Source organism: Budorcas taxicolor, chromosome X (assembly GCF_023091745.1).
Source record: "Budorcas taxicolor isolate Tak-1 chromosome X, Takin1.1, whole genome shotgun sequence".
NCBI classification, from domain to species: domain Eukaryota; kingdom Metazoa; phylum Chordata; class Mammalia; order Artiodactyla; family Bovidae; genus Budorcas; species Budorcas taxicolor.
Genome location: NC_068935.1, coordinates 23,528,270 through 23,600,358, shown reverse-complemented (window position 1 = coordinate 23,600,358; position 72,089 = coordinate 23,528,270).

Genomic DNA, 72,089 nt, shown 5'->3' with positions numbered 1-72,089 from the left:
AAAAAAATTAGAGGCAGTTGTTTAACATCACAATCTCTTCAGGGGACATCAATGGATGGGACAAACAGGCAGCAAGCCAAAAACTTAAAAATCTGGGGAATGAAGTGTCCATAGGAATCTTTGAAAAGTTCTGATGTATCCCTGGGGATCTAGGTGGCCATGAACATGTGCACGTGTGAGCAAATACCCAAGAAAGAACTGAGAAGACCTAATCTCTTATCTGGCTGACCTTGAAGTTCTGCAAAAGCAGGAAATAAAGGCTAAGATGGGATTGTAAACTGCCAATATTGAAGGCATTTGTCAACAAACCACCTACCTCAGTAAAAGATAGGAGGCTTACTAGTTTGAGATGGTTGAGGTAACTGCTGTTCAGTCATTAGCTGACCACTCAGCTATCTGAACAGAGACTTCAGCAGCCACAAAAAGCTAAGAATATAATCTCTGAAGAATTGGTTAAGGGAAGACACTAAACAAATATCAACAACACACCCTGGGGAAGGAAAATCTGATTTCCAGAGTTGCCACATTATATTATTTAAAACATCCAATTTTCAACAACAAAAAATTACAAGACACAGAAAGAAATGGGAAAGTATGGTGCATACACTTAAAAAATGTAGGCAGTAGAAACTATCCCTGAGGAAGCCCTGAATTTTGATACACCAGTACTATTCAATGAATACAAATAAGCAATTATAAATATGTTCAAAAAATTAAAGGAAGCCATGTATCAAGAGTTAAAAGAGGTATGAAAATGATGTTCACCAAATACAGAATATCAATAAAGAGTATTTATAAGGCAGAACCAAATAGAAATTTCACAGTTGAAAAGTGCAGTTCATTAGAGTCAGTCTCAAAAGCAGATTTGAGGTAACAGAAGAAATAATCAGATGTGTTTAAGATAGGACAGTTGAGATTATCCAGTGTGAGAACAGAAAAAAATGAAAAATATGAATAGAGACCTGTGGGACACCATCAAACATACTTACACATAAAACTTCTCAAATTTGATGAAAACATTATTCTACACATCCAAGAAGCTCAACAAATTCCAAGTAGGATAAACTCAGAGATACACTCCAAGACAAATCATGATCAAAGTGTTAAAATGAGAGAAACTTGAAAACAGCAAGCAAAAAATGACTGATTATGTGCAAAGGAACCTTAATAAGATTCATAGCTGATTTCTCATCAGAAAGAATAGAAGGCAGTGGGAGTCTGGTGCCACAAAACGTGAGAATTGAAGATAACTGACAACAGAAGGTTGAAGTGTTAGAACATGAAATCTAAATTTTATGAGAAAGAAAAGCAAAGACAAAAGGTTTATATGGGTTAAGTAGATGGGTCTGTGAGATGGTTGAAGAACTGATGTCTTGATATTGGTAGGGTGAGAATCCTGAAAATATTCTCAAATGGTATAGTGACAAATTTATTTCAGAAGTAATTAGTTCTGGGTGACTGACTGCAAGGTCCAGAGGGTTGTCGTGGAAGTGCACAACTGAAATGGGATAGAAGTTATGTAAGACAGAGATTAAGGTCCCATCACTTACCCAGAGGTAGATTGAATATGGCAGAAATAATAGCCTCTACCTGACAGTATAGCAGGAGAAATATCCAGAGATAAACCTGTTTAAATCAAAGTTAGAGAAGGAAATTGCAGTCAGTGAAGAAGCTTCAGTTGTAGCACAGTTAAAATATTCTGGAAGTTTTGAAGTAAGAGATAAGAGATCAGTGGTAGATTCAGTCAGGTGAAAAGAATAGGTAGAAGGTGAATAGAGAGCTGAATGAACTTAGGTTCATACAGAAATGACAGATGTGTGAATTAGGCTGCTTGACAGTTATAAGAAATCCTGACTTTTCCTTTAGTGGATGTTGACAAACAGCTGTAGGTTCTTTGCACTTCTAAGAGGATTTGAGTCTTGGATTCAAGGAAGGGAGTTATTTTCTGGCTTGAATTTCTAAGGGGTCTGGCTCATAGCTCTAAAGATTCAGAGTAGATGTGAGGCTCCCATTACCTCTATTTCATTTCACTAATTCTTTTGAAGAGTCCAGATATTCTGGATGGAAGAGTCCAGTAGATGTTCTCTAGAATATCTTACATTCGGGATGTGTTTGAACTTTTTCTTACGATTACTTTCAGGTGAAACATCTCTAGCGAGAAGATGATGGGTGTTAGTTGCTCAGTCGTGTCCAACTCTTTAATAATACTATGGACTATAGCCTTCCAGGCTCCTCTGTCCAGTGAATTCTCCAGGCAAGAATACTGGAGTAGGTAGCCATTCCCTTCTCCAGGGGATCTTCCTTTACTGTCTGAGCCACTGGTGACACATATCTAGTGAGAAGATAACATGAGCAGTCTGTATAATTCTCACAGCATCACATTAGGATGCATATCATGTCAAGCCATTCCATTATTATTGAGGTCAAGCTTTACCACTAGGGTAATGTGGTGACCACCAGATCTGTCTGTTGTAAAGCACTATTTCCCTTTTGGTCTAATCAGCCACAGCTTGAGGGTGAATAGGGTCATTTGGTATAGACTATGGTGATGTATACCCAGCAGGGATGTGAAAAACAGGCAATAAGCCATCACTGGTATATATAAATAATCCAAAGATGATAATCAATAGATAAGAACTGTAAGAGAATTGCTTATAGAAACGTACACGAGGGAGCAATCATTTATGTGTGCCTAGAGTGGAGATGGAGGCTGTGGAGGAAATAGGGGAAAACTGTGGAGCAAAGGTGATATTTGAAAATTAAGTCTTTCAAGATAAGTTGGGGTTTATTAGTGGTTGAAAGTGATGGGGGGAAACAGCGTGAGGGAAAAAAAGGTAGAGACCTGAAATTATATGGTTTAGCTGTGAGGAAAAAGTCCGGAGTGCTAGCATATAAGATGCATGTAAATGAGTGACTGAGAGATAAGGTTGGAAAGGTAGACTAGGATAGGCAGTGAAAAACCCTGAACTCCATGCTAAGGAATTTAGCCATGATTCTGTAAAAAATGATGCTAAGGAATGGTTCTAAGCAAAGGAATATTCATATTGGGCTTTTGGAGACAAGATTGACAAGAAGTCTGAGACAGGTTTTTGTGAGAAATGTTGAGGACACAGATTAGGTCAGTGGCAGTGGGTAGGAGAGGAAAGGACTAATATGAGAGAGATTTTAGGGTGAAATCAACAGAATTTGATGAGTGGTTACATATAGGCATTGGAGGGAAAGTCAAGTATATTTTAGGCTTTCTGACTTGAATCATATTAATGGAGATGCCCTTACCAATATAAGGAAGGGAATAGGAGAAGCAGATCTGGAACAGGACAGTTAAGTCCCACATATATTGAATCTGAGTTACTTATAGTTTTCTATTGTAATTTCGGTTGATTTTTTCTTCTTTCTAAGCTTTTTTCCTCTATTTTATTCCATATTCATATTTGGATCACAGGGAGTAAATTGGAGTGATGTGAACAACACAACTTCCAAGTAGGCCTGCAAGATATGTCCTTTGGGGCTGGTGCACTGAGATGACCCAGAGGGATGGTCTGGGGAGGGAGGAGGGAGGGGAGTTCAGGATGGGGAACACGTGTATACCTGTGGCAGATTCATGTTGATGTATGGCAAAACCAATACAATATTATAAAGTAATTAACCTCTAATTAAAATGAATAAATTTATATTTAAAATAAATAAATAAAAGTCAAAAATATAACCAGGAAGGAATCAATCAATTGTTCCCTGGGGGTATACATTGGCATATCTGAACAAACTTGAATTAAAATCTAGGGAAGACCTGTTCTTAAAAGATTTGTGTACCTACTCATTGATATGCTTTATGAAGTGACTAGAACCATTTAATTTTGCAGTCAAATGAGAAAATCAACCCACAGATCGAACCTTAAGTAGCAGATAAAATGTTTCTCATTCTTCAGAAGCCAAGGATTTGCTATATTAGCCCCAATCAAGACAAATCAAGTGTTTTCTTTTTCTTGAATTTCTTTGTTTTTCTGACAAAGCTGTTTTTATTTATTATATCCAGTTCCACTGAACTCTCTGATTTGAATAGATGCTAAAAATAAATTCCCTAGAGAAGAAAAAACTAATGAACAAAGAAAATAAGCCAACATTATGACATGGAACTGCATGCACAGCTGGTACACACTAATAAACAACATCCAAAAAGACTTGTGTTCTGAAGAACATTTCCTTAATTATGGTCATGATCTGTGCCTTCCAAGAATAATATAGTGTATGTAGTATTTTAACAAGGGTAGAAAAGACGTTAGTAACAAGATCTCTATTTTTATTAGAATTTTTCAGGTCATGACATATATAAAAATGCCTATCATATATTTCTAGGAAAGTAGGATAAGAAATATTTAAGCTGTAAAATGTTGATAATTTTGAAAATATTTTAAAATGGGAATGGTAGATTTATGAAACTTCAAATAAAACCTCAAGATTTCTAGAATGCTCAGGAGTTTCAAGGCATGGGTGTCCCCCCCACCCCCCATTAAAGCAAGTTCCTTCTTTGGAAGTTTCACTGCTAATTTCCTTTTTGTTTAATTTAGGATATGTTGTGTAATGGGCAGGGTTTATAACTCAGTTTTCCCAGATATATTTTAATTTAATGGTCTTTCTCTGGACTATGTCCTAGTTTTTTCTAGTCTAACAGTTGTCTAATATAACTTTGTGAATGTCACTTGAAGTGTGAAAAGAAACTGAGATTAAAGCATTCTAATGGGAAAAAAGAGCCATAATACATGTTTGCCTGTACTCCATATTTTCTTGTTTATTATTTGGCTTTCATTTTTGTATACTTCCCCTTTTTGTGCCCAGAAATTACACACTGATTCTATATCTTCTAATCTACTAGATCGATCTTGTCTGGATTAGAAATTAATGAACAGTGATTAGGAAATGAAGTATAGAATGAGAAATCTGCAGAACAAAGGGAAACTTTAAGATTTGGAGATGGACCTAATCAAACTTATGAAGCAGACAAACATGTTTCTTTCGCAGCTTCTGTTCTCCTTGTTCAGCCTCTCTCCCCATCTCCATTATCTTACTTTTGCTCTTTCATCACCTTCCTGTCTTGCTTGATTTTACTTCCTATAGGGCCTTGCCCTTTGCTAGCTTGACAGCTGTGTCCTCGAAGATAATAATGGATGCATCTAAAAGTATCCTTTGTACAAGTATTTGCATTTTGCTAAAAAGAAGTCAGTCCTGAATATTCATTAGAAGACTGATGCTGAACCTGAAGCTCCAGTATTTTGGCCACCTGATGTGAAGAACTGACTCATTAGGAAAGACCCTGATGCTAGAAAAGACTGAAGGCAGGAGAAGGGGATGACAGAGGATGAATTGTTTGGATAGTATCACTGACTTGATGGACATGAGTTTGAGCAAGCTCTGGGAGTTGGTGCTGGACAGGGAAGCCTGGTGTACTGCAGTCCATAGGGTTGCAAAGAGTTGGACACTACTGAGCCACTGAACTGAACTGAACTGAACTGAAAAGTCTGTTACAGAGTGGAATTCTCTCTAGGTTCAGTAATGAGTTCCTATGTCTTAATGGAATTTGCTCCACCGTTTGTATATGGGTGTACTTCGTGCTCCTAATTTTCATACTTCTCACTTTCATACCTGCTTCCCTCTCAAACTTCAGTCTTCTAGCTACCCCAGTCTGACCAGGCTTTGTACATGTTCAGTTCCCAGAAGATATTGCTACTCTTACCAGGAGAGTCAAAGTGAAGTGTGATGAATATGTGTATGAGGAGAGTGAACTATACCTAAATGTGTATACACAAACATGCAGGGACAGGTTTGCAGACTTTACTGAGAACTATAATTCCAGTCTGTAAGGAATGAAGATTCTTCCAATCAATATAAATAACAATATAAGAACCTCTTTCAATGGGGACATCTGCTTGACTACTGCATACAGGGAAAGGGGATTTTATCTATTTCAGGAAATCTTTTATCTGTCATTATTATTATTTTTGAATTTTCCAGTGAACTATGTCAGATCTGTGATACAGGCTTAAAAATGATCTTTTTTATTAGTTACTCTGAAACTACTTAATAAGTGTCTCTTTCTACATCTCTGTCTCTGTGTATTCCCTTTGAATTAGCTTTTCTCTCCTTTTCCATGGGAATAGTATGTATTTTCAGGGATCAAAACTATTCCCTGGTGCTCTAGGGAACATAAGACATAGCTAAGATGGCCTTGGGAAATATGGGATGGAAGAGAGAATACATAAAGGCTTTATTCTTTTGAAGGCCACTCTGGTCATAAAGATAGACTAGGGAAAAAAGAAAAAAAAATTCTAAACCTTGCCATGCCATGAAGAAATCATCTCTTTTAGTATGATGTTCTACAATTCCTGTGGAAAACAATTTGAATGAACAAAGGTACAGATGGGACTATAGACATACCAGTTTTTTTGTGTTTTGCAGATCTGTGTGTGTGTTTTTTTTAAATTAATTCAGTTAGTTCAGTCATTTAGTCGTGTCCAACTCTCTGCGACCCCATGAACTGCAGAACGCCAGGCCTCCCTATCCATCACCAACTTCCTGAGTTCACCCAAACCCATGTCCATTGAGTTGGTGATGCCATCCAACCATCTCATCCTCTGTTGTCCCCTTCTCCTCCTGCCCTCAATCTTTCCCAGCATCAGGGTCTTTTAAAATGAGTCAGCTCTTCGCATCAGGTGGCCAAAGTATTTCAGCTTCAGCATCAGTCCTTCCAATAAATATTAAGGACATTTCCTTTCGGATGGACTGGTTGGAGCTCCATGCAGTCCAAGGGACTCTCAAGAGTCTTCTCCAACACCACAGTTCAAAAGCATCAATTCTTCGGCACTCAGCTTTCTTTATAGTCCAACTCTCACATCCATACATGACCACTGGAAAAACCATAGCCTTGACTAGACGGACCTTGTTGACAAAGTAATGTCTCTGCTTTTCAATATGCTGTCTAGGTTGGTCATAACTTTCCTTCCAAGGAGTAAGTGTCTTTTAATTTCATGGCTGCAATCACCATCTGCAGTGATTTTGGAGCCCAGAAAATCAACCATTGTCTCCACTGCTTCCCCATCTCTTTGCCATAAAGTGATGGGGTCAGATGCCATGATCTTAGTTTTCTGAATGTTGAGCTTTAAACCAACTTTTTCACTCTCCTCTTTCACCTTCATCTAGAGGCTCCTTAGTTCTTCACTTTCTGCCATAAGGGTGGTGTCATCTGCATATCTGAGGTTATTGATACTTCTCCCAGCAATCTTGATTCCAGCCTGTGATTCCTCCAGCCCAGCCTCTGCATATAAGTTAAATAAACAGGGTGAACATATACAGCCTTGACGTACTCCTTTTCCTATTTGGAACCAGTCTGTTGTTCCATGTTCAGTTCTAACTGTTGCTTCCTGACCTGCATACAGGTTTCTCAAAAGTTAAGTCAGGTGGTCTGGGATTCCCATCTCTCTCAGAATTTTCCACAGTGTTTTGTGATCCACACAGTCAACTGGTACTCTCTTGCTTTTTTGATGATTCATCGGATGTTGGCAATTTGATCTCCGGTTCCTCTGCCTTTTTTAAAACCAGCTTGAACATCTGGAAGTTCACAGTTCACGCACTGTTGAAGCCTGGCTTGGAGAATTTTGAGCATTACTTTACTAGCATGTGAGATGAGTGCAGTTGTGTGGTAGTTCGAGCATTCTGTGGCATTGCCTTTCTTTGGGATTGGAATGAAAATTGACCTTTTCCAGTCCTGTGGCCACTGCTGAGTTTTCCAAATTTGCTGGCATATTGAGTGCAGCACTTTCACAGCATCATCTTTCAGGATTTGAAATAGGTCAACTGGAATTCCATCACTTCCACTAGCTTTGTTAGTAGTGATGCTTCCTAAGACCCATTTGACTTCACATTCCAGGATGTCTGGCTCTAGGTGAGTGAGCACACCATCGTGACTATTTGGGTCGTGAAGATCTTTTTTGTACAGTTCTTCTATGTATTCTTGCCACCTCTTCTTAATATCTTCTGCTTCTGTTAGGTCCCTACAAATTCTGTCCTTTATTGAGCCCATCTTTGCATGAAATGTTCCCTTGGTATCTCTATAATTTTCTTGAAGAGATCGCTAGTCATTCCCACTCTATTGTTTTCCTCTATTTCTTTGCATTGATCACTGAGGAAGGCTTTCTTATCTCTCCTTGCTATTCTTTGGAACTCTGCATTAAAATGGGTATATCTTTCCTTTTCTTTTTTGCTTTTTGCTTCCTTTCTTTTCACAGCTATTTGTAAGGCTTCCTCAGACAGCCATTTTGCTTTTATGCATTTCTTTTCCATGGGGATGGTCTTGCTCCTTGTACAATGTCACAAACCTCCGTCCATAGTTCTTCAGGCACTCTGTCTATCAGATCTAATCCCTTGAATCTATTTGTCACTTCCACTGTATAATCATAAGGGATTTGATTTAGGTCATACCTGAATGGTCGAGTGGTTTTCCCTACTTTCTTCAATTTGAGTCTGAATTTGGCAATAAGGAGTTCATGATCTGAGCCACAGTCAGCTCCTGGTCTTGTTTTTGCTAACTGTATAGCACTTCTCCACCTTTGGCTGCAAAGAATATAATCAGTCTGATTTCGGTGTTGGCCATCTGGTGATGTCCATGTGTAGCGTCTTCTCTTGTGTTGTTGGAAGATGGTGTTTGCTATGACCAGTCCGTTCTCTTGGCAGAACTCTATTAGCCTTTGCCCTGCTTCATTCCATACTCCAAGGCCAAATTTACCTGTTATCCAGGTGTTTCTTGACTTCCTACTTTTGCATTCCAGTCCCCTATAATGAAAAGAACATCTTTGGGGGGTGTTAGTTCTAGAAGGTCTTGTAGGTCTTCATAGAACCATTCAATTTCAGCTTCTGCGTTTCTGGTCAGGGCATAGACTTGGATTACCGTGATATCAAATGGTTTGCCTTGGAAACGAACAGAGATCAGTCTGTCGTTTTTGATATTGCATCCAAGTACTGCATTTCGGACTCTTGTTGAATATGATGGCTACTCCATTTGTTCTAAGGGATTCCTGCCCACAGTTGTAGCTATAATCAATTTGTTTTAATTGGAGGCTAATTATAATATTTTGGTGCTTTTTGCCATACATTCACATGAATCAGCCATGGGTGTACATGGGTTCCCCATCCTGAATCCATCCCTCCTCCCTCCCCATCCCATCCCTCAGGGTGTTTTCTTTACAAACTTTTTTTGTTTGTGACAACTCTACTTCAAGCAAGTCAATTGGTGCCATTTTTGAAACAGCATTTCCTCACTTTGTGTTTCTGTCACATTTTTGTAATTCTCACAATATTTTAAACTTTTCATCATTATTACATCTTTTATGGTGGTTTGTGATCAGTGATCTCTAATGTTACTATTGTAGTTGTTTTTGAGTGCCATGAACTGCACTCATATAAGATAGTGAACTTAATTGATAATCATTGTGTGTGTGCTGAGTATTCCATTGGCCAGCCATGCCCATATTACTCCCCCTGTCGTCAGGCCTCACTATTCCTCCCTATAACAATATTGAAAATAGGCTAATTAATAATCTTACAGTGCCTCTGAGTGTTTAAGTGAAAGAATGAATCACATTTCTCTCACTTTATTTAGTTATTTAGTTAGTTATTTCCCCTACCAGGAATGGAATCTAGGCCCTGGGCAGTGGAAGTGCAGAGTCCTAATCACTGGACCAAATTTCTCACACTTTAAATCAAAAGTTAGAAATGATTAAACTTAGGAAGATGTGTGTTGAAAGCTGAGACAAGGCTAAAATCTAGGCCTCTTGTGCCAGTTAAGTTAAGCATGCATATGAAAAGTTTGTGAAAGAGACTGAAAGTACTACTCCAGTGAACACATGAGTGATAAGAAAGCAAAACAGCTGTGTTGCTATGCAGATGTTTTAATGACTGGATAGATGGTCAAACCAGCCACAATATTCCTTTAATCCAAAGCCTAATCCAGAGCAAGGCTCTAAATCTATTCAATCCATGATGGCTGAGAGAGTTGAGGAAGCTGCAAAAGAAAAGTTTGAAGTTAGCAGAGATTGGTTCATGAGGCTGAAGGAAAGAAACCATCTCTATAACAAGTGGTGCAGCAAGTTATCCAGACCATCTAGCTAAGATGCTTAATGAAGTTGGCTCAACTAAACAATAGATTTTCAATGTAGATGAAACAGCCTTCCATTGGAAGACAATACCATCTTGGACTTTGATAGCTAGAGTGAAGTCAGTTCTTACCTTCAAAGGACAAGGTGACTGTCTCGTTAAGGGCTAATGCAGCTGGTGACTTTAAATTGAAGCCAATGTTCATTTACCGTTCTGAAAATTCCATGTATGTTATATCTACTTTGCCTGTGCTCTGTAAATGGAATAGCAAAACCTGGCTGACAGCACATCATGTTTTCAACATGGTTTACTGAATATTTTAAGCCCACTGTTGAAACCTACTGCTCAGGAAAAAAGATTCTTTTCAAAATATTCCAGCTAACTGAAAATGCACTGGGTCACCCAGAAGCTCTGATGGAGATACAATAAGATTAATGTGTTTTCATGCCTGCTAACATATCAATTCTGCAACCCATGGAGCACGGAGATAGTTAGACTTTTAAGTCTTATGATTTAAACATTTTGTAAATCTATAGTTAACCATAATGATTCTTCTGTTGGATCTGGGCAAAGTCAACTTAAAACCTTCTTGAAAGAATTCACCATTCTAGGTACCATTAAGAACATTCCTGTCATGGGAATGGCAAAATATCAGCATAAACAGGTGTTTGGGTAAAGTTGATTCCAACCCTTATGGATGACTTTGAAGGGTTCAAGACTTCAGTAGAGGAAGTCACTACATATGTGGTGAAAATAGCAAGAGACCTAGGATTAGACATAGAACCTGAAGATGTGAGTCGATTGTTCTAATCTCATGATAAAACTTTAATAAATGAGGAGTTGTTTCTTATGCTTGAGCAAAGAAAGTTGTTTCTTGAGATGGACTCTACTCCTGGTGAAGATGCTGTGAAGATTGTTGAAGTGACAGGAAAGAATTTAGAATATTACATAAAATTAGTTGATAGAGCATTGTCAGGGTTTGAGAGGACTGACTCCAATTTTGAAAGTTCTACTGTGGGTAAAATGCTATCAGACAGCATCACATGTTACAGATAAATTGTTCATGAAAGGAAGAATCACTTGATGTGGAAAACTTCATTGTTGTCTTATTTTAAGAAATTGCCACAGCGGTCTTCAGCAAACACCACCCTGATCAGTCAGCAGCCATCAACATCAAGGCAAGACCCTTCACCAGCAAAAAATTGTGACTTGCTGAAGGTTCAGTTGATGGCTAACATTTTAACAAATAAAATATTTAAAATTAAGATATATACATATTCAGCATATATTTTTCAGATGTAATGCTATCACACACTTGATAAACTACAATGTAAACATAACTTTTATATGCACTGGGAAATTTTCTAAAGTTTGTATGACTAGCTTTATAGCAATACTTGCTTTACTGTGGTGGTCTGGAACCAAACCTGCAATATCTCCAAGGTACGCTTATATAATAAATTGGAAGATATGTAAACACAGTGATTTGTTTGAGAATTTTTTCTCCAATAGCAGTAGTGTATGTTCCCCCAGCCTTTCTATAAACTCTGATTCCCTATACATACTGTACATTGTTGTCTTTTTTATGTTTGTTCAGAAATCAACTGCAAACTGGTAACTATCTACCAAAGTCTGTTCTACTCTCCTTCTTGGGCACCTAACTAGATTATATTTCCCAGCTTCCCTTGCAGTTAGGTTAGGCCATCTGACAAAGTTCTTTCCAGTGGAATGGGAGCAGAGGTTACAAACACCAGTTCCAGGACTTGCCCATAGAACCTTCATGTGTACACTTCCAAATTTTATTTGCTTTTCCAAAATTGCCAAATTTTATTTCCAAATTTTATTGTATTACTTTCCATGGGAAGGAATGATGACAACCAAAGGAACCTTGGAAACAATATGTTGAAAGTATTAATAGAAAGATTTCTTGGTGACCTGAATACCCACTCTGGATTGTTAAGTGAACAAGAATTAAGCTTTTGTTACATTTGAGCAATTATATGTTTGTGTTTATTTGTTAATAGCAGCTTCACCTACAAATTTATGTTGTAGTTCTTCCCTGGTGTAGTTCTTCTCAGGAAGTTGTAGAGCTTCCATGATGGCTCAGTTGGTAAAGAATCTGCCTGTAATGCAGGAGACCTGGGTCCAATCCCTGGGTTGGGAAGATACCTTGGAGGAGGGCATGGCAACCCACTCCAGTATTCTTGCCTGGAGAATCCCCATGGACAGAGGAGCCTAGTAGGCTGCAGTTCATGGGGTCGCAAAGAGTCAGACATGACTGAGCGACTAAGCACACACTATGTTGTAATAGGAGAGGACTCTATTCCCCATAAAATGTGGCACAATGCTGAGCATGGAGTTAGTACTCAATAAGTATTAGTTGAATGAATGAGCCAGTTGTTCAGTCACTGAGTCATATCCAACTCTTTGTTACCCCATGGACTGCAGCACACCAGGCTTCCCTGAAGTGAAGTGAAGTGAAGTGAAAGTCACTCAGTTGTGTCCGACTCTTTGCGACCCCTTGGGCTGTACTGTCCATGGAATTCTCTAGGCCAGAATACTGGAATGGGTTGCCTTTCCCTTCTCCAGAGAATCTTCCCAACCCAGGGATCGAACCCAGGCTTCCCTGTCCTTCACCATCTCCCAGAGCTTACTCAAACTCATGTCCATTGAGTTAGATTTCCTTATGGATTGACTGGTTTGATCTTGAAAGTCCAGGAGACTCTCCAGAGTCTTCTTGAACCACAGTTCAAAAGCATCAATTCTTTGGTGCTTAGCCTTCTTTATGGTCTAACTCTAATATCTGTACATGACTACTGGAAAAATCATAGCTTTGACTAGATGGACCTTTGTTGGTAAAGTAATGTCTCTGCTTTTTAATATGCTCTCTAGGTTTGTCATATTTTTTCTAATGAGCCAATACATTAGCAAATTCATGAAAGCTCTTCCAGAAAGTATAATTACCAGGAACCCAAGGCTGAAAATTTTGCTCCATTTACACATAATTTTATTTATTTAAAGTGATAATTGATATTAAGTTATTGAGTACTTACTGAATGACATGTTTTGCTCATGAAAAGTCCTGATGCAGGGGGATGATACTACTTCTGCTTAACACTTGAAGAAACAGGTTCAGAGAATTAAGCTACTTTGCCAAGGCCACATAACTCCTAAATGGCTAAGCTGGGATTTAAATTCAAGCCTATCTGACTTCAAAATTTCTTTCCATTACATCATACTTCCTTAAGTATATTTGGCTTAATACACCATGTTTGTTGTTTATGATCTTGAGAATATTAATGATTCAAAGCAAAGTATAGTCACTTGTAACTTAGTAAGTCCATAGATAAAGTAATAACACATGAGATATGTAATCTTAGCCTGTTAATGTTGTTATTTAGTCACTCAGTGGTGTCAGACTCTTTGCTACTCCATGTCCATGGGATTCTCCAGGCCAGAATACTGGAATAGGTTGCCGTTTCCTTCTCTAGGGGATCTTCCCGACCCAGGGATTGAACCTGGGTCTCCTGCAATATCCATTCCAGTATTCTGGCCTGGAGAATTCCAGTATAATCCATGGAGTCTCAAAGAGTCAGATATGATGGAGCGACTTTAACTTTCTTTTTTTTTTTCCGACTTTAACTTTCACACCTGCAATATTGGCAGGCGGATTGTTTACCACTGAGTCACTAGAGAAGCCCTAGACTGTTAATAGAACCATTTAATTAGCATGGGACCCAGTTTTTGACAATCTATTACACTCATTCTTCCTAAATGAGCTTTAACATTATAGAGTAGATATAGTAAAAGCTCAGCTAAAAAGCATAGGGATTGAATTTGAGATACCATGACTAGACAATTTTCTAGTTAGGGATCATAAAGCAACAGAAAACATTTTTTAGTGCTTTTTGGATAATATTTGAAAATTTTGAAATTCCTTTTCTGACTGTTGCATGGACCAGTACAGTGTTATCTCAAGTTAGAGAAATATACTCTAGGGGTTGTTTTAGGTGGACATTGGTGTTGAGTATACATATAAGAATGTCTATTTCAATAAAAAATAATGAATCTGTTTTATTATATATAATAAAAAATACTATGTATAATTACTTATATATAATGTCATCACATGGTCTGTTTGATAACAGAGGGTCACATGTGATGTCATATAATCTCTGATGTATCCCAGAGTAAAAGTATAGAGGAATGCATCAAAACAGTTACTTAATGGTTTAATTTCACAATAGTACAAGATGTTGCACATTACATGTTCCCAGTTAGATTTCTTAATCATGTTATTTAAATTTTAAGCAAACTAACCCTCACAAAGAATATTGATGATATTGCTAATAATGTAAACATGATGAAGAAATTGACAGTATTCTTTGTCAACTGTATTATTAGTTTAAATACAAAAGAAATCCAAGAAACATGATAATCTATTAAGTCCTGCTGAAATGATGGCCTACAGCATTCAAAGTTAACAAGACTCTGATATATGAATGTATTAATATATCCTGTATAGTAATAGTGAACTTCACCTTCAAAATGTTTTTTGCCTTAAGAGATTAGCTAATTATGACACTATGTGTATAACTTATAATTGAACATATATACTGAGAGACTGTATTTAAATAAGAAAACGTAGTGGATTTTATTATCTATGAGCTTGGAGAACACCATCTTAATACAACTTCTTACCATATTAGCAATTTTTATTCACATGTCTGTTTTCCATTCAGTTCAGTTCAGTCGCTCAGTTGTGTCCGACTCTTTGCGACTCCATGCACTGCTGCACGCTAGGCCTCCCTGTCTGTCAGCAACTCCCGGGGTCTACTCAAACTCATGTCCATTGAGTCGGTGATACCATCCAACCATCTCATCCTCTGGCATCACCTTCACCTCCCCACTTCAATCTTCCCCAGCATCAGGGTCTTTTAAAATGAGTCAGCTCTTCGCATCAGGTGGCCAAAGTATTGGAGTTTCAACTTCAACATCAGTCCTTCCAATGTATATTCAGGACTGATTTCCTTTTGGATGGACTGGTTGGATCTCCTTGCAGTCCAAGGGATTGTCAACAGTCTTCTCCAACACCACAGTTCAAAAGCATCAATTCTTCAGTGCTCAGCTTTCTTTATAGTCCAACTCTCACATCCATACATGACCACTGGAAAAACCATAGCCTTGACTAGACGGACCTTGTTGACAAAGTAATGTCTCTGCTTTTTAATATGCCATCTGGTTGGTCACAACTTTTATTCCAAGGAGTAAGCATCTGTTAATTTCATGGTTACAGTCAGCATCAGCAGTGATATTGAAGGCCCCAAAAATACATACAGTCTGTCACTGTTTCCACTGTTTCCCCAATTATTTGCCATGAACTGATGGGACCAGATGCCATGATCTTAGTTTTCTGAATTTTGAACTTTAAGCCAACTTTTTCATTCTCCTCTTTCACTTTCATCGAGAGGCTCTTTAGTTCTTCTTTGCTTTCTGCCACAAAGGTGGTGTCATCTGCATATCTGAGGTTATTGATATTTCTCCCGGCAATCTTGATTCCAGCTTGTGCTTCATCCAATGCAGCGTTCCTCATTATGTACTCTGCATATAAATTAAATAAGCAGGGTGACAATATACAGCCTTGACGTACTCCTTTTTCTATTTGGAACCAGTCTGTTGTTCCATGTCCAGTTCTAACTGTTGCTTCCTGACCTGCATACAGATTTCTCAAGAGCCAGGTCAGGTGGTCTGGTAGTCCCATCTCTTTAAGAATTTGTGATTCACACAGTCAAAGGCTTTGGCATAGTCAATAAAGCAGAAATAGATGTTTTTCTGGAACTCTCTTGCTTTTTCCATGATCCAGCAGATGCTGGTATTTAGATCTCTGGTTCCTCTGCCTTCTCTAAAACCAGCTTGAACATCTGGAAGTTCACAGTTCACATATTGTTGAAGCCTGGCCTGGAGAATTTTGAGCATTACTTTACTAGCGTTTGAGATGAGTGCAATTGTGCAGTAGTTTGAGCATTCTTTGTCATTGCCTTTCTTTGGGATTGGAGTGAAAACTGACCTTTCCAGTCCTGTGGCCACTGCTGAGTGTTCCAAATTTACTGGCATATTGAGTGTGGCACTTTCACAGCATCATCTTTCAGGGTTTGAAACAGCTCAACTGGAATTCCATCACCTCCACTAGCTTTGTTCATAGTGATGCTTCCTAAGGCCCATTTAACTTTGCACTGAAGTATGTCTGGCTCTAGGTGAGTGATCACACCATCATGATTATCTGGTTTGTGAAGTTCATTTTTGCCTAGTTCTGTGTATTCTTGCCACCTCTTCTTAATGTCTTCTGCTTCTGTTAGATTCATACCATTTCTGTCCTTTACTGAGTGCATCTTTGCATGAAATGTTCCCTTTGTATCTCTAATTTTCTTGAAGAGATCGCTAGTCTTTCCCACTCTATTGTTTTCCTCTATTTCTTTGCACTGATCACTGAGGAAGGCTTTCCTATCTCTCCTTGCTATTCTTTGGATCTCTGTATTCAAGTAGGTATATCTTTCCTTTTCTCCTTTGCTTTTTGCTTTTCTTTTCACAGCTATTTGTAAGGCTTCCTCAGACAGCCATTTTGCTTTTATGCATTTCTTTCTCTTGGGGATGGTCTTGCTCCCTGTCTCCTGTACAATGTCACGAACCCATCTCCATAGTTCTTCAGGCACTCTGTCTATCAGATCTAATCCCTTGAATATATTTGTCACTTCCACTGTATAATTGTAAGGGATTTGATTTAGGTCGTACATGAATGGTTGAGTGATTTTCCCTACTTTCTTCAATTTAAGTCTGAATTTGGCGTATCTGTTCATGATCTGAGCCACAGTCAGCTCCCGGTCTTGTTTTTGCTGACTGTATCGAGCTTCTCCATCTTTGGCTGCAAAGAATATAATCAATCTGATTTTGGTGTTGGCCATCTGGTGATGTCCATGTGTAGAGTCTTCTCTTGTGTTGTTGAAGAGGGTGTTTGCTATCACCAGTCCGTTCTCATGGCAGAGGTCTGTTAGTCTTTGCCCTGCTTCATTCCGCATTCCAAGGCCAAATTTGCCTGTTACTCCAGGTGTTTCTTAACTTCCTACTTTTGCTTTCCAATCCCCTATGATGAAATGCACATCTTTACGGTGTTAGTTCTAAAAGGTCTTGTAGGTCTTCATAGAGCTGTTCAACTTCAGCTTCTTCAGCATTACTGGTCGGATTACTCTTATATTGAATGGTTTGCCTTGGAAATGAACAGAGAGCATTCTGTCGTTTTTGAGATTGCATCCAAGTACTGCATTTCAGACTCCTTTGTTGACTATGATGGCTACTCAATTTATTCTAAGGGATTCTTGCCCACAGTAGTAGGTATAATGGTCATCTGAGTTAAATTCACCCATTCCAGTCCATTTTAGTTCACTGATTCCTTAAATGTCAACATTCACTCTTGCCATCTCCTGTTTGACCACTTCCAATTTGCCTAGATTCATGGACCTAACATTCCAGGTTCCTATGCAATATTGCTCTTTACAGCATTGGAGCTTGCTTCTATCACCAGTCACATCCACAACTGGGTGGTGTTTTTGCTTTGGCTCTATCTCTTCATTCTTTCTGGAGTTATTTCTCCACTGATCTCCAGTAGCATACTGGGTACCTACCGACCTGGGGAGTTCATCTTTCAGTGTCCTATCTTGTTGCCTTTTCATACTGTTCATGGGGTTCTCAAGGCAAGAATACTTAAATGGTTTGCCTTTCCCTTCTCCAGTGGGCCACGTTTTGTCAGAACTCTCCACCATGACCCGTCCATCTTGGGTGGCCCTACACAGCATGGCTCGTAGTTTCATTGAGTTAGACAAGCTTGTGTTCCATGTGATCAGATTGGTTAATTTTCTGCGATTTTCAGTCTGTCTGCCTTCTAATGGAGAAGGAAAAGAGGCTTATGGAAGCTTCCTAATGGGAGAGAATGACTGAGTGGGAAACTGGATCTTGTTCTGTTGGGCGGGTTCATGCTAAGTAAATCTTTAATCCAATTTTCTGTTGATGGGTGGAGCAGTGTTCCCTCCCTGCTATTTACCTGTGGCCAAACTATGGTGGAGGTAATGAAAATAATGACGACCTCCTTCAAAAGATCCCATGTATGTACTGCTACACTCCCTGCCCCCAACCCTGCCACAGGCCACCACCGACCCATGCCTCTGCTGGAGACTCCTGGACACTCCTGGGCAAGTGGGGGTCAGTCTCTTGTGGGGTCACTGCTCCTTTCTCCCAGGTCCTGGTACTCACAAATTTCTGTTTTCTGTACTGAATACTAATTTCCTTGAGGAGAGAGAGACTATATCTTATGTTTGTATCAAGTACTTAGCTCTTGGTTTTTCAGTGGTAGGTGCTCAATTAATATCTGCTAAATAGAAATAGAAGAATATAGGAATGTAGACAACATTAAAAGGCAGTCTGGTTTCTATTCCCAAATAGAAAAATTATTGTCATGTGATCTTGGAAAATGAACTTTTTATTTTCCTCTTTTAGAAAATGGAGTGAATATTTCCTGTTCTTCTTATCTCAGTGGCTTCTTATGAAACTCACATGTAAAAATAAATATGAAATTTAGAGCTATGTATTGCTCTGATGTGTTCATCTTGTTTTTCAAATATAAACTACTTTGGAAGCTTAATAAAAAACTATAAAAGGAAAATGACAGAGGATAAAATGTTAACTGTGTCCTGAAAATTAAAATAAATGCCTTTTAGTGTGTTTTGCCTTTAGAATGCTGACACTTTCGTCCAGTTGTTCAAACAAATTGTTTAAATGAACATATTGTAAATGTTACAGGGGTTTTCCTGAAAAGGAGAAAGAAGAAAATGTAGACATTGCTTCCCATTTCCAAACGCTTCCTGTAGTCCAAGTGGTGTCAGCATTCCCTTTGTTCTTGTTTTAGTCAATTCTACTTAAAAAGAAATCATTTAGAGATAAGTGGAAAGCACAAAAGGGAAATCATTGGGACAACTTCCCCCATTTAGTTTCAGACTCATTGCCAGAGAATATGAAGACTTATAGTCACATGAGAAGGTAAGTCTAAAACTTACCTTTCTAATACTTAACTTTCTATAAATAAAATGTTCATTTTCTAAGATCACATGACAAAACTTTTATATTTAGTAATAGAAATCAGGCTGCCTTTTAATGTTGTCTATATTCCTATATTCTTCTGTTTCCATTTAGCAGATGTTAATTGCTCACCTACCACTGAGAAACCAAGAGCTAAATACTTATCATTTCTATTTTGTTAACTAAGGTAACCAAATGCCTTTGGGTGTTTTGTTTTGTTTTGTTTATTGAATGTGAGGAAACAAACTACAGGAGTTTAATGAAACCGGGGAGATGTAGCACCTTGGGAGAAAGGAATTTGGTATTAAAATCTCAGGTTTTTAATAGGTAGAGTTCCCAGGAGTATGAAAAAAGTGAGGTTTATGTGGAGTGAGGCTGACCAAGTGTACCTGATCAAAGTTAAGTTTCATGAGCAATCCAGGTGAGATATTTTCTGATTATGCTTTAATCATATTTTCTTCTGGAACATTTTAATACTCTTTTCAGCTACCCCAAAACCACTTATTATATTCCTACTTCTCAAATCAACCCATGATTGTCTCCATTTTATTTTCACTTTTCTTGTGTTATTCTCCTTTGCTCCTTTTGCTTCTTACATGTGTGCCCTAAGTGTTTACAGATAATACATATGTGACTGTGTATATGAATATATTTATCTATATAAATGATGAAGTACAACTTGTAACCACTGAATAAATGTTTTGAAATAAATAAATGAAAGTAACATCCAATAATATTTTGCAATTGGATGAATAGTCCTTGTCATTTCTGTTTTCAACTTCATGATTTATATTTTTACAAATTAATAATTTATTCATTCATTCATCAAGTATTGACAAATTACCTACTCTTACCCTGATGCTGGGAATATACTGCTGATCTCACAAAGCTTGCACGTTTTACACAAGTATATATATAAATAAACCAATAATATAACCTCAGGTAGTGGTGAGTATGGCCAAAAAGTTGATTTATTTTTTTTGTTTTTCATAAGATGTTACAATATAATGAAGGAACTAAAACAGTGACTGGCATTGTGATAGTGACTGGCAATCACTTTCTCAGGCTGTGTTGGTGTCTAATTGACATCGGGTGGTGAGGGAAGGACTTTCAGAGGTGGTGACACTTTAGTTATGAATAATAAGCTGGTGTGACAGAAAAGCATTCCCGACAGAGAAAATAGTGCATTAGTACTGAGGCGGGAAATAGAGCATGTCATAGTGCCAATCTGTATACTCACTATCCCTCAGGGACTATTCAACTCATTCATTCATTTAGGACATATTTATTGAGCACATAATGTGTGTCAGGTACTAGTTATAGGCACTTGGTCATCATCAGGAACAAAACAGACAAAAATAACTGCTACATAGAGCTTACAGTCTAGAGGAGGGAAACAAGCAATAAATGACAACTCACTAAATGATATTTTATATTAAAAGGAAATGCATGCTTTGAAATATAGAAGTAGGTGTGGTGTGTGTGTATGCATGAGTGTGTGTGTGAGTGATTGGTACAGGTTGCAGTTTTAAACAGAGTGGACATAGTGTTGGTCTTATTGAGAAGGAGATGCTTAAGAACCCAAGAGAGTAAGTCAGGTACTGAACCAGACCTTAGAGAGGCATTAGTTATTGTGTAATAAAGACAGCTTTTAGACTGACAATATCTTCATACACTCCAAAAGTTCAAATTCCAAATATATAACATGGCAATTAGACCATAAAAATGCATGGGATGCATTATAGAATTCTCTAACTTCACAAAATGAAATGGTCTGGAAATGAGGACAAGTATTCAGTGCTCAGCCAAAATATTTCTCTGATGACATAAGAATTAGGGAGCCAAGAACCACATCACCCACTCCAGATTTCTGGCTTCCTCCCAAGAGTCTAAACATTTGTTTCCTGAGAAATACCACTTGAATAATTCTTGGCCTCTGGACAGGATATCACAAAGCTAAAACTATATTGCCTTATTTTTGAGGTTAAATTAGGACTTTTACATTTTTTTTAAATTTATGTTTTGTGCACTGTAGTTATACAGCTATATTTTGGATAATATTGGCAATTGCTTAATATTATTCTGAGAGATAAAATCTTAGGTAAGGAGCAGATACTATAGACTCCATGTAAATTCAAGAGTTTTAGAGTGTAAAACATAAAAAGAAACTCAAATCCAGGCAGGCCTTACCAAAATTCTGAAGCAAGGCATTTACCTAGAGTAACAGAAAATAGGTCATGGGACATAAGAGATGTGTTCTGAGGGGAATGTTGAAGGAACAGTGTTCATCAACTCAGAGAAGAGAGGCCTGAGGGATAATTTAATAATTATCTTAAAATATCAGTTACTTAGATGCAGAGGATAGTCAATGGTTTCTTTATTCTTAGATGGCTAAATAAACTTAAGAAAGCATGGAAGATTTTCGTTACACCCTTAAGGAGGAAACTTGATTGTGAAATATTGGAAATGGATCCTGAGGAAAGTTGTGGAATCTTCTCTCTAAAGAGTTTTATAAATAGGAGAAAGTCTCATCTGTCTATGATGGTTTGAGTGGAGCAGCAAGACCTAGTGACTCCAAGGATTCTTCTGTAGTACTACATTTGGTGCACTAGCTCTTTTGGAATCATGTTGACTTCTAATAATGTTGAAGTGTACTGGCATGATTTGCATTTAAACTATTGGTTAAGTGATTAAAAAAAAGAAAAAACTTCTGTAAGCAAGTTGAGATCTTTAATAGTTTCCTCTCATTTCAAAACATAACGATGGCCTGAATAATATTTCAGTATGTTTCTTTACAGTGTCACTAGTAATTATTTCATTGGTGGTGATTAGTATTAATATCACTCATTAGAAGGAGGGAAAATAATGTGAACTATGCCAGTCCACACAAGTTCTGTTACCTTAAGCATTTAGTAAAAGCAAACTACTTATTTGAATAATTTCCTTTCCATAGATATCACCAAGAGGTTACCACATTTAATATCTTTTGTCTATAAGTTCATTTGCTTTTAACTCATAGTACTCTTCTTTCATAGGCCTTGTGGAAACAATTCACAAGAAGTGACTGGATCTCACACATTTGAAAAGGTAAGTTTTAATTTTCTTAAAATTTATAGTAAAATTGTATAAAGTAAATGTATTTGTAACAAAGCAAATTTTATTTTAAAGAATTTTTGGAGAATAATTAGAACTGAATATGACTTTGTAGGTCATCAAGCTTACTTTACTGTTGAAGAAATGGAGGTCCTGAGAAAATAAATTTGTATCCAATGTAACAATGGTAGAATTAGGGCCAAAATTCAGGCTCCCTAACTCATGGTCTAGTGCTCTTAATACACATCACTAAATCTTTCTCTATTTTGGTGGTTTTGGGGGAGGTCCCAGGAGCGTGTGTATGTCTGTGAGTGATAAGAAACTGTAGATTCATGGAAGTTTGACAGGCTTATGAGAGAGAGAGAATTTAGAAGAACATGTTCTTTAAAAATGAAGGACACAGGAAGAGTACCATGGCAGAGGGAGACTCATATAGAAGATATTTCTTATGATTTTAGAAATGACCTTTTTCTTTTGGGTCTCATAATGGGCTAAGGAGGAGAAGGGAGAGATACTGATTTACCATGCATGGAAATAAAAGAAAGTTGTTATCATAGGAATTTGACTCATTAAATATCACAGATGATAGTTAAGAAATTAAGTGTGGTATATATTGGCGACAACAAATCTCACCAAACCTTATGAAAAAGAATGTTCACAGCTATTGAATTTTTTTCTAAGGTGTCCATAGTAAGGGAGCATCTGTGTAGCTTGGAATTAGAATCTGTGTCATTAAGTATTTGGATAACATAGCAGATGAAAATTGTCAAATATGAGGGTGGGATGATTTGGGAGAATGGCATTGTAACATGTATACTATCATGTAAGAATCGAATCGCCAGTCTATGTCCGACGCAAGATACAGCATGCTTGGGGCTGGTGCATGGTGATGACCCAGAGAGATGTTATGGGGAGGGAGGTGGGAGGGGGGTTCATGTTTGGGAACGCATGTACACCCGTGGTGGATTCATGTCAATGTGTGGCAAAACCAATACAGTATTGTAAAGTAAAATAAAGTAAAAATAAAAATTAAAAAAAAAATAAATTAAAAATTAAAAAAAAAAGAAAATTGTCAAATAGTGTGTCACTCTAAAAGACTCATGGTAATGTGGAAGGCCAATGTTAAAATAAAATAAAAAGCATATGGCCCAAATTTATACACAATCAAGCTACCTTGTTCTAAATAAAAACTATGTTTGCTGGACCCATCTCAATTTCTCCCTCCCTAGACAACTCAAGTCCTTCTTCATATTTTTCTTGTGTGCCAGAGACGGTGGGTCAGAGGGAAGATAGGGAATACTTCCAATAATCCAAGGAGAAGATAGTGAGACTTCCTATTTATCATTTATCTCCTATTTCTCATTTAAAACTCCATGCAGACATCATCCCCTCACTGAAACTCACTGCCTGGATTTCTGTAGACCCATATGGAAAAAAAAAATTGCTTCTCTCTATCAGTTAGTATTTAGTGGATGCATTCCATTTGTCTTGTCACCTCTCTACCTTTCCTGGACTAGACTATCAGCTTCTTGAGGGAAGGAAATATATCTTTATGCCTTTCTCCTAATTTAGGTTTTTCAGCCTTTAGGAAGAAGTGGAAATGATAGCTGCTTTTTCACACTGGCTTCCTTACAATCCTTTATTCTATCTTTTGGGTCTCAGCGATTCTGCAGCCCACTCTGGCATATGGAATTGATAAACTAAGGAAGGAATCTGGTTATTGTTATTTAATGTTTAGGAACTTATAATTATCTATAAATGTTACATCTTGAGACACTCTGCTACATTTTCTCCGAAGGATGGGCCTCTTTTGTATCACTAGTGGAACTTAAAAGATTTCTATTAAACATTTAAGGAAAATTGTTCCTCTTACTTAAAAAAAAAAATACAGACAGCTTAGGCATAGTTGCCAAGTGTGGGAATGAGGTCTTTGATGGTTTAGCAATTCTTGCTCTCCAATTTCCTTCCCTTTTCATATTTTCTTATTATGTTTATCTTCCCTCTTCTAGGATTTTTAAAAAATTTTGTTCATATGTGCATCTATGTGTGTATACCCTCATTCCTTACAAATCACTAAAATTAGCAGCCCTAGTCTCTACTTTGGAGAAGGCAATGGCAACCCACTCCAGTACTCTTGCCTGGAAAATCCCATGGGCGGAGGAGCCTGGTAGGCTGCAGTCCATGGGGTCGCACAGAGTCGGACACAACTGAAGTGACTTAGCAGCAGCAGCAGCAGCAGCAGCAGCAGCAGTCTCTACTTTGCAAAATACTCAAGATAAGAATGAGTCATACTGTGCAAATGTGAAATATTTAACACATACCTGCCTCTTTCCCATATGGGGCTTGTAACCCCAATAGGTGGCAAGGGGTAAATCTTGACAAGTAAATGGACAGATGGAGCTTTGTTTTATTCAACCCTTGCCCAACCTTCTGATCAAAATCTTCTATCACCCAATTCACACATAGGCTTACTGTGTGCCAAGCACATAGTAGATGCTTTATACATATTTATTTAATTCTTGCTACAATTCTGTGAAGGGCTTCAGTTGATAAAGAATCCACCTGCAATGCAGGAGACCCCAGTTTGATTCCTGGGTCCGGAAGATTTGCTGGAGAAGGGATAGCCTACCCACTCCAGTATTCTTGGGCTTCCATTGTAGCTCAGCTGGTAAAGAATCCGCCTGCAATGTGGGAGACCTGGATTCAATACCTGGGTTGGGAAGATTCCCCTGGAGAAAGGAAAGGCTACCCACTCCAGTATTCTGGCCTGGAGAATTCCATGGACTATAGTCTATGGGGTCACAAAGAGTCGGACACAACTGAGTGACTTTCACTTTCACAATTCTGTGAAGTGAGACCTATTCCTATCTCCATTTTAAAGATGAGGAAAGTGAGGCATGAAGATGTTTTAGTACATTCTCTAGAGTTACACAACCAATAAGTAATAGTGCTGAAATTCAAACCCAGGCAGTATGACTCCAGAATTTATGTTCTCAGACAGTATACGAAGATCTGAAGCTGTTGTGATTAATTTTCTAAGTATATTTGCATTTCTCTTAGCTAATCTATGTCTTCTTCTAAATGTGTGTCACATATATATGCTAGAGAGCAGCTCAGAACCAAGGAAGATGGTATATAATATGCTCTCAACATTCGAATACACAAGGATTAATGGGAATCTGCGAGAGAGATCAGTTGAAACTAGTAGTAACAGAAAGTCAGCACAACAATCCAGTGATACAGAATGAAATATTAAAAAAAATTTTTTTTAACAGCTTAGTGAAGTGTGGAGAAGGCAATGGCACCCCACTCCAGTACTTTTGCTTGGAAAATCCCATGGACAGAGGAGCCTGGTGGGCTGCAGTCCATGGGGTCGCTGAGAGTTGGACACGACTCAGTGACTTCATTTTCACTTTTCTCTTTCATGCACTGGAGAAGGAAATGGCAACCCACTCCAGTGTTCTTGCCTGGAGAATCCCAGGGACAGGGGAGCTTGATGGGCTGCCATCTCTGGGGTCGCACAGAGTCAGACACGACTGAAGCAACGCAGCAGCAGCAGCAGCAACAGTGAAGTATAATTGATATGCAAAGAACTGTACATATTTACTGTGTATAATTTGATAAATTTTGAGGATTTTTTTAAAAGATATCTTTTGAGTCCTGAAATTATGAGTCTTTGTACAACTTTCTCTTCAGAGAAATTTTCATTTGTTGCCCCCTAGTTGTCACAAGAGCACAAAAATTATTAATTGGTCTTCGAACTTAAATGGAAAATAATGGAAATGAGGTGTCTTAAAGTAAGAAAGTTTCATATTTTAATGTGGTAATGCCACTAGCCAGGCAAGGAAAAGTTCTAGAAAAGAGCTTTGTAAGAATGAGTCTTATAAAGTGAATGACTGTGACTTTTAGAAGCTTAGTGATTAGCAGTGGAGTGTTAATAGTGCTGAGACCTTGACTATTTAAAATAGAATGTTAAAAGAAGACAGAATATACTTTTGTACTTGAGAATAAAGGACATAAAGATTAAAACCAGTGAACATCATTTAGTTTATCTACTGATATTAGATAGTTGTTTCAATCACCAAATGTTTATCTTTTGCAATTGTGTGGTAATTCTCTAGAATGACCCATGCCTCAACCTGCTACACAATCTAAAAATACAATCACCAGACAGTCTCATTCTCAGTCTCAGAACTTTAAGGACCACATATATATCATTAAGGCTTCCCAGGTGGCTCAGCAGTCAAGAATCCACCTGCCAATGCAGGAGACATGGGTCTAATCTCTGGTCAGGGAAGATCCCCTGGAGAAGGAAATAGCAATTTACTCCAGTATTCTTGCCTGGGAAATCCCATGGACTGCGGAGCCTGGTGGGCTATAGTCCATGGAGTTGCAAAAGAGTCGGACACATCTTAATAACTAAAACAACAGCAATGTATCATTAACTCTAGTTCTGAGCTCTCCCCTATATTCTAGACTTGTGTATCCAACTGTCCACTCTGTATCTTCACTTGGAAGTTTAATGAACAACTCAAACTTACCATGTCCAAAATTGAATTCCTCATACCTATGCCTAGCCTGCTCCTCCCCTAGTGTGCCTCCTTTCAATAAATGGCATCATCATTTACCTAATTGCTTAGACTAGAATCCTTGGTATCATTTTAGATTACCCTCTCGCTCACATACCCTACATTTAATCTTTTAGAAGATCACACCAGACCTACCTTCAAAATATATTCAGAATATGGCACTTTCCACCATCATAGTACAAACTGCCATTATCTCTTGGCTAGAAAATTACTAGAAAACTGTTTCCTTTTCCAGTTTATTATCTATTCAGCAGCTGGAATTATATCAAAGATACAACTAATTTCATATACTCCCTGATCAAAATCTTTCGATGACTCCCATCTCACTCAGAACAAAAGCCAAAGTCTAAAACGGCCTAGGAGGCACCACACAAACTACACCTCTACCTCTCTGACCTTTCCGCTTCTTACTTTCTTTCTTGCTTACTGCTCCCAACCCACAGACACAGTCCCTCATTAGGGCCATTGTACTTGTTGTTCCATCTGCCTGAAACACTCTCTACTGTTATCTTCATGACTCCCTCCACCTTTTTATTCAGTTCCTTCCTCAGAGAGGCCTTCCTAATCATCCTTTCTAAAATAGCCTTGTTCCCTCACTCCACCCATCACTATTTAGCGTCTTAACCTGCCTCTTGTGTTTTGTATGGCATTTATCATTACCTAACCTATTTTTGCTTGTTTGTTTTATGGTTTATCTCTAACACTGGAATATAAGTTCAGTGAGGGCAGGAATTCGTTCATTCATTGTTGTATGCTGCTTATCTAACACAGAACTCGATGTTTGCCAAACAAATGATTGACTGAATGAATGAATGATGGTAACCTAAGGAGACGGAAAAGGCAATGTCAACCCACTCCAGTATTCTTGCCTGGAGAATCCCATGGATGGAGGAGCCTGGTAGGCTGCACTCCATGGGGTCACAAAGAGTCGGACACGACTGAGTGACTTCACTTTCACCTTTCACTTTCATTCATTGGAGAAGGAAATGGCAACCCACTCCAGTGTTCTTGCCTGGAGAATCCCAGGGACGGGGAGGCCTGGTGGGCTGCCGTCTATGGGATCGCACAGAGTCGGACACAACTGAAACAACTTAGCAGCAGCAAGCAGCAGCAACCTAAGGAGAAAGTAGGTCACAGTCTGAGGAGAGAAATGAAGCATTTCTTCAAAGATATGCTGGCAATCTAAAATATAATTCTCAAGATCTTCTCAATATTAGTTAAAATAATCCAGCTGTTCTCTTTTCAAGCAATATAACCACTTTGAAGCCAACTGTTAAATATGCAATAAATATGAACCATAAGACCTGTAGTTTTCTTCTAAATGAAATGCAAAGATTAATAGGTGAAATGGTTTTGAAACCCAGTTTAGGAATTGTTTAAGCATTTTAAAACCCCTGTGCCAGTATTGGAATGACAACTTGAGAAAATTAAAATCTATTGTTGATCTTTATTTTTTCTAAAATATGCTGTGCCATGGCTGTAGGAATTTTCTGCTGGTCGTCCGGTCTCCAGCTGGGACTTAACTTCCTAACTTTATTGAGACTCAATCCAAGGATACACATGTGTATACTCTGGTTTCCTGTTAGTAGTTCATTAACAAGTTCATCATGTGTTTATTCCTGTCTTAGCATTATCAAGAGACAAATCCGGAAAGGTCATGATTTTACAGTAAAATTCTATATGATTATTTCTCTGAACTCTTGATTGATGAACTGTTTCTATTATAGTACATTTAGATGTAAAAGGGGATAAGTGGAAGAGTTGTTTTGTAACTTGTATTCTTAGGAAAAATATTTTAGGTAGAAAAGACTCATCTGGAGAATAGTCTGTTTTAATGAATTTATGGAAAAAAGGCTTTACCATGTTTCATCAGTTATTTTCAAAAGAGTCAAATAAATTAAACAGTATTTAATATTAAATAGCAGTATGATAAAGTGGAAACTGATTCTTATACCAGCTGTTACTAACTAAATGGCTTTGATTGGGTCATCTCTGTATTCAGGGCTTTAGTTTACTTGGCTGTAAAAAAGGGTGTTAGACTATGATTTTTAGATTAGTTTCAGCACTTCAGCAGTGTCTCTGAACATGATACTTTCTTACCTTTGAAAGTAGGTATATCAGTTTTCATGATATGATTAATAAAAATGTTATCTTGATAATTGTTGAATCTAGATAATGGGTACATGCAGTTTCATTATATTATTTCTACTTTTATTTATCTTTCAATATTTTTAAACAATAGTGAATTTAGAAATGTGAAAAAATGCTTGATAGCAGATACTATACTATGTTCAAACTAATATTGTGAAGTCTATTTCATGTCTATGTTTTTCCTCTTATCATTTCAGGGCATATTTATTTTTTTGGAATTTATGCATCCTTTGATTTTTAGATTCCATGTGCAGATACCTTTGGGAAGAGTAACATATTAAGAAATATCAATTGTATTTTGAAAAATTGAAGTATTGTTGATTTACAATATTAGTTTCAGGTGTACAGCATAGTGACTCTTTTTTTCTATAGGTTATTACAAGATAAAGGTTATAAAGCCCTGTGCTATACAGTAAATCCTTATTGTTTATCTATTTTATGTATAGTAGTTTGTATCTGTTAGTGCCATACCCTGAATTTTTCTCTCCCTCCCTTCTCCTCTTTCATAACCATAAATTTGTTTTCTATGTCTGTGAGTCTGTTTCTGTTTTGTGCATAGATTCATCTGTATTATTTTCCAGATTCTACATATAAGTGATTTCATATAGTGTTTGTCTTTCTCTAAGTTACTTCTCTAAGCATAATACTCTTTAGATCATCTATGTTTCTGCAAATGGCATTATTTAATTCTTTTTTTATGGCTAATATTCCATTGTTTATACATACCACATCTTCTTAAGCCAGTCCATTGTTGATGGGCACTTGGCTTGCTACCATGTGTTGACTATTGTAAACAGTGCAGCTGTGAATTCAGTTGTACTTTAATGAGGATTTATCCCTATGTTATTTAGGGTTACACAGTAAGTTGTGATAATCAAGAGACCTTGAAATATTATGGCTCAAGCAACAGACCCAAGGTGGGCATGCAGCACTGCTGCAGGAGGTCATCCAAGCCTGAGGGTCCTTCTGCCTGTTGCTTGCTGTCTCCTAGTATGGTGACTTTGTCTATGTGGTCAGATTGGCTCCCATTATCATGTCTGTGCTGTAGTCAACTGGTTTAGTGAGGAGAGAGAAAGAAGAGGACAAGAGTTTTCTTGTCAAAATATGACCAAAGGTCACACACATCACTGCTGCTTGCATATCATTGTCTAAATTTCTCTCATACCTAACTGCAAAGGAGTATGGAAATGTAGTCTCTGGCTCAGAAGCCTTGCACACAGATAGAGCTCATAAGATTCCATTACTAACAGGAAGAATATGAAAATGGATGCTGACAAACAATCTTTGCTAAAGTTTATCAAACAACATTATCTTGACAAGTTTCCTGAAAGACCTAGGCCTTTGCAAATAGTGAGCTGTATGACTCAAGCTGGAATCAAGATTGCTGGGAGAAATATTAATAACCTCAGATATACAGATGACACCACCCTTATGGCAGAAAGTGAAGAAGAACTAAAGAGCCTCTTGATGAAAGTCAAAGAGGAGAGTGAAAAAGTTGGCTTAAAGCTCAACATTCAGAAAACTAAGATCATGGCATCCAGTCCCATCACTTCATGGCAAATAGATGGGGAAACAGTGGAAACAGTGGTTGACTTTATTTTGGGGGGCTCTAAAATCACTGCGGATGGTGATTGCAGCCATGAAATTAAAAGACGCTTACTCCTTGGAAGGAAAGTTATGACCAAACTAGACAGCATATTAAAAAACAGAGACATTACTTTGTCCACAAAGGTCCGTCTAGTCAAGGCTATGGTCTTTCCAGTGGTCATGTGTGGATGTGAGTGTTGAACTATAAAGAAAGCTGAGCACTGAAGAATTGATGCTTTTAAACTGTGGTATTGGAGAAGACTCTTGAGAGTCCCTTGGACTGCAAGGAGATCCAACCAGTCCATCCTAAAAGAGATCAGTCCTGGGTGTTCATTGGAAGGACTGATGTTGAAGCTGAAATTCCAATACTTTGGCCACCTGATGTGAAGAGCTGACTCTTGTGAAAACACCCTGATGCTGGGAAAGATTGAGTGCAGGAGGAGAAGGGGATGGCAGAGGGTGAGATGGTTGGATGGCATCACTGACTCAATGGACATGGGGTTGGGTGGACTCTGGGAGTTGATGATGGACAGGGAGGCCTGGCATGCTGCAGTTCATGGGGTCGCAAAGAGGTGGACATGACAGAGCGACTGAACTGAACTGAACTGATAACTCATAAAGAAATGGTTAAAAAGACAGTTGACCTGTTTGTAGTGCTTTCTAACATGAACTGATTATTCAGTCTCAGATTCTCTGACCCCAAATGATATCCTACCATTCAATTCAATGCTGATGCTATCTGTAGTTAGCAAAGACCCCACAGGTTAAGAGGTCAATCCCTCAAGACTGTCCCCACTTCAGATGCCAGTCAAAAGTCCCAGTACTTCTGACCAACCAGCTGTAAATTCAGAAAGTCCTAATGACTCATTTTAGGTTTGATAGTTCATTAGAATGACTCAAGGAACTTTGGAAAACACTGTACTGTCTATTAATGGTTAATTATAAGAGCAGCCAAGTGGGAGACATGTAAAAGGGCAAGGTATTCATGGGGCTAGGGGTACTTCAATTCATGGAGCTTTTATTCTCTCTCCAAGTGTGTCAACTTCTTGTATCTTGATGTGCTCACCAACCTTGAAACTCTCCACGCCAAGTTGTTTAGGAGTTTTTATTGACGTTTCATTAGTTAGGCATAACTGACTAAATCTTTGGTGATGGAACTCAACTTCCAGCCCCCTCTCATCTCCCAGGAGCTCAGGTGATGGGGATGATAGTCCCAACCTCTAATCTAAAGGTTGGTTCCTCTGACAACCAACCCTCATCCTGAGCTAAGTGGGGGCTCACCAATCATCACCTCATTAGCATAAGCTCAAGTTTGGCTGATAGGAGATCATTAAAAATACAGAAGACACTCTTTTCACTCAGTAAATTCCAAGAGTCTTAGGAACCTTGTGCCAGGAACTTGGGACAAAGAGCAAATATATCAGGAGCATCAGTCTCCTACCTACTTGCTAACCCCTCTACTCCCCGCCCCCAAACCATCTCTTCTTAAAGACACTCACCTTTTCCACAACACATATAGAGTGAGTTCTTTCCTCTTAGCTTCCTTAGGTGCCAATGATTCTGTCATAGTGTCCTGTTCCTATCATACAGAACTATAATTGTCAAGTTTCTAGTTTCTATCCCTCTAACTAGAGTGTGAGCTACATGAGATAGTATCTAACTCACATTTGTACCTTAAACATCTAGAGCAGTGCTTGGCACATCATTGCTCTATGAACCATTGAATAAATGTGAGTGAATAGAAAACAGAATCTTGTACTACTGACCTTTGGCAGTCTATGTGTCTGTGTTTAAGTGTGTTTGGTGTTGATCTGGTGACTGTATCATGATGACGCCAATTGTATTTCCTAGCTTTTGTGGGTTTCCTGAGGATCTTAGCTCTGGTATCTTGCTGTTGAATCTGTGGTGGTCTGTAGAGGAATTCGGAGTTCACAAATGAATAATAGCTGGTTTTAGAGTATTAAAAACTGGATTCAGGGGAATGCAGGCAGTCTAGATGCTGTCTGTCTCACAGAGTATGTTCTTTATAGCACACTGCTTTTCTGTAGACATGTCAACTCGACCAGATAACTTTTCAAGTCAGTTTTCTGGGGTGTTATGATTTTTAAAAAAATCCCCACAGAACCTGAGAAGTTTGACATTTGCCTGAAAGTTTAAAAACTGTTCTCAAATTCAAAGAATTTTTTTTAGAAAGTGTATGTGTTTGTACATATAAACTAAATACTCAATGGTTATTTAAATTATTTTCAAATACTTATTTTTCTTGTTCATGCTTATTTAATGTCTTTTAGCATTACAAAGAAAATAATACTATGGCACATTAAATAATGTCTTTGCTAATTGCCTCATTTTATCAAAAGTTCAAGAATTCCCATTTCCTGTTTTGGTGGGAGTTGCATAACTTTACACAGTGAAAAAGATATCATGACCCCTGCCAGTCAGCTATTTTAGCTGCTGAGGTATCAGGAAGAATCCCAGCAGTAGTTTTACAGGAAAAGCACTGGACTAGTTGTGAGGTCTACCCAAGTTTTATTTTTCTTGAATGTTTGATTTCTGGAAGTAATTTAACCTGTTGAAACTTGAATGACATTCATTTTTAAAACTGAAATCTTATCTACTTAACTATCTCAGGGTGCTAATGGAATAAATAAGGTAATAAATATGTTAAAGGAAATCAACCCTGCATATTCATTGGAAGGACTGATGCTGAAGCTGAGGCTCCAGTACTTTGGCCACCTGATGTGAAGAGCCCACTCATTGGAAAAAACCCTGATGCTGAGAAAGATTGAGGGCAGGATGAGAAGGGAGTGACAGAGGATGAGATGATTGGATGGCATCACTGACTCAATGGACAAACTCTGGGAGATAGTGAAGGAGAGGGAAGCCTGGTATGCTGCAGTCCATAGAGTTGCAAAGAGTTGAACTCAACTTAGCAACTGAACAACAACAAAAAATACGTTCCTGCTAAAGAGCTCATGGATAGTACTTGTCTATCTTAGTGATATCAGCCTACGAAGGCTCAGTTCTCACATACTCTTGACCCAATAAGAACCATTCTGTTTTAGCAGATGGAGGTTTGGAAAAAGCCTAATGTGTGCTATGCCTCTGAAATTGATCTGGGCCCCTGGGACACTTTGTAAGCTCAGGCTTTAGATTTTCTCTCTTACCCCATCATCTGCTACTGGCTGTTTAATTGGACTTTGGTTCCAATCAGAAGTTTAGTTCTTTTTCTGTGTCTCTGTTGAAATTGGGATCCAGGCCTAAATCTTTGGCCTAGGTTTTGCTGACCGCTTTTCAGGGATTGACTGCTTGCAGAATCATTTGTATCACCTTGCCCAGTTCTCTCAGAAGAATGACCTTATCCCAACTGTTCTTAGAAACTTCCCTGCTCTGAGGATTTGATGTACCTCTTCATTTCATGTCCCTTGGGTTACACTGACCCTCAGTTCAGTTCAGTTCAGTCGCTCAGTCATGTCCGACTCTTTGTGACCCCATGAATTGCAGCACGCCAGGCCTCCCTGTCCATCACCAACTCCTGGAGTTCACTCAGACTCACGTCCATTGAGCCAGTGATGACATCCAGCCATCTCATCCTCTGTCGTCCCCTTCTCCTCCTGCCCCCAATCCCTCCCAGCATCAAAGTCTTTTCCAATGAGTCAACTCTTCACATGAGGTGGCCAAAGTACTGGAGTTTCAGCTTTAGCATCATTCCTTCCAAAGAAATCCCCAGGTTGATCTCCTTCAGAATGGACTGGTTGGATCTCCTTGCAGTCCAAGGGACTCTCAAGAGTCTTCTCCAACACCACACTTCAAAAGCATCAATTCTTCGGCGCTCAGCCTTCTTCACAGTCCAACTCTCACATCCATACATGACCACAGGAAAAACCATAGCCTTGGCTACACGGACCTTAGTCGGCAAAGTAATGTCTCTGCTTTTGAATATACTGTCTAGGTTGGTCATAACTTTTCTTCCAAGGAGTAAGCGTCTTTTAATTTCATGGCTGCAGTCACCATCTGCAGTGATTTTGGAGCCCCCAAAAATAAAGTCTGACACTGTTTCCACTGTTTCCCCATCTATTTCCCATGAAGTGATGGGACCGGATGCCATGATATTCATTTTCTGAATGTTGAGCTTTAAGCCAACTTTTTCACGCTCCACTTTCACTTTCCTGACCTTCATCAAATGTGGGTTTATACCCTTTTTTCGTTTTGGTATAGGCTAACTTTCAGTAGTGGGAGACTGCTCCAACTAGTCTTGTCCCACTTCCTTTTTCTACACCAATTAGGCTTATTCCTGAATTCTCTCTCTCTCTCTCTCTCTTTTTTTTTTTAGGAATTGCAACATGCTTTGTATCTGGGTCAGAGTAATGAGTGTTAAAGTATAAGCATACAAAGTATAACTGGCAACTTCTATTGATGTCACTAGAAAGCCATCAAGTAGGACTTTCAGTATATTAAAATGAGTTGTCTTTTTGGTGTCTTTCCCTTCACACCAAAGAGCAAAGCTAAGCCTATGCTTTCACTGACTAAGCTATCAAATCAAAGTAGAAGTTCAAATCTAACCAACTTTAATTTCTAAGGCATGGTGCATTATTGTTTCCAACTTCATTTTATCAACTATACAGTCAGCCCTCCAGATATGGGTATTCTGCATTCACAGATAAGGAGGGCCAGTTGGACTATACCATTTTATATAAGGGACTTGAACATCCATGGATTTTGGTATCCATGTGGGGATCATGGGACTAATCCCCTATGGGCACCAAGGTATGACATTTAATTTATGGTTTTGCCAACAAAAACACACAGTGTGAGAGTTGTGAGTTAAGTTTTATTTCAGGCAAAATGAGGACTATAGCCTGAGACACAGCACCTCAGATAGCTCTGAGAAACTGCTCCAAAGAAGTAGAGGGGAAGGTCTAAAATATGTGATTTTGGTGAAGGGGAAGTACATGTAATCAAGCACATATTTTTTTTGCGAAAGTTTCTGCTAGTCTCTTGTAGGTGACTGCTAGTCACGATAAACAGGTGTCACCATGAATGATTTTAGTGATTTTCTAGATATGAGGAGATACAAGAATTGGGCTCATAAAATCAGCTCCTAAAAATATCTATCTGAAGACCTGTCCTGCCAAAGGAGTTCAGGGCAGAGAGCAGGGTGCCTCATTTCTGCTCTTTGCCCTGAGCTCCTTTCAGGTGTTGTTGAAAGTCAGCAGCTGTAGCAGCACATGATTTAATCCTTGTAGAGGTAGATGGCAAGTGCCAATTTGTAGTTGACAGTTTGTCTGTCTATAAATAAATGTGCTGTGTTATGCTAAGATTTTATTATACTTCTATTTCTTTAATTGTACCTCTCCATTATACTATATAGTATAATACAAGGGCCAGAAGATTTGGGGGAAACAGGAAGCTTGAAAACTTCCTAGAGATGTTTTTCTTTCTGGCTTACTTCACTCTGTATAATCGGCTCCAGTTTCATCCATCTCATCAGAACTGATTCAAATGAATTCTTTTTAACGGCTGAGTAATACTCCATTGTGTATATGTACCACAGCTTTCTTATCCATTCATCTGCTGATGGACATCTAGGTTGTGTCCATGTCCTGGCTATTATAAACAGTGCTGCGATGAACATTGGGGTACATGTGTCTCTTTCAATTCTGGTTTCCTCGGTGTGTATGCCCAGCAGTGGGATTGCTGGGTCATAAGGTAGTTCTATTTGCAATTTTTTAAGGAATCTCCACACTGTTCTCCAGAGTGAAGTAAGCCAGAAAGAAAAACACCAATACAGTATACTAACACATATATATGGAATTTAGAAAGATGGCAATGACGACCCTATATGCAAGACAGGAAAAAAGACACAGCTGTGTATAACGGACTTTTGGACTCAGAGGGAGAGGGAGAGGGTGGGATGATTTGGGAGAATGGCATTCTATCATGTATACTATCATGTAAGAATTGAATCGCCAGTCTATGTCTGATGCAGGATACAGCATGCTTGGGGCTGGTGCATGGGGATGACCCACAGAGATGTTATGGGGAGGGAGGTGGGAGGGGGGTTCATGTTTGGGAACACAAGTAAGAATTAAAGATTTTAAAATTTAAAAAAAATGAAAATAAATGTTGATTAATGCAGCATGAAAATCATGTTTGAAGAATTGATTATAAGCTATTGAATGAAATAAAAAGTATTTAAGCAATAAAAAAAAATAAATAAATCTAGTTTGTAAAAAAAAAAAAGAAAAGAAAAGAAAAGAAAACTTCCTAGAGAGTTTTTTTAAAGTAGAAGATAAATTAGTTAATTGGAATTATGATCACAGGGAAAAGAAAGATTTTGAATCTAGGTCTCTATTTCCTTATCATCTTGTCAGCAAATTCTGGTTATAAAATTCCTCATGTAGGCCTGATAAGTAATTTCTGACAAAAGAACCAAACTAGCTGACATCTGAAAAGCAAATACCAAATTCCCTGAACAATTCTGTTTCTTTCCATCTTCAACTTCAATTTAAGGGGAAGCATTAACTATGCAAATGAATAAAAAAGGAAAAAGACTTAGGTAAAACAAAGTTAGTAATGGAGTGAAGACTGTAATCCACGGTCCCCTCTTCAGTCAGACTCTTTGCTTTTTATTTGTTTATTCATATATTTAATGTAAAATATATCTTTGTTATCTGAGAGAAGTTATCAAGTCTGAACCTGTGTTCCAAAGCAAGAAAGATACTTTTTATCCATTGGAATATTAGATGGCATATAGACTGAATCCAATCTCAGTTCATTCTTATTTTGGAATAAATCACTGTCACCATTTCATCTACTTTCGAAAAACATCAAAAGTATCCAAGCTTCTTATAGTTTTGCATAGTTCCTGGTCATGGAGATAAAATCAGAAGTGTATTAAAAACTGTGGAGACTTGAAAGATGAGGGCCAACTTGATGGTGATCTGAGTTTCTTAATTTTGTCTGGGCTAACATAAAATCTTGTTTGGTTATGTAAAGGGTTATTTGATAAACTTTCAATGGGAAAAATATACATGACACTTACTGAGTTTTAATTACAACACCAGGAATATTAGAAATGAGGGAAAACCTTAGTCACCATCTAGTTCTAACTGCCAATTTTACATATGAGAAACTGACTGTTTCTTAGGGGAAATGCAGAGGCAATTTTTGCTTGGAATTGAAAGTTAGACTAGATGAATTTTGAGGTTCCATTCAGTAAATTTTTTTGAAACTGAGGCCAAAGAAGTTAAAGAAATTGCCCAAGGTCCCCTAGCTGACTGTGGGAAAGAGAGTCTAGAGTAGAATCCAGGTTTCCTGATTCCTTGTCCATCTATGATTCTTTACATACTTAAAGATATTTGAAACTCAACACAGTAAAGCACTCTGAGGAAACAACATAGCCCTGGCAATCACATATTTAAGTTTAATCACTTACTTATCTTTTAATTCCCAATGTGGTGAGTCACTTAGTAAAATAACATTGGCATACTGCAATGCCATATAAGGAACTAATTAAAAGGGAAAGAAAATCATTCAGATGAACTTTGTGATTTCCTCTGAATCTTTTGACAAATATAACCTTGAATGCTGACCTGTTTGAATTCAGATATTCTCATGACAGTACATTTGGTGGATAAGACTTCAGTTTTAAGGTCATTTAAAATCTGTTAAGCTAAAAAACTATTCATTGAGACAGATTTTAGTGATGTTGCAGAAGAATTCAATTATAACTGCACACATTATTTGCTTGTAGTAAGTCTGGAACTTAAATTTGAGGGAGGGAGTGTTGGGATTAGAGGTAAGCTATTTTGAATAATTTTTTGTTTCACTTTATTCACTTCTTTTAAAAGGGGCTCATAATTCTTTTTTGTGGCAAAAATTGACTTGACAATATTAATCTGGGGAAATATTGTAATATTTTACATGAGGTTAACTAATAGGTGATGGATAATCAGAGTAAATAACATTTGATTTTAATTTTTATTATTCTCATCTTATTAGTTTTTATTTTCTATAAAAAAATCATACCTTTTATAAGCAAACCTGGTCCATTAGAAATGGTAAAGATAGTTGCATTTTAGAGTTAAGAGGTTTTCTGCGAGTTCTGTGTGATTTTTTTTTTCTGTAAATGTGAATTTTCCACTTCACTGTAACTTTTCTCTCTTAAGCTTAGAAATAACCATAGAGCTCCTTTAAAATGAATGATTTATTTTATATGACAGTTTGATTTAATGTATGGAGCATGCATACCTCTATATATGATGATTTCATTTATTTGAATATTATGGTTACATATATAGTAAGTTATTAAAATAAAATTTCCAATTTTCACTGTTTTTGCTCTGAAGTCAACTAGCATTTTATGCATCTGATGTTGTCTTCCTTTGAAAGAATATATAGTTAACACTTAAATGTGACTATCACTTTTATACATTGCCCTCATTTTGGGTGCTTCCAGATTATCTTTCTTTTTTGAATATGTAAAAAGATATATAAAATTAGGGCATGAATACAGGGTGTCTATCAGCTGTCTTTGGTCAAATTTTTATTGATATACAGAATTTTTAGAGTGTTTAAGACTTAATCTCATAAATGATTTCTTATTGTTATTAAATAATAAACAAAAGACTAAGAGATCGAGTTTTCAGTTCTAGATCCTCCCATATAGTCCTGTGACCTTGGGATGGACATCCTCCCACCTCTCTGTCTTTTCTTCATCTGTAAAATGAACCAGGTGTCCTGACTCTGCCTAATGTTGTGAAAGGCAGTAGAAATGTTTGAAATGATTATTCAAACAATAAGATTAAACAAAAGAGAGACAGAACAACTATTGGATTCTTAATTTTTTTGATGCTGTGATGTTACCTGTAAATGAAAAACTTGCCTTCAGGGTATTTTTTTTTTTTTTTTTGACAGTCGGATAAATATCACCTGTGCTTTTCTACAACTTGGAGAAGTTGCGGTGAAATAGATTGTTGTTCCCTTTGATATATTTTTCAGTGTCTCCAAAGAATTGATAAGAGGTGGCTCCTAGATATGGGAGAAGCTGAAGACAACTAATAGCAATTGGGTTTTTATGCCCAATATGCTGGGCTTCCCTGGTGGCTCAGACGGTAAATAATCCACTTGCAATGCGAGATATCAGGTTCAATCCCTGAGTTGGGAAGATCCTCTGGATAAGGGAAAGGCAACCCACTCCAGTATTTTTGCCTAGAGAATTCCATGGACAGAGAAGCCTGGCAGACTACAGTCCATGGGGTCGCAAGAGTCAAACATGACTGAGTGACTTTCACTTTCACTCTGCTTTCATCCCATTTAAGTATTTCCCAAGGAGATCCAACCAGTCCATTCTGAAGGAGATCAGCCCTGGGATTTCTTTGGAGGGAATGATGCTGAAGCTGAAACTCCAGTACTTTGGCCACCTCATGCGAAGAGTTGACTCATTGGAAAAGACTCTGATTCTGGGAGGGATTGTGGGCAGGAGGAGAAGGGGACAACAGAGGATGAGATGACTGGATGGCATCACTGACTCGATGGACGTGAGTTTGAGTGAACTCCAGGAGTTGGTGATGGATAGAGAGGCCTGGCGTGCTGTGATTCATGGGGTCACAAAGAGTTGGACATGACTGAGCGACTGAACTGAACTGAACTGAACTGAACTGAAACCCCAAGTATTACTGCTTCCATGTTATAGGTAAAAAAATTTAGGTACAGAAAGCTGAAGTGTGTTGTTTAGATCTGTGTGGCTGCAATGTCTGGGCTCTTCCCATTATTCCATGCTTCTTCTATAGTCTCATGGAGACAATACTGAGAAGATTTGGAATTATGTCTTTCATTTTTTCTGTTGGCTCAAGATTTATACTGGGGAGATAGATAACATAGAGTCACGGAGTAGGTAGGCAAGTGCCTACATGATATGATTTGCAAAGCAGTTGACAGGTGCCTGTCCACAAATATCATCTTCATTGACTCGTCACGTTCACTTTCCCTGAGATTTTACCTCTAAATGATTACTTTGCTTGTTTTGTTTATCTTTGCCAGTGGAGATGTTGGGAGGACTTCCAAATGCACACACCCCTGGGAGAGTTCATGTATTAAGTCTTTCATCATTTAATATCTTAGCAGCAGTGTGAAATTACAGAAAGAACTCAGATTTAGGAGCCAGGAAGACCTGGAACTGAATTCTGATTCCACATGCTAATTAGCTGTTTAACTTTCATGGGATAATTAATCTCTCAGAACTTCACTTTCATCTTGAGTAAAACAATAATAATAATATATGCATATATGTTAATTACAACATATTAAACATTTGGTGTGGGTAGTTGTGGTAGAGTGGGAAGAGCACTGGAATGGAAGTCAGGAGATTTGATGTCCTGCCATGTTGGTTTTACTTGTGTAGGCAAATATTTATTACGCATCCACTGTGTCATGCGCTGTGCTAGGTACTGAGGATACAACAGGGAATAATTTGAAGTTCCTGCTTTCTTATATCTGAAATTCTAGTTTGGTGCTAAGCTAACTATATCCATATCATACACATGTAGAAAAGGATTAATGTTCTTCACGTTTTAGAGATGGGAAACTAAGGGTTAAACGGTATCATAGTGAGCAAAGCAAACATACTCCCTAATGCTCATTGGAAAATCTCATGGACAGAGAAGCCTGGTGGGCTACAGTCCATGGAGTTACAAAGAGTCAGGCACGACTGAGCGGCTAACACTTACTTACTTAATCCTCATTGACTTTATTGTCTAATGAAGTAGAAGTTAATTAGATAAATATAAGGTTAAAACCATTATAAGTCTTTAAAGGAAAAGTAGTTAGTGCTCTAAAAGCATGTAACAGAGGATGCACATCAGCTTCTCTAAGTGACATCTGAGCTGAGATCTAATAAATGAATAGGAACTAACCAGGTCGTTCTACATGTCATTATTCAGATGGATTTCCTTCAGCTCTTTTATGCCCTCTTTGTTGGCTGTTGCAAATGGTCACTTCTCTTAAGGCTCCTACTCAGCTATTGCACATTTATTCTCAAGAGGTGGATTTGGGTCCTATTTAACATAGAAAATAAGAGCCACCAGGTGTGTCTGAACCTCTCCTCCATCTACCTCATCGTCTTTTATACATATATTGATTTGCATCTTCATCCATGCTTTTGTCTGAGGAAAAACTAGCCCTCTATCAATCCAAGTTCTATCTCTCTGCCTTTGGTTTAGATTCCATACCTTCCTATTGCTATTTCAGGGATCTTTTTTTATACAATTATCACCTTTCTCTTCTGTACTTTTAACCTTTTCCTCTCTGTGAGTTCTTTTCTTGGCAAGAAGGGGACAAAGACCATTTCTTGACCCTTCTTTGTACAACCGAACTTCAATAATGGGTCCACACATATAACTGCCTTTACCATGGTCACTGCTGCTGCTGCTGCTAAGTCGCTTCAGCCCACCAGGCTCCGCCGTCCCTGGGATTCTCCAGGAAAGAACACTGGAGTGGGTTGCCATTTCCTTCTCCAATGCGTGAAAGTGAAAAGTGAAAGTGAAGTCGCTCAGTTGTGTCTGACTAGTAGCGACCCCATGGACTGCAGCCTACCAAGCTCCTCTGTCCATGAGATTTTCTAGGCAAGAGTACTGGAGTGGCTTGCCATTGCCATCTCTGACCATGATTACTAATTACTTATTTTCAATTACAGCAGATGCATTTCAGTTCTTGTCTTGCTTGCCCCATGCCTTTCCTTCATTGACACACGAGGCTCTTGGCTGTTGAATGCTTTTTCAACGTTCAATCTTCTGCTTCACTAATGTCAATGATTATCAGTTTCTCCTGTCAGTACCATTTATTACTATCAGATTAAGTCCAAAGTCTTAACAGAACTCAGAAGGCATGCTTATGTATCAACTGTTCATGGAATTTCCCAGGTAAGAATACTGGAGTGGGTTGCCATTTCCTGCTGCAGGGGATCTTCCCAACCCAGGGATTGAACCCAAGTCTCTTGCATCTCCTGCATTGGAAAGCAGATTCTTTACCACTGCACCACTTGGGAATGTACCGGTATACTGCAGCCAAAGCAAACCACTTGCATAATAGATCCATGAATTCATTAAGATTTCTCACTTACTTGCTTTTGCTTCATCAATTACCATTGAAGAGAAATCCTTTCCTCAAATTCCCCAGGCACACACCTACTCCTTATCTATGAGGATGTTTAGATACATATTCCTGTAAGGACACTTACTTGACTCCACCACACCCAGAGTAGATTATGTGCCAGTCCTCTGTGCTCCTAAGTGCTTGCCTCTCTCTTGAAACTTACCACACCTTATTATAATTGGGGCTTTCCTGGTGGCTTAGTTGGTAAAGAATTCACCTGCAATGCAGGAGAATCAGGTTTGATCCCTGGGTTGGGAAGATCCCCTAGAGAATGGAATGGCTACCCACTCCAGTATTTTGGCCTGCAGAATCCCATGGACAGAAGAGCCTGGCAGGCTAGGGTCCATGGGGTCACAAAGAGTCAGACATGACTTTAACTTTACTTCATTATAATTGAAGTTCAGTTAGTTCAATTCGGTCGCTCAGTCATGTCTGACTCTTTGTGACTTCATGGCCACGTCAGGCCTTCCTGTCCATCACCAACTCCCAGAGTCTACTGAAACTCATGTCCATTGAGTCAGTGATGCCATACAACCATCTCATCCTTTGTCATCCCCTTCTTCTCCCACCTTCAATCTTTCCCAGCAGCAGGGTCTGTTCCAATGAGTCAGATTTTCCCATCAGGTAGCCAAAGTATGGGAGTTTCAGCTTCAACATCAGTCCTTCCAGTGAATATTCAGAACTGATTTCCTTTAGGATGGACTGGTTGGATCTCTCCAAGGGACTCTCAAGAGTCTTCCCCAATACCACAGTTCAAAAGCATCAATTCTTCGGTGCTCAGCTTTCTTTATAGTCCAACTCTCACATCCATGTATGACTACTGGAAAAACCATAGCCTTGACTAGACAGACCTTTGTTGGCAAAGTAATGTCTCTGCTTTTGAATATGCTGTCTAGGTTGGTCATAAATTTTCTTCCAAGGAGCAAAAGTCTTTTAATTTCATGGTGGTAGTCACCATCTGCAGTGATTTTGGAGCCCCCAAAAATAAAGTCTGACACTGTTTCCACTGTTTCCCCATCTATTTGCCATGAAGTGATGGGACCAGATGCCATGATCTTCGTTTTCTGAATGTTGAGCTTTAAGCCAACTTTTTCACTCTCCTCTTTCACTTTCATCGAGAGGCTTTTTAGTTCTTCTTCACTTTCTGCCATAAAGGTGGTGTCATCTGCATATCTGAGGTTATTGATGTTTCTCCCGACAATCTTGATTCCAGCTTGTGTTTCCTCCAGCCCAGCATTTCTCATGATGGACTCTACATATAAGTTAAATGAGCAGGGTGACAATATACAGCCTTGATGTACTCTTTTCCCAATTATGAACCAGTCTGTTGTTCCATGTCCAGTTCTAACTGTTGCTTCCTGACCTGCATACAGATTTCTTAGGAGGCAAGTAAGGTGGTCTGGTATTCCCGTCTCTTTAAGAATTCTCCACAGTTTGTTGTGATCCATACAGTCAAAGGCTTGGGCATAATCAGTAAAGCAGAAATAGATGTTTGTCTAGAACTCTGTTGCTTTTTTGATGATCCAACAGATGTTGGCAATTTGATCTTTGGTTCCTCTGCCTTTTCTAAAACCAGCTTGAAAATCTGGAAGTTCACGGTTCATGTACTGTTGCAGCCTGGCTTAGAGAATTTTGAGCATTACTTTGCTAGTGTGTGAGATGAGTACAATTGTGTGGTAGTTTGAGCATTCTTTGCCATTGTCTTTCTTTGGGATTGGAATGAAAACTGACCTTTTCCAGTCCTGTGGCCACTGCTGAGTGTTCCAAATTTGCTGGCATATTGAGTGCAGCACTTTCACAGCATCATCTTTCAGGATTTGAAACAGCTCCACTGGAATTCCATCACCTCCACTAGCTTTGTTCGTAGTGATGCTTCCTAAGGCTCACTTGACTTTGCATTCCAGGATGTCTGGCTCTAGGTCAGTGATCACACCATTGTGGTTTTCTGGGTCATGAAGATCTTTTTGGTGTAGTTCGTCTGTGTATTCTTGCCACTTCTTAATATCTTCTGCTTCTGTTAGGTCCATACCATTTCTGTCCTTTTTTGTGCCTATCTTTGGATGAAAATTTACCTTTATATCTCTGATTTTCTTGAAGAGATCTCTAGTCTTTCCCACTCTGTTGTTTTCCTCTATTTCTTTGCATTGATCACTGAGAAATGCTTTTTTTGTCTCTCCTTGCTCTTCTTTGGAACTCTGCATTCAAATGGGTATATCTTTACTTCTAATTGAAGTTAGCATCATGAAATAGTCCACAAATGTGTTTATGTAAGAAGTTTCACATTGAAATATGTTCAGTTCCCTTGTATGCAACATTCTGCCAGATAAATAAAATATGCAATTTCAGCCAATACTTAAACCTCCTACTGGCTCAAGCAAATATGCTGAAACCTTAGGCAACACCACACTACTAGGGAAGCCCTTTTGGTCACTAATCAGTAATTTTCTGTCAACTCTGTGATATAGTCTCTGATATACCATTTTGTCTCTGTCAGGTATGGTCATTTTTGGTTTGCTGCTGCCTCTTCTGTATCATGCTTAGGGGACTGGATGATTGCTGGGACTGAGTCCCCTGTGTCTAGAGCCCAGAATACTCATTACAATTTCTCTGAGCTTTTGCCCTTCCTTGGCTGCCACTATCGAATGTTGAGTTCTCCTGTTCTCCTTGCCACCTCTAAATCCTATCAGAGCCATGACTTCTTTTTGTCTATAGTGTATGTCCCTTTCTTTCTTGAATATCCTAAAAGAAATTCTATCTGTCTTCCAGAGACCTGCATTGGTACCTCCAAGCATGATCTCTCCAGTGAGCTTGGGTTTTGGGAATACAGAAGCCATGAAGGAAAGTCTGTGTGGAAAACTTCAAATTTCAGTCCTGGAAACTGGGGATTAGGGATCTCCTTGGGTGAGGTAAAGAAGAATAAAAAGGCTCAACTATCTTCTTGAAATTGTAGGGAGAAGTGAAAAAACTTAGACCAAAATACAAATAATTATCCCAAAATATATTGTCAATACTTGTGTTTTTTTTTTTAAGTTTTTTATTTTTTTAATTTTAAAATCTTTAATTCTTACATGTGTTCCCAAACATGAACCCCCCTCCCACCTCCCTCCCCATAACATCTCTGTGGGTCATCCCCATGCACCAGGCCCAAGCATGCTGTATCCTGCATCAGACATAGACTAGCGATTCAATTCTTACATGATAGTATACATGATAGAATGCCATTCTCCCATATCATCCCACGCTCTCCCTCTCCCTCTGAGTCCAAAAGTTCGTTATACACAGCTGCATCTTTTTTCCTGTCTTGCATACAGGGTCGTCATTGCCATCTTTCTAAATTCCATATATATGTGTTAGTATACTGTATTGGTGTTTTTCTTTCTGGCTTACTTCACTCTGTATAATCGGCTCCAGTTTCATCCATCTCATCAGAACTGATTCAAATGAATTCTTTTTAACGGCTGAGTAATACTCCATTGTGTATATGTACCACAGCTTTCTTATCCATTCATCTGCTGATGGACATCTAGGTTGTTTCCATGTCCTGGCTATTATAAACAGTGCTGCGATGAACATTGGGGTACATGTGTCTCTTTCAGTTCTGGTTTCCTCGGTGTGTATGCCCAGCAGTGGGATTGCTGGGTCATAAGGGAGATCTATTTGCAATTTTTTAAGGAATCTCCACACTGTTCTCCATAGTGGCTGTACTAGTTTGCATTCCCACCAACAGTGTAGGAGGGTTCCCTTTTCTCCACACCCTCTCCAGCATTTATTGCTTGCAGATTTTTGGATCGCAGCCATTCTGACTGGTGTGAAGTGGCACCTCATTGTGGTTTTGATTTGCATTTCTCTGATAATGAGTGATGTTGAGCATCTTTTCATGTGTTTGTTAGCCATCCGTATGTCTTCTTTGGAGAAATGTCTATTTAGTTCTTTGGCCCATTTTTTGATTGGGTCGTTTATTTTTCTGGAATTGAGCTGCATAAGTTGCTTGTATATTTTTGAGATTAGTTGTTTGTCAGTTGCTTCATTTGCTATTATTTTCTCCCATTCAGAAGGCTGTCTTTTCACCTTGCTGATATTTTCCTTTGTTGTGCAGAAGCTTTTAATTTTAATTAGATCCCATTTGTTTATTTTTGCTTTTATTTCCAGAATTCTGGGAGGTGGATCATAGAGGATCCTGCTGTGATTTATGTCGGAGAGTGTTTTGCCTATGTTCTCCTCTAGGAGTTTTATAGTTTCTGGTCTTAATACTTGTGTTTTTATGAGATTCTCCCTTCACTAAATTGTGAGTGCCTTTTAATATACTGCAGAATTTCATTCCCTAATATTTCAGCAGAGAGTACAGAGGAGACTTACAAAATTCAGTCTGGGAAGAGGGAGTGCAGAAAGCTTATAGAAGTTAAGTGCTATGAATGCCTGCGTGTTCAGTTACTTCAGTCACTTCAGTCATGTCTGATTCTTTGTGACCCTATGGACCCTATGGAGCCCACCAGGCTCCTCTGTCCCATTGTTTTCTCCAAGCAAGAATACTGGAGTGGGTTGCCATGCTCTCCTCCAGGAGATCTTCTTGACCCAGGGATCAAACTTGTATCTCCTATATTGCTGGCAGATTCTTAAACAACTGAGCCACCTGGGAAGCCCAGAAGTTAAGTGCTACTTGAGCTAAATCTCAGTGACTAGGGGCAATCAATGATTAGGCTAGGTAAAACAGGATTGGTATAAGGGGACCGGCATAACCAACAGCTTAAAGATACAAGACTCTACTTTTCAAGATCTATAAGTAGGAGATGAGACTGAAAGTGTTAATAAGATCCGGATAATAAGAAGTATTGATTACTATGTTAAAGAGTTTATCCGTTATTTTATGAGAGGCAATGCTGCATAGAGATTAAAGCACAAACTCTGAATGATACTTGCTTGCCTTTGAATCTGTCTCCATTCATTACTACCTATGGGACCTTGTGATAATCATTTAGCTTTTCTGTGCCTCAGTTTCCTTATTGGTAAAATAGGATGACATCACTACCTATTTCATAATGCCATGGTCAGGATTAAGTGAATTAATACAGTGAAGTGCTTATACAAGCACTGAGCACACTATAAGCAGCGTTGAATTGTAAGCCATTATAAACTGACTGTAAAGCAAAATAAAAAATAAATAAATATAAACTGACCTGTAGAGCAATGGGAAGCCAGTGAAGGAGTTTGAATGGATGTATTTGTGGTTTGAAAAGGTCACACTGGCTACAGCTTTGAAGATTGCTTGAATCTGACATACTGTATGGGGTAAAATGTATCAGGATGTAACTGTACTTCATCAATCAAGGAATGGTGATGGTTAGGATTAGGGTCATGACAGTGAAGATGGAGTGATATGGATGGGTCACAAAGGTATAATAATTAGAGAAGGAGATCATGGTTGAAGATAAACAAAAGAAGGGAATCTAGGATTATTCCTATGTTTCTGGTTTAGGACACTACTTGGGAAGTCATACTGTCATTTGGTACTGGAAATAGAGAAAAGGAAATTGATGATAAGTTGCATCAGTGTTTTGAATATTTATAATCCCCATGTGTATTCACGTTCTTTGAAACAGAGACAACTGAACTACATCATCTGTGTTTTGAAATCATGTACTGAAGGGTTATTTGGATATTTTAAGAAAATCTTCATAAATGGAATTTATCAGTGTTCCAGGAAAGATATACTTCCTTCTCCATGCCTTTCTTTGATAAGTACAGGCTTGTTATTTATACAAGTTAAAAATATTGGTGACTTATGTAGAAGTATCAAGGCACTATGATAGAGCATGGAAACTTTGTTTTGGATCAGGAGTCTGTCAGTTTTCCAAAATTAGAGGGTCTCTGGAAATAACTAGTTCATAGTCAAATTCATATCGATTCATTCACTCAGCAGACATTTATTGCCTACTATGTGACAGGCCTCATACTAATACAAAAGCAGAAGCAGTTTCTGCTCTTGTGGACTTTACAATAACCAGAATTGATGGACCCTACTCAAACAGTCACAATTATAAATGTGTAATTTTAAATTCTAACTACTTTGAAGGAAAGTTTCCAGTGTCAGTGTTTTATGAATTAAAAGGATTGTTTCTAGAATCAGACTGATTAGGCTGGAATACTGCTTCTTCCTACTTAAGTAAGTAAATGTTAGTTGCTCAGTCATGCCCGACTCTTTGCGACCCCATGGACTGCAGCCCACCAGGCTCCTCTGTCCATGAGATTTTTCCAGGCAAGGGCACTGGAATGGGTTGTCATTTCCTTCTCCAGGGGATCTTCCCAACTGAGGGACTGAACCCGGATCTCCTGCACTGCAGACAGATTTTTTATCAACTGAGCTACAAGGGAAGCACTTCCCTTGTACTTACTATCTTCCTACTTACTATCTATGTAATCTTGGATCAGTAATTTAACCCTTCTGTGTCTCATTTTCTCATGTAAAATGGAGAAAATAATATGAGTAGAAGTGAACTAGTTCAAGGGGGATAGAAAGAGATACAAATATTCCAGAAAGATGGAATAACAAGTGCACCGGCCCTGTAGTGAGAGCCCAGGGCACAATATAGAAGAATTTATAAAAGGCATCTGTAAAAGTAGTCAGATGTCACAATGAGATGTCACAAATTTGACCTTGAGAATCAAGTCAAATATTTTTATCTTTATTCCAAAAGGAAGCCGTGAAGAATTTTTAGTAAGGAAGTTGCATAATCATATTTACATTTGGAAAACAGAAGAAAGGCACTTAGCTTACAGTGTGGAAATAGGGTGGTGCCACAGTAAATTCAGGGACATGTATTAAGAAGTTATTGTAAGAGTCCAGGCAAATTATGATGATTTGAACTAGTATGGGAAGGAGACAGATTCAAGTAATTTCACAGGATGTTTGAAAAATGGACTAAATGATTATGGGTTAGATGTGAGATATAGATATTAGGTGTTTATTCTTTGATTACGTGTCAATTCTTTGATTTCTGGTTTATACTGTTGAATAGATTCCACTGCCAGTCAGTGATATGGGACCACTACACCTTGACACCTTGAAACTACTACACATCTGGCAAAAGGACCCCTTTTCAGTTGGAAGATTGTGATTTTGATATTTTGCATTTGCGTTGTGTTTGAGACTTCTAAGTGTACAATTTTGAGAAAACGATTAGATATACAGGTCTGGTGCTCAGAACAGGAACAGTAGCTTGAGTGAGAGATAAATGTTTGAAAGTCATTAGCATATAGATGGTAATGGAAGCTAGGGAGTGGATAAATTTTCCTAGGGAGAACATAGAGTCAAAGAGACGAGGGTTTCAAAGAACTTCATTTAATATTAGGATAAGTAAATTGTGAACCTTTATGAAATGAAAGTGTAGCCAGAGAGGTAGAAGGAAAACTGGGACATTGCTGTGAGAAAAGCCAAGGGAACACCGTTTCAAGAAGGATGGTGGTCAACAGATGAATTCCACTAAGATTGGCTAAAAAAAGATTGATTGGATTCAGTCACATGAAGGCCACTAGTTATTCTTAGGGAAACCTGTTTCAGGAAAGTCATGGATTGGCAGAAGAAGCCGGTAGGAAATGGAGTGGTGAAGAGTGAGTGGGAGGTGTGAAAATAGCAAAGATAGACAACTCTTCCTAGAAATTTGACTGTGAAGAAGATGGGAGAATTAGAGCAGCAGGTGGAGACAAATATATGGGCAAGATAGTTTTTTTTTTTTTTAAGTTTGGGGAGAAATAGGATATTTTAATGCTAATATATATGTTGAACTGATATTTATGTATTTGTACACACATCTCATGTATATTGAAGATATATGTAGTTGTTGTTCATCTGGTAAGTCGTGTCCGGCTCTTGGGACACCGTGGACTGCAGCACATCAGGCTCCTCTGTCCTCCACTATCTCCTGGAATTTGCTCAAACTCATGTCCATTGAGTTGATAATGCCATCCAACCTTTGTCACCCCCTTCTTCTCCTGCCTGCAATCTTTCCCAGCATAAGAGTCTTTTCCAATGAGTTAGATCTTCACATCATGTGGCCAAAGTATTGGAGCTTCAGCTTCAGCATCAGTCCTTCCAATGAATATTAGGGTTGACTTTTTTAGGAATAACTGGCTGGATCACCTTCCCTGTGGCTCAGCTGGTAAAGAATCTGCCTGCAATGGGGGAGACCTGGATTCAATACCTGGGTTGGGAAGATCCCCTAGATAAGGGAAAGGCTACCCACTCCAGTATTCTGGCCTAGAGAATTCCATGGACTGTATAGTATACTGGGTCGCAAAGAATCAGACATGACTCCTGCTGTCCAAGGGACTCTCAAGCATCTTCTCCAGCACCACAGTTTGAAAACATTAATTCTTCAGCGCTCAATCTTCTTTATGGTCCAAACTCACACCTGTACATGACTACTGGAAAAACCATAGTTTTAACTATATGGAACTTTGTTGCCGAAGTGATGTCTCTGTTTTTTAATATGCTGTCTAGGTTTGTCATAACTTTTGTTCTAAGGAGCAATTGTCTTTTATTTTCATGGCTGCATCAAGTGTCCTCAGTGACTTTGGAGCCCAGGAAAATAAAATCTGCCATTGTTTCCACTTTTTCCCCATCCATTTGCCGTGAAATGATGGGACCAGCTGCCATGATCTTAGATTTTTGAATGCTGAATTTTAAACCAGCTTTTTCACTCCCCTCATTCACCTTCATCAAGAGGCTCTTTAGTTCTCTTCACTTTTCGCCATTAGAGTGGTGTCATCTGCATATCAGAAGTTGTTGATATTTCTCCCAGCAATCTTGATTCCAGCTAGTGATTCATCCAGCCTGGCATTTTGCATGATGAACTCTGCATATAAGGTAAATAAGCAGGGTGACTATACACAGCCTTGACGTATTTATTCCCCAGTTATGAACCAGTTCATTATTCTATGTCCGGTTCTTACTGTTGCTTCTTGTCCTGCATACAGGTTTCTCAGCAGACAGGTAAGATGGTCTGGTATTCCCATTTCTTTAAGAATTTTCTACAATTTGTTGTGATCCACACAGTCAAAGGCTTTAAAGTTGTCAATGAAGTAGAAGATGTTTGTTTGGAATTCCCTTGCTTTTTTGATGATCCACCAGATGTTGGCAATTTGATCTCTGGTTCCTCTGTCCTTTCTAAATCCAGCTTGAACATCTGAAAGTTATCAGGTCACTGTTGAAGCCTAGCTTGAAGGATTTTGAGCATTACCTTGCTAGCATGTGAAATGAGCTCAACAGTACAGTAGTTTGAACATTCTTTGGCATTGCTTTCCTTTGGGATTTGAATGACCTTTTCTAGTCCTGTGGCCACTGCTGAGTTTTCCAAATTTGTTGGCATACTGAGTGCAGCACTTTCACATCATCTTTCAGGATTTGAAATAGTTCAACTGGAATTTCATCACCTCCACTAGCTTTGTCCATAGTGATGCTTCCTAAGACCCACTTGACTTTGCACTCCAGGATATCTGGCTCTAGGTAGGTGACTAACCAACTTATCGTGGTTAACTGGGTCATTAAGACCTTTTTTTTTGTACAGTTCTTCTGTGTATTCTTGTCACCTCTTCTTAATCTCTTTTTTGTTGTTGTTGTTAGGCCTATACTGTTTCTGTCCTTATTGTGCCCATCTTTGCATGAAATGTTCCCTTGGTATCTCTAATTTTCTTGAAGAGATCTCTAGTCTTTCCCATTCTTTTGTTTTCCTCTATTTCTTTGCACTATTCACTTAAGACTTTCTTATCTCTCCCTGCTATTCTCTGGAACTCTGCATTCAGTTGGGTTTGGATTTATCTTTCCCTTTCTCCTTTGCTTTTCACTTCTCTTCTTTTCTCAGCTATTTGTAAGACCTCCTCAGACAAACATTTTGCCTTCTTGCATTTCTTTTTCTTGGGGATGGTTTTGGTCATCACCTCCTGTACAATGTTATGAACCTCTGTCCATAGTTCTTCAATCACTCTGTCTACCAGATCTAATGTCATGAATTAGTTTGTCACCTCCACTGTGTAATTGTAAAGGATTTGATACCTGAATGGTCTAGTGGTTTTCCCTACTTTCTTCATTTTAAGCCTGAATTTTGCAATAAGGAGCTGATGATATGAGCCATAGTCAGCTCCAAGTTTTGTTTTTGCTGTATAGAGTTTCTCCATCTTTGACTGCAGAGAATATAATCCATTTGATTTTGGTATTGACCATCTTGTGATGTTTATGTGTAGAGTGGTCTCTTGTGTTGTTGGAAGAGGCTGTTTACTATGACCAATGTGTTCTCTTGACAAAACTCTTAGCCTTTGCCCTGCTTCATTTTGTACTCCAAGGCGAAACTTGCCTGTTACTCCGGGTATCTCTTGACTTCCTACTTTTGCATTCCAGTCCTGTATGATGAAAAGGACATCTTTATTTGGTGTTAGTTCAAGAAAGTCTTGTAGATCTTCACAGAACTGCTCAACGTCAGCTTCTTTGGCATTAGTGGTTGTGACATAGACTTGGATTGTTGTGATGTTGAATGACTTGCCTTGGAAACTAACTGAGATCATTCTGTTGTTTTTGAGATTACCCAAGTACTGCATTTTGGACTCTGTTGTTGACTATGAGGACTATTCCATTTCTTCTAAGGGATTCTTGCCCACAGCCATAGATATAAAAATAGTCTTATTTAAATTCACCCACCCATAAATTTTAGTTCACTGATTCCTAAAATGTCTATGTTCATGCTTGCCATCTCCTGCTTGACCACGTCAAATTTCTCTGGATTCATGGACCTAACATTTTAGGTTCCAATGCAATATTCTTCTTTACAGCATCAGACTTTACTTTCATCACCAGTTCAGTTCAGTCGCTCAGTCATATCCGACTCTTTGGGACCCCATGGACTGCAGCACGGCAGGCTTCCCTGTCCTTCACCAACTCCTGGAGCTTGTTCAAATTCATGTCCATTGAGTCTGTGATGCCATCCAACCATCTCATCCTCTGTCGTCCCCTTCTCTTTCTGCCTTCAATCGTTCCCAGCAGGAGGATCTTTTCCAGTGAGTCAGTTCTTTTCTTCTCATCAAGTGGCAAAGTATTGGAGTTTCAGCTTCAGCATCAATCCTTCCAATGAATATTCGGGACTGATTTCCTTTAGGATGGACTGGTTGGATCTCCTTAATGTCCAAGAGACTCTCAAGAGTCTTCTCCAGCACCACAGTTCAAAAGCATCAATTCTTCATTGTTCAGTCTTCTTTATGGTTCAACTGTCACACCCATACATGACTACTAGAAAAACCATAGCTTTTAACTATACAGACCTTTGTTGGCAAAGTAATGTCTCTGCTTTTTAATATGCTGTCTAGGTTGGTCATCACTTCCCTGTTGGCTCAGATGGTAAAGCGTCTGCCTACAGTGTGGGAGACCTGGGTTTGATCCCTGGGTCGGGAAGATCCTCTGGAGAAGGAACTGGCAACCCACTCCAGTACTCTTGCCTGGAAAAGCCCATGGACGTAGGAGCCTGGCAAGCTACAGTCCGTGGGGTCACAAGGAGTAGCACACGACTGAGTGAGTTCACTTTCTTTCTTTCTTTCACTTTCTAGGTTGGTCATACCTTTTCTCCAAGGAGCAAGCGTCTTTTAATTTCATGGTTGTAGTTACCATCTGCAGTGATTTTCAGTCAGTTCAGTCGCTCAGTCATGTCGAACTCTTTGCGACCCCATGAATCACAGCATGCCAGGCCTCCTGTGATTTTGGAACCCCCCAAAATAAAGTCTCTCACTGTTTCCATTGTTCCCCATCTATTTGCCATGAAGTGATGGGACCAGTTGCCATGATCTTAGTTTTCCTAGTACTGAGTTTTAAGCCAGCTTTTTCACTCTCCTCTTTCACTTTCATCAAGAGGCTCTTTAGTTCTTCACTTTCTGCCACAAGGATGGTGTCATCTGTGTACCTGAGGTTACTGAAATTTCTCCCGGCAATCTTGATTCCAGCTTGTGCTTCATCCAGCTGGGCATTTTGCATGATGTACTCTGCATATAAGTTAAATAAGCAGGGTGCCAATATTCAGCCTTAACATATTTCTTCTCCAATTATGAACCAGTCTGTTATTCCATGTCCAGCTCTAACTGTTGCTTCTTGACCTGTATACAGATTTCTCAGAAGGCAGATAAGGTGGTCTGGTATTCCTGTCTCTTTAAGAATTTTCCACAGTTTGTTGTGATCCACACAAAGACTTTGGCATAGTCAATAAAGCAGAAGATGTTTTTCTGGAATTCCCTTGCTTTTTCTATGATCCAACAGATGTTGGCAATTTGATCTCTGGTTCCTCTGCCTTTTCTAAATCCAGCTTGAACATTTGGAAATTTGTGGTTCATGTTCTGTTGAACCCTGGCTTGGAGAATTTTGAGCTTTACTTTGCTAGCATGTGAGATGAGTGCAGATGTGACATTGCCATTCTTTGGGATTGGAAGGAAAACTGACCTTTTCCAGTTCTGTGGCCACTGCTGAGTGTTCCAAATTTGCTAACATATTGAGTGCAGCACTTTCACAGCATCATCTTTTAGGATTTAAAATAGCTCAACTGGAATTCCATCACTTCCACTAGGTTTGTTTGTAGTGATGCTTCCTAAGGCCCCCTTAACTTTGCATTCCAGGATCTGGCTCTAGGTGAGTGACCACACCATCATCGTTATCTGGGTCATGAAGATATTTTTGTGTAGTTCTTCTGTGTATTCTTGTCACTTCTTCTTAATATCTTCTGCTTCTGTTAGGTCTATGCCATTTCTGTGCTTTATTGTGCCTGTCTTTGCATCAAATATTCACCACCAGGCACATCCATACCAGAGCATCATTTCTGCTTTGGCCCAGCCTTTTCATTATTTCTGGAGCCATTTCTCTGCTCTTGCCCAATGGCTTATTGGACACTTACCCACATACAGGGCTCATCTTCTGGTGTCATATCCTTTGCCTTTTTATACTGTTCATGGGATTCTCGAGTCAAGAATACTGAAGTTGTTTGCCATCCCTTCTGTGAAGATATAGGAGAAAAGAAAATATTAAATTATAAAGACCCTGATAATGTGATCAAAGTTGGAGTCTGAAACACACATGAACGGTTTTACCTTGGTAGGGAATATACTCTTTTCTTTTATAACAGTAGGGAAGAAAGAGAGGATATGGGGAAAATGTGGAATCAAGAAAATGAGGGAATCTCCATATAGTAGTTTCAATTTTGTTTTTATTTATTTGTTAAAATTTTTATTAGAGTATAGTTGATTAACAATGTTGTGTTGGTATCAGGTGTACAGCAAAGCGTGTCAGTTATACATATACATATATTCACTTTTTAAGATTATTTTCCCATATAGATCATTATAGAGCATTGAGAAGGGTTCCCTGAGCTATCCAATAGGTCCTTATTCAATTTTGCTTTTAAAGAGACAAAGTCATGTGCTGAGATCAAGGGAGAGGAAATGAGAGGATGGAAGATATTGGAAGAAGTTTATAATTATTGTCAAGAATGGAATAAAGCTAAACAGAGGCATATAATAGTGTTTCTGAGCAGTATTGTGGGTTCCTTTAAAATTGAATATTATAACTTTATCATGGAACTAATCTATTCTGAGACTTATTCTTTCAGCACTCATCTTCTCAGGTATGGGCCCAGAGAAAGCCTGAAGGTTGGACTCATTTTATTGGTTGGGATTTTCTTAGGAAGTTAGGACAAACAGGCAGAGGGGCAGTTTTAGTTTGAGAGTATGGGAGCTTATCTAGATTTAACAAAGAAAGGAAGAAGGCAAAGTCTGCCAAATGGATTTGGAAAAAAACAATCCAGTTGTTGCAAAGCTGAAAAATCATCACAGTGACAGTACTTAAAATGTAAGCTAGAGTGAAAGGGGATTATGGGAAAATCAGTTAACTTCTCTGGCCTGTTTTCTCATCTGCATATAAGCCATGGTGATAGATGGTGGAAGCCAAGTATGTTTTTGGTGTGTAAATTTATATGTACTGTTCATACTGTTCATGGGGTTCTCAAGGCAAGAATACTGAAGTGGCTTGTCATTCCCTTCTCCAGTGGACCACACTCTGTCAGACCTCTCCACCATGACCCGCCCATCTTGGGTTGCCCCACAGGCATGGCTTGGTTTCATTGAGTTAGACAAGGCTGTGGTCCTAGTGTGATTAGATTGACTAGTTTTCTTTGAGTATGGTTTCAGTATGTCTGCCCTCTGATGCCCTTTGCAACACCTACCTTCTTACTTGGGTTTCTCTTACCTTGGGCGTGGGGTATCTCTTCACGGCTGCTCCAGCAAAGGACAGCCGCTGCTCCTTACTTTGGACGAGGGGTATCTCCTTACTGCCGCCTTTCCTGACCTTCAACGTGGGATAGCTTCTCTAGGCCCTCCTGCACCTGCGCAGCCACCACTCCTCGGGATGCTCCTCCCAGCCACCGGCCCTGGCCTCAGGCGTGGGTGGCTCCTCCCAGCTGTCACCCCTGGCCTTGGGCTCGGGGTGGCTCCTCAGGGTCACCGCCCTTGGCCTCGGGTGCGAGGTGTCTCCTCCTGGCCGCCCCTGACCTTGGACGCGGGTAGCTCCTCTCGGCTGCCGCCCCCGACCTCGAACGCTTATTTAACTTATATGCCAAGTACATCATGAGAAACGCTGGACTGGAAGAAACACAAGCTGGAATCAAGATTGCCAGGAGAAATATCAATAACCTCAGATATGCAGATGACACCACTCTTATGGCAGAAAGTGAAGAGGAGCTAAAAAGCCTCTTCATGAAAGTGAAAGAGGAGCGTGAAAAAGTTGGCTTAAAGCTCAACATTCAGAAAACGATCATGGGATCTGGTCCCATCACTTCATGGGAAATAGATGGGGAAACAGTAGAAACAGTGTCAGACTTTATTTTTTTGGGCTCCAAAATCACTGCAGATGGTGATTGCAGCCATGAAATTAAAAGACGCTTACTCCTTGGAAGAAAAGTTATGACCAACCTAGATAGTATATTCAAAAGCAGAGACATTACTTTGCCGACTAAGGTCCGTCTAGTCAAGGCTATGGTTTTTCCTGTGGTCATGTATGGATGTGAGAGTTGGACTGTGAAGAAGGCTGAGTGCCAAAGAATTGATGCTTTTGAAGTGTGGTGTTGGAGAAGACTCTTGAGAGTCCCTTGGACTGCAAGGAGATCCAACCAGTCCATTCTGAAGGAGATCAACCCTGGGATTTCTTTGGAAGGAATGATGCTAAAGCTGAAACTCCAGTACTTGGGCCACCTCATGCGAAGAGTTGACTCATTGGAAAAGACTCTGATGCTGGGAGGGATTGGGGGCAGGAGGAGAAGGGGACAACCGAGGATGAGATGGCTGAATGGCATCATGGACTCGATGGACTTGAGTCTGAGTGAACTCCGGGAGATGGTGATGAGCAGGGAGGCCTGGTGTGCTGCAATTCATGGGGTCGCAAGGAGTCGGACACGGCTGAACGACTGAACTGAACTGAACTGAAATTTATATATATATATATATATATATATATATATATATATATATAATTCTTTTGTTAGTAAGTAATCAAGAGAATTGGGGCTTCCTTGGTGGCTCACTGATAAAGAATCTGGCTGCCAATGCAGGAGACCCGGGTTCACTCCCTTGGTCAGGAAGATTCCCTGGAGTAGGAAATGACAACCCACTCCAGTATTCTTGCCTGGAGAATTCCATGGAAAGAGGAGCCTGGTGGGTTACAGTCCATGGGGTTGCAAAGCGCCAGATATGACTGCACGACTAAACAACAACCAAGAGAATCAACAGGGCCTAGGGATTTCTGAAGAGCCAACTGCCCATTTCTAAGAAATGAAACAGGGTTGGAGGGTAGAAGGAATTGGTCATTCTAACTCTCCCATGGATGGCCCATCAAAGGAAGGCAAAGCCATTCTTTTCTAGGTTTAATTCTACTACAAATAGTTATTTTTTTCTAGGTATGTGTGATTACTCTCTGTCTTTGGAATCAGCCATTTTATTTATCTAGCACTTTGGCAGGAAGAACAGTGTACATTATTATTGGAATTAGTACTGATTCATTGAGAATTTGAACTTCAGGGCATTTTGAGAATAAACAAAGCATGTGGATGAGCTGTCAACATATGAAAAAGGTGAAACAGCATTGGACTAAAAATATGTGCATGCACCATCAGAACATCATTCAGAAAGCTGTGGCAACAGCAGCTCATGATGGAGGGGAGAGGGCTATGGTACCTGTTAAGTTTCTTATATTAGCAGAATCTCCAAATGGCCAGAAAGCATTCTCTGGCATTTATTTAGAACAGTAAGGACTTTGAAGGCCTCAAGGAGGAATACTAAACTGTTGTCACATTGTATTTTGTCACTGTGAAAAGTTTCTATTTCAGCATTTTGTGATTTATAATATTTATAGGTGGGATGGATCAGTATGATGTTTTCCCCAGATATCTGGTTGGAGACTCCAGCCAAGGGAAGTGCTACGTCATTTAAATGTTGCCCTTTGCATGAATGAACTGAGTGACATCTTGTTGCTTCCAAGTTTTTGCAGTTGTGAATAAAGCTGCTATAAATATTTGTATGCAGGTTTTTGTGTGCACATAAATTTTCAACTCCTTTTGGTAAATAACCAAGGAGCATGACTGCTGGATCATATGGTAATAATTTGTTTAGTTTTGTGCAAATCGCCAAATTATCTTCCAAAGTGGCTGTACCATTTTGCATTCCTACCAGCAATGAATGAGTGTTCTTGTTGCTTCACAGCCTTATCAGCATTTATTATTGTCATCAGTGTCCTGAATTTTGGCCATTCTGATAAGTGTGTTTTGAGTTACTGTGTTGTTTGTTTTGTTTTTCTTTTTTGCTCTCCTTCAGTAAACTTGATGGCAGGGAACTCTGTGTCTAGGTCAATTGCATATCTGTAGCCTTGAGAGCAAAGATGAATGCTTAGGAAATGTCTGTGAAGTGAAGATCTGGATGGATGCCTATGACCATGTCAGCATCAATAGAGCAATCAAAGGCACAGGCCATAAAAATAGACACTCTGAGGTTCTATTTTGGTGAGAAGACTCTGAAGTCATTTAGTAAACATTGTCTAACCCATGCTCAAAAGCAGCTATCAAAAACAGTGAGAAAATGGGTAAGTAGGCAGATTTACCACTTAAAATTATGAAGTGAGTTTACAGCTTTTAAGCAGATAAAGAACCAGTCCTCTTAAAGCAGGAAATTCATTTTTATGAAGGGCAGTCAGCCCAGTGAAAAAGAATAAAGGTCTGCCCACATACAAGTAAAAAAGAACTTTTTTGGTCATAAACACTTTTAAAAAGTAAACTTACAAGGTTACAAAACTGGCCTAATCTTCTAGTAATGCTTGGAAAATATTCTGAAGCCAAAGAATTAAGGAAAATATATTAAGAAAAGAGAATGTGCTGTGCGTAGTCGCTTAGTTTGACTCTTTGCAACCAAATGGACTGTAGCCTGCCAGGCACCTCTGCCCATGGGGATTCTCCAGGCAGGAATTCTAGAGTGGGTTGCCATGCCTTCCTCCAGAGGATCTTGCCAACCCAGAGATCGAACCCAGGTCTCCTGCACTGCAGATGGATTCTTTACCATCTGAGCCACCAGGGAAGCCCAGGAATTTTTGAGTGGGTAGCTTATCCCTTCTCTAGGGGATCTTCCTGACCCAGGAATCGAACTGGGGTCTCCTACATTGCAGGTGGATTCTTTACTAGCTGAGCTACCAGGGAAGCCCCAAAGAGAGAATGCTATAGTCTTTTTAAAATAAGAACAGCTAGAAATTTAAAAAATATATATTTATTTCCACCTAATGGAAAAGAAAAAAACATCAATAAGAGAGGGAAAGAGGGAGAAAATAGAAAAAAGAAGAATATAAGGAAAGAAGATGAGAGATCTGTGGGAGAAGAAACAAACAGCAAGAGTGTGAATGATGAAATAGGACCCTCTATGCTGAGTTTCAAATAGACTGCTAATCTAAGCCAGAATACAAATCTTCTTGCTTAAAGATACGCACTTATTGGAACCCTTTGGGAGTTTGTATAGTTTTATTATTTGATCCCTTTGTTTCAAATTTTTCAAAATACCATATAGGTTTTATGTTCCCTAGAACCAGAATTCTGATATGCCTTCATTCTGATCTTCAGTCATATTTCTAGACCAATAGCCAAAATTTTAAAGTGCCTTCACTGTTATGATATTAGATAAATATGGAAGTGAATGCATTCCACAGGATCATCAATTTTTTTTAAAAAAAAGGAATTCTGATTCTGTTTTCTAAAGAAATGTTGTAAAATTCTTAATTTCGATCTATTTATTAGTAAGAATTTCAGCTTTCTTCAGCTGCCAGTGTGTGACTCGTCTTTACCGTCAAACTTGGAGTAAGAGATTTTTGTTTGTTCTCATATGATCCTCTTAGACTCTTTAATATTTGAAAAATTAAAATCTTTCTTTGGGGGAAAACTCTTGATTATTCTGCCATAACAGATTATGTATTACCTTGTAGATTCAGTGGTTCGATACCTAGTTAGTCACTTGCTTATGTTTCCAGAAGGATTTCTTATATTGGTGACAATAAAGATGGTTGACAATAAAGATGGTTGGGGAGGGGGGATATTTTTGTTCTTGATGTACCCTGTTTTGAAACTAGAAATCTGTCCTGTGGCATGCAAAAGAAAGCAAATTATTTTTAAAAGAACCCCCCCCCCCAAAATAAAGTTGTTTCTTTAGTTGTTACTTTTGCTGCAGAAGACAAATTTAGAAGAAAAAGAATGAAATCCCAGATTGCACATAGATGGAAAGTAAAGATGTTCAATGGTCTGGAAAAATTGCAGGCTTTTAAAAATAATATTTCATTGGAAATGTGAGAAGATGCAGATACCTTAGCAAAACAATTTGAGCAGATGTGAAGTATTTGTTAAAATAATCACTGGTGAAACTAAACTGTGATTGTTTCTAATTGTCTCAGAAAAATGTTTTGCCTTAGTATGGTATGCTTTGATAAGGATCAATACAATCCTAAAATACTCTGACCTGCATCCTTAAAATAAGAACATTCACTGTTACTAAGCAGGTATGACCAAAACCCAAGTAACAACAGTATCAAGCCTTTATGTAAGATGTTCTCCATTCATGTCTTCAAAGGGAAGAAGTGAGTGACTTCCTCCTAGCAAGAGCACCTTATGTTCTTTCATTGCAAAAGTCTCAAGAGAATTAATTATCCATACTCATTGTCTCTAATTTTTACCATTCCATTTTTTTTCCTGAACCCACTTTAATCTGTTTTGCTCCAGACATTCCACTTGTTCCCTTATCAATGTTACCAGTTATCTTCAGTTTGCCAAACTTATTAGACCATTCTCAGGCCTCATCTTACTTGGCCTATTGACAGCTTTTTAAAAAAATCTAAATTATTTTTAATTGAAGGATAATTGCTTTACAATATTGTGTTGGTTTCTGCCATACATCAACATGAATCAGCCTTAGGTATACATATGTCTCCTTCCTCTTGAACCTCCCTCCCACCTCCCACCCAATCCCACCCCTCTAGGTTGTCACAGAGCACCAGATTTGAGCTCCTTGCATCACAGAGCAAATTCCCACCAGCTATCTATTTTATGCATGGTAATGTATGTTTCCATGCTACTCTCTCAATGCGTCCCACACTCTCCTTCCCCAGCTGTGTCCATAAGTCAGACTTACTGACAGCTTTTGACATTGTCTATCACTTTATCCTTGAAGCATTTTCCTTACTTGGTTTCTGAGACACCACAAATTTTGGGTTTCTTTCTCTTTTCCTTGGCCTCCCTTTAGTGCCTTTTGTTGGTACCTTCTCATCACTTTGGCCTCTATATATTGGAGGGTCCCATATATCTCAGTCCTTGCTCCTCTTCTCTTTATCTTATCTACACTCTATCCTGTGTGGGTGTGTGTGCTCAGTGGCTCAGTTGTGTCAGATTCTTTGCTACCCATGGGCTGTAGCCTGCCAGACTCCTTTGTCCATGGGATTTTTTTCCAGCAAGAATACTGGAATGGGTTGTCATTTTCTCCTCCAGGAGGTCTTCCTAACCTGGGGACTGAACTTGCATCTTCTATGTTGGCAGGCAGATCTTTACCACTGAGCATGCAGGGAAGCCACACACTATACCTTAGGTGACTTTAATTAATCCTATGGCTTTAGATACTACATATATACTGATGACTAGAGACCTCAAGAAAATTAGAGATAGCAAGGGAAATTTTCATGCAAAGATGGGCACAATACAGGACAGAAATGGTATGGCTCTAACTGAAACAAAAGATATTAAGAAGAGGTGGCAAGATTACACAGAATTTTACAAAAATGATCTTAATGACCCAGATAACCATGATGGTATAATCACTCACCTAGAGCCAGACATCCTGGAGTGCAAGTCAAGTGGACCGTAGGAAGCATCACTACGAACAAAGCTAGTGGAGGTGATATGAACAAAGATGGTGTAGGAGTTGGAACTCCAGCTGAGATATTTCAAATTGTAAAAGATGATGCTGTGAAAGTGCTGCACTCAATATGCTAGCAAATTTGGAAAGCTCAGCAGTGGCCACAGGACTAGAAAAGGTCAGTTTTCATTACAACCTCAAAGAAAGGCAATGCCAAAGAATGTTCAAACTACTGCACAATTGTACTCATCTCACATGTTAGCAAAGTAATGCTCAAAATTCTCCAAGCCAAGCTCCAACAGTACACGAACCAAGAACTTCCAGATGTTCAAGCTGGATTTAGTAAAAGCAGAGGAACCAGAGAACAAATTGCCAACATCTGTTGGATCATAGAAGAAGCAAGAGAATTCCAGAAAAACATCTACTTATGCTTCAATGACTACTCTAAAGCTTTTGACTGTGTGAATCACAACAAACTGTGGAAAATTCTTAAAGAGATGTGAATACCAGACCACCTTACCTGCCTCCTCAGAAACCTGTATGCAGGTCAAGAAGCAACAGTTAGAACTGGACATGGAACAATGGACTGGTTCCAAATTGGGAAAGGAGTACATCAAGACTGTATGTTGTCACCCTGCTTATTTAACTTAGGTGCAGAGTACATAATGCAAAATACCAGGCTGGATGAATCATAAGCTGGAATCAAGATTGCAGGGAGAAATATCAGTAACCTCAGATATGCAGACGACACCAACCACCCTTATGGCAGAAAGTGAAGAGGAACTAAAGAACCTCTTGATGAAGGTGAAAGAGGAGAGTGAAAAAGCTGTCTCAAAACTCAGCATTCAAAAAACGAAGATTATGGCATCTGGTCCCATCAATTCATGGCAAATAGATGAGGAAACAAAGGAAACCGTGACAGACTTTGTTTTCTTGGGCTCCAAAATCACTGCAGTTGGTGACTTCAGCCATGAAATTAGAAAATGCTTGCTCCTTGGAAGAAAATCTATGACAAACCTAGACAGCATATTAAATAGCAGAGACATTATTTTGCTGACAAATGTCTGTATAATTAAAGCTATGGTTTTTCTACTAGTCATTGATGAGTGTGAGAGTTGAACCATAAAGAAGGCTGAGCACTGAAGAATTGATGCTTTTGAACTGAGGTGTTGGAGAAGACTCTTGAGAGTCCCTTGGACTGAAAGGAGATCAAACCAGTCAATCCTATAGGAAATCAGTCCTGATTATTCATTGGAAGAACTGATGCTGAACCTGAAGCTCCAATAATTTGGCCACCTGATGCAAAGAACCTACTCATTGGGAAAGACCCTGATGCTGGGAAAGATTAAAGGCAGGAGGAAAAGGAGGCAACAGAAGACAAGGTGGTTGGATGGTATCACTGACTCAATGGACATGAGATTGAGCAAGCTTTGGGTATTGGTAATGGACAGGGAAGCCTGGTGTGCTGCAGTCCATGGGGTCGTAAAGAGCTGGACACCACTGAGTGACTGAATAACAGCAACAACATGTATTGGTGACTCTCAAAAATATATCTATAGCTCCAATCTTTCCCCTAATTTCCAGAACCAAGTCCAACTGCCTACTCACCTTCTCCCTTTAGATGTTTAATTGATCTGGTGGTGGTGAAAGTCACCCAGCTGTGTCCAACTCTTTGTGACTCCATGGGCTATAGAGTCCATGGAATTCTCCAGGCCAGAATACTGGAGTGGGTAGTCTTTCTCTTCTCCAGGAGATCTTCCCAACCCAGGGATTCAACCCAGGTCTCCCGCATTACAGGCAGATTCTTTACCAGCTGAGCCAAGAATTCTCCAGGTCAGAATACTGGAATGGGTAGCCTTTCTCTTCTCCAGGAGATCTTCTCAACCCAGGGATTCAACCCAGGTCTCCCGCATTACAGGCAGATTCTTTACCAGCTGAGCCACAAGGGAAGCCCAAGAATTCTGGATTGGGTAGCCTATCCCATCTCCAGCAGATCTTCTTGACCCAGGGATCAAATTGGGGTCCCCTGCATTGCAGGTGGATTCTTTACCAACTGAGCTATCAGGAAGCCATAAGATGTTTTGTTAGGCAGCTCAAACTGAACCATGTAAAACTGAACCTTTGTCCATCATCCTCATGCCCCACAAACAATTATCTAGTTTCCCATTACAAAAATAGAGGAATCATCCTCTGATACGCCACAGTCAATGGATCAGTAAAATCCTATCAGCTTCTCCACTGCTGGCAAATTGGTGCAAGTCACCGTCAGCTCTAGCCTGGTTTATTGCTTCTACCCTTCCCTTCCATATAGAGTAGACTTTTCAACTATAATGGACATCATCTCACTCTACTCACAGCTATCCAACTGCTTCCCATTTTACTAAGTATAAATAGGAAATTCAGTACCATTGCCCACAGTCAGCCTATCTTTGTGAGATTGTCTAACTTTATCTGTTTCCTATCCTACCAGTCTTGCTAGAACTACTAAGCTGATTCCCTCCCTAGGGCTTCTGAATGTGCTATTCCTTCAACATGGGTTCCATCCCTGGTCTGGGAAGATTCCGTAGAGTAGGAAATGGCCAAGCACTCCAGTATTCTTGCCTGGAGAATCCCATGGACAGATGAGCCTGGTGGGCTATAATCCATGGGGTCACAGTGTCAGACAAGAGTTAGTGACTAAACAACAACATTTCTTCTCCCTGAAAGTTTCTTTCCCTGTATTTTCACCTGGTTCAGACCCTCACTTCACTGAGGTCCTTAATGTTATTTTTTTCAGAGAGGCATTTCCTGATCACCCTATATAAAATGAACTCTCTTTCATATTATCCTGCTTTATTTTTATGAAAGTTATAATTATCAGATACGTTTATTGTCTGTCTCCCACTCCAGAAAGTTAGTTCTGAGAAAGCAGGTTCTTTGTTTTGTGCACTGCTGTTAACTCCAGCGGCTGGAACAAATCCTGGTATGTAGTAGGCTTCCAGAAATAATTGATGAATAATGAATACATGCTAGAAATATTTGTGTCTTCTTAACATTCTTTCTGTTACTGATGGCATGATATATTACATAATACCATATTTTCATACATTTACATGCTCATGAAAGACATATATTTTACTGTTATGAAAGATTATTTCCATCTTATAAAATTTATTTCAGATTTTAAATGTATTTCTAATAGCTTTTAGGTTACACTCACTTTTTATTCTTCTCCTTAAATATGTGTCATCCAAATTTAACCCTTTTGAAATTGCTGACAACTCATAATTTTATGGAAGAGATGATAGTCACTTTTGCTTTATAATTATTAATACAAAATATTTTCATTTTCGGATTTAGAAATCCTAGGTAAAATGGTTAATATTTTTTCTTGTTGTTATCTTTTTTAATTGATTTATTTTTTTATTGAAGGATAATTGCTTTCAGAAATAAAATGTCTACACTTTTAAAATTTTAATTGAAGGCTAATTACTTTTAAAAATTGTGGTGGTTTTTGCCATACATTCACATGAATTAGCCATGGGTGTACATGTGTTCCCCATCCTGAACCCCACCTCCCATTTCCCTCCCCATCCCATCCCTCAGGGTCATCCCAGTTCACCAGCCCTGAGCATCCTGTCTCATGCATTGAACCAGTACTGGCGATCTATTTCACATATAATAATATACATGTTCCAGTGCTATTTTCTCAAACCATCCCACCCTCGCCTCTCCCACAGAGTCCAAAAGTCTGTTCTTTACATCTCTGTCTCTTTTGCTGTATTGTGTATAGGGTCATCATTACCATCTTTCTAAATTCCATATATATGTGCTAAGATCTGATAGACAGAGTGCCTGATGACCTATGGATGAAGGTTTGTGACACTGTACAGGAGACAGGAATCAGACCATCCCCAAGAAAAAGAAATACAAAAAAGCAAAATGGCTGTCTGAGGAGGCCTTACAAATAGCTGTGAAAAGAAGAGAAGCAAAAAGCTAAGGAGAAAAGGAAAGAAATACCCATTTGAATGCAGAGTTCCAAAGAAGAGCAAGGAGAGATAAGAAAGCTTTCCTCAGTAATCAATGAAAAGAAATAGAGGAAAACAACAGAGTGGGAAAGATTAGAGATCTCTTCAAGAAATTTAGAGTTACTAAGGGAACATTTTATGCAAAGATGGGTTCAATAAAGGACAGAAATGAAATGGACCTAACAGAAACTGAAGATATTAAGAAGAGGTGGCAAGAATACACAGAAGAACTATACAAAAAAGACCTTCATGACCCAGATAATCACGATGGTATGATGACTCCCTTAGAGCCAGACATCCTGGAATGTGAAGTCAAGTGGGCCTTAGAAGTATCACTACAAACAAAGCTAGTGGAGGTGATGGAACTCCAGTTGAGCTATTTCAAATCCTGAAAGATGATGCTGTGAAAGTGCCGCACTCAATATGCCAGTGAATTTGGAAAACTCAGCAGTGGCCACAGGACTGGAAAAGGTCAGTTTTCATTCCATTGCCAAAGAAAGGCAATGCCAAAGAATGCTCAAACTACCGCACAATTGTACTCATCTCACACACTAGTAAAGTAATGCTCAAAATTCTCCAAGCCAGGCTTCAGGAATAATGAACAATGAACTTCCAGATGTTCAAGCTGGATTTAGAAAATACAGAGGAACCAGAGATCAAATTGCAAACATCCGATGAATCATTAAAAAAGCAAGAGAGTTCCAGAAAAACACCTATTTCTGCTTTATTGATTATGCCAACGCCTTTGACTGTGTGGATCACAATAAACTGTGGAAAAATCTGAAACAGATAGGAATACCAGACCACCTGACCTGGCTCTTGAGAAATCTGTATGCAGCTCAGGAAGCAACAGTTAGAACTGGACATGGAACAACGGACTGGTTCCAAATAGGAAAAGGAGTACGTCAAGGCTGTATATTGTCATCCTGCTCATTTAACTTATATGTAGAGTCCATCATGAGAAACTTTGGGTTGGATGAAGCACAAGCTGGAATCAAGACTGCTGGGAGAAATATCAATAACCTCAGATATGCAGATGACACCACCCTTATGGCCGAAAGCGACTGAACTAAACTGAACTGAACTGAAGAGAAACTAAAAAGCCTCTTGATGAAAGTGAAAGAGGAGAGTGGAAAAGTTGGTTTAAAGCTCAACATTCAGAAAACGAAGATCATGGCATCTGGTCCCATCACTTCATGGCAAATAGATGGGGAAACAGTGTCTGACTTTATTTTTCTGGGCTCCAAAATCACTGCAGATGGTGACTGCAGCCATGAAACTAAAAGACGCTTACTCCTTGGAAGGAAAGTTATGACCAACCTAGATAGCATGTTAAAAAGCAGAGACATTACTTTGCCAACAAAGGTCCATCTAGTCAAGGCTAGGTTCTTCCAGTAGTCATGTATGGATGTCACAGTTCAACTATAAAGAGGGCTGAGTGCAGAAGAATTGATGCTTTTGAACTGCAGTGTTGGAGAAGACTCTTGAGAGTCCCTTGGACTGCAAGGAGATCCAACCAGTCCATTCTGAAGGAGATCAACCCTGGGATTTCTTTGGAAGGAATGATGCTAAAGCTGAAGCTTCAGTACTTTGGCCACCTCATGCGAAGAGTTGACTTGCTGGGGTCCAGCCCCAGTGGATCCAGGGTGATTCGAAGGTGGGGACGGAGCCAGCATCCTGGAAAAAACTTATTTAATTACAGATATAGAGGGAGATTAGAAACAGATAGTGTAGTAGGAAGATTAGTGGAGAAAAGAGGCTGAACAACTGGTTTACATGGAATACCAATCACCACCTACATAGGCAACAGGCGTCTTTCATTCTCCCAAAGGAGAGGAGGCACTGAGGCCTCCCCAGTCCGATCTCAGAAGCCCAGGCAGAATTAGCAGGCTTGGTGAGTACCCACATTTCAGATGGTAATTCAGCCAGGAAAGCGGAGAGCATATAAGCAAGGTGAAAAGACAGCCGTCTGAATGGGAGAAAATAATAGCAAATGAAGCAACTGACAAACAACTAATCTCAAAAATATACAAGCAACTTATGCAGCTCAATTCCAGAAAAATAAACGACCCAATCAAAAAATGGGCCAAAGAACTAAATAGACATTTCTCCAAAGAAGACATATGGATGGCTAACAAACACATGAAAAGATGCTCAACATCGCTCATTATTAGAGAAATGCAAATCAAAACCACAATGAGGTAGCACTTCACACCAGTCAGAATGGCTGCGATCCAAAAATCTGCAAGCAATAAATGCTGGAGAGGGTGTGGAGAAAAGGGAACCCTCCTACACTGTTGGTGGGAATGCAAACTAGTACAGCCACTATGGAGAACAGTGTGGAGATTCCTTAAAAAATTGCAAATAGAACTCCCTTATGACCCAGCAATCCCACTGCTGGGCATACACACCGAGGAAACCAGAATTGAAAGAGACACATGTACCCCAATGTTCATCGCAGCACTGTTTATAATAGCCAGGACATGGAAACAACCTAGATGTCCATCAGCAGATGAATGGATAAGAAAGCTGTGGTACATATACACAATGGAGTATTACTCAGCCGTTAAAAAGAATTCATTTGATTCAGTTCTGATGAGATGGATGAAACTGGAGCCGATTATACAGAGTGAAGTAAGCCAGAAAGAAAAACACCAATACAGTATACTAACACATATATATGGAATTTAGAAAGATGGCAATGACAACCCTGTATGCAAGACAGGAAAAAAGACACAGCTGTGTATAACGGACTTTTGGACTCAGAGGGAGAGGGAGAGGGTGGGATGATTTGGGAGAATGGCATTCTATCATGTATACTATCATGTAAGAATTGAATCGCCAGTCTATGTCTGATGCAGGATACAGCATGCTTGGGGCTGGTGCATGGGGATGACCCACAGAGATGTTATGGGGAGGGAGGTGGGAGGGGGGGTTCATGTTTGGGAACACATGTAAGAATTAAAGATTAAAAAAAAAAAAAAAGAATTCCAAAAAAAAAGAAAGAAACGACACGGGGGAATCAGTCTTTCCAGAAACTGATCTGATTTCTTTATTTTTCAGGTTTGTTTATATACCTTTTTGTTATATATAGGGATGAATACAGAGTCACGCTGGGGTCAGCAGACCTGACCCTTGTCACAATCAGGTGCTTCATATAAAATTATACAAAGGTCTTATGAGTTTCATCATCCTCTGGCCATGAGGTCTGCTGACATTTTATGGCCCTTTCTGATACTGGTCAGTTAACCAGAAAACTTATTTTTCCAGGGGTGATTTTTTTCTTAAATCAGGCGCCACCCTCCAAATAAAGTTGCATTCCTATAGGGTGAGGGTGTAGTGAGTTACAATCAAGAAAGGAATTTACTTAACCTAAGGTTTGACATGATTAATCTTAAAGGTTAATACTTATTTCTCCTATATGCTAGTTAGATTCATTATAAGGACAGGAATATGGAGATTTAGCCTCAAATATTGGCTCAACAAATGTAAACCCTTCACCAATGTTCCCCTTAAGATCTATTTTGTCTTAAGATAGTGATAAAGTTACATTTTTGCATAGCAAGGACACAGTGATTTATAACAAAGTACAGTGGTCTATAATAAAAGAGAAGATTCATTAACTCAAAAAGTCTAGTATTGCTAACATCAAAAAACTACTATATTTCCTTTTCTATATTCCAAATACATTGATTAATATATTCCCAGGTGCCTAAGGATATGGAGGCCTGATGACAATCATTGACTCATCAATGAAAAAAGCCCTATGCTAATACTCCAAACTCTCTGTGCTGTTTATGGCTGAGAGGCTGTCACATAAGCTAGTCTGTCAGCAGAGAGGTTTGACCTGAGACATCCTTGTCACACCCAGGGCAGGGAATTAGCAGTAATTATTGGCAGGACAAATGAAAAAACCCTTCACCAATATAATTCCTAATCAACCTACTAATACTATACTAATGATCTTCTAACTTCTCAAAAGAGTCTGTATTTAGAAAGTTTTAAAACATCCCGTGCCTCTCACAGTTGGGAGGCTGTAAACAATCACATGCGGCTGGACGAGCCTGATCAGGCAGGCCAGAGAACCTCCAGAGTTCATAAGTTGAAACACTCTTGTCATGCCCAGGAATTTTTATTAACTGGGGCTGCAGGTTAACTCCTTCTCTGAGAGAAATGGTTATGGGGGAGAGCTCCCCATAAAGTACTCTGGTTTTGGGGTAGATGCTCAGGAACACGGGGTTTCCTAAGGCTTGATCACGCCTTTGCGTATGCCAAGCTTCCTTCCTCATGACCTTTGCCATGGGCGGAGTTCCTCACGCCGACTCCCAACATTGACTCATTGGAAAAGACTCTAATGCTGGGAGGGATTGGGGGCAGGAGGAGAAGGGGACGACCGAGGATGAGATGGCTGGATGGCATCACGGACTCGATGGACCTGAGTCTGGGTGAACTCTGGGAGATGGTGATGGACAGGGAGGCCTGGCATGCTGCAGTTCATGGGGTCCCAAAGAGTCGGACACGACTGAGCGACTGAACTGAACTAACACTGTTCTCCATAGTGGCTGTACTAGTTTGCATTCCCACCAACAGTGTAAGAGGGTATCCTTTTCTCCACACCCTCTCCAGCATTTGTTATTTGTATACTTTTGGATAGCAGCCATTCTCACCAGTGTGAAATGGTACCTCATTTTGGTTTTGATTTGCATTTCTCTGGTAACGAGTGATGTTGAGCATCTTTTCATGAGTTTGTTAGCTATCTGTAGGTATTCTTTGGAGAAATGTCTGTTTAGTTGTTCGGGCCATTTTTTGATTAGGT